At 41.2% G+C, this 72089-nt stretch overlaps 2 protein-coding genes across 6 annotated transcripts; both read left to right on the forward strand.

The window, feature by feature from the left end:
• The first annotated feature begins 1262 nt into the window (after nt 1–1262).
• LOC138748564 (zinc finger and SCAN domain-containing protein 2-like) lies at nt 1263–16864 on the forward strand. 5 transcript variants are annotated; one of them, XM_069908979.1, is made up of 4 exons: nt 1263–2551; nt 7172–7246; nt 13011–13121; nt 14462–16864. In XM_069908979.1, the coding sequence occupies exon 4, from the start codon at nt 14957–14959 to the stop codon at nt 15950–15952; it is 996 nt and encodes a 331-aa protein (XP_069765080.1). In that variant the 5' UTR covers nt 1263–2551; nt 7172–7246; nt 13011–13121; nt 14462–14956; the 3' UTR covers nt 15953–16864. The 5 variants fall into 5 exon arrangements, with proteins under 5 accessions (XP_069765080.1, XP_069765082.1, XP_069765081.1 ...); XM_069908981.1 differs by having other exon boundaries at nt 13011–13117; XM_069908980.1 differs by having other exon boundaries at nt 13039–13121.
• Nucleotides 16865–56308: 39444 nt separating this feature from the next.
• LOC138748565 (tachykinin-like peptides receptor 86C) lies at nt 56309–58221 on the forward strand. Its single transcript, XM_069908982.1, has one exon. The coding sequence runs from the start codon at nt 56432–56434 to the stop codon at nt 57281–57283; it is 852 nt and encodes a 283-aa protein (XP_069765083.1). The 5' UTR covers nt 56309–56431; the 3' UTR covers nt 57284–58221.
• Nucleotides 58222–72089: the final 13868 nt, after the last annotated feature.

Consider the following 72089-nt stretch of genomic DNA (forward strand, 5'->3'; position numbering starts at 1 on the left):
CGCTTCCGCTCTGGCCCCCCCGCACCCGCTTCCGCTCTGGCCCCCGGCCCCCGCACCCGCTTCCGCTCTGGCCCCCCCGCACACCGCTTCCGCTCTGGCCCCCCCGCACCCGCTTCCGCTCTGGCCCCCCCGCACCCGCTTCCGCTCTGGCCCCCCGCACCCGCTTCCGCTCTGGCCCCCCCGCACCCGCTTCCGCTCTGGCCCCCCCGCACCCGCTTCCGCTCTGGCCCCCCGCACCCGCTTCCGCTCTGGCCCCCCCGCACCCGCTTCCGCTCTGGCCCCCCGCACCCGCTTCCGCTCTGGCCCCCCCGCACCCGCTTCCGCTCTGGCCCCCCCGCACCCGCTTCCGCTCTGGCCCCCCCGCACCCGCTTCCGCTCTGGCCCCCCCGCACCCGCTTCCGCTCTGGCCCCCCCGCACCCGCTTCCGCTCTGGCCCCCCCGCACCCGCTTCCGCTCTGGCCCCCCCCCGCTTCCGCTCTGGCCCCCCGCACCCGCTTCCGCTCTGCCCCCGCCTTCCGCTCTGGCCCCCCCGCACCCGCTTCCGCTCTGGCCCCCCCGCACCCGCTTCCGCTCTGGCCCCCCCGCACCCGCTTCCGCTCTGGCCCCCCCGCACCCGCTTCCGCTCTGGCCCCCCCGCACCCGCTTCCGCTCTGGCCCCCCCGCACCCGCTTCCGCTCTGGCCCCCCCGCACCCGCTTCCGCTCTGGCCCCCCCGCACCCGCTTCCGCTCTGGCCCCCCCGCACCCGCTTCCGCTCTGGCCCCCCCGCACCCGCTTCCGCTCTGGCCCCCCCGCACCCGCTTCCGCTCTGGCCCCCCCCCGCTCGCTGCCCCCGCCGCTTCCGCTCTGGCCCCCCGCACCCGCTTCCGCTCTGGCCCCCCCGCACCCGCTTCCGCTCTGGCCCCCCGCACCCGCTTCCGCTCTGGCCCCCCCGCACCCGCTTCCGCTCTGGCCCCCCCGCACCCGCTTCCGCTCTGGCCCCCCCGCACCGCTTCCGCTCTGGCCCCCGCACCGCTTCCGCTCTGGCCCCCCCGCACCCGCTTCCGCTCTGGCCCCCCCGCACCCGCTTCCGCTCTGGCCCCCCCGCACCCGCTTCCGCTCTGGCCCCCCCGCACCCGCTTCCGCTCTGGCCCCCCCGCACCCGCTTCCGCTCTGGCCCCCCCTCCCAATCCCCCAGCCTTCCCGCCTCCCCCCACCCCCTTCCCCTCCCGCCTCCCCCCACCCCCTTCCCCTCCCGCCTCCGCCTCCCCCTACCCCCCTTCCCTTCCTGCCAATGAGGACCTTCACCAAGTTGGTTGAGGGTGTCTGGAGGATGAGTTCATAGAATTTATCTGTGTCCGCTTTCTGGAGCAGTATGTTAAGGAGACAGCAAAGGACTATGCTATTTTTGATTTAGTATTGTGCAATGAGATCAGTAAAATTAATGATCCATTAGTTAGGGACCCTCTTGGAATAAGTGATCATAGAATGATTGAATTTCTCATACAGATGGAGGGTGCAAAACTTAGATCTAAAACTAGTGTTTGATGCTTGAACAAGGGAGACTACATCAGGATGAGGGAGGACTTGATCAGCGTGGACTGGGGGCACAGACAAATGTTGCTGGACGAAATAATGTTCTCTTTCCTCATAAAAAGCCATAAATTGGAATCTATTTTCCATGGTCATAATATTTCAATCACTGGTGGGATTTCTCTATCACCCACCAAATCAAAATAGCCCAGTGGCACAGGCAATTAACGGAGAGAGAACTGTGGCATGTCAGAATGGAAAAGAGGTTGTCGTGTGGAACTTTTAACTTCCGCATAGGTTGGGAAAAACAAATTGGTCGAGGGAGTCTGGAGGATGACTTCATAGAGTACATCGTGATAGTTTTCTTGAGCAGCATGTTAAGGAACCAACAAGCGAGAATGCTATTTTAGATCTAGTATTGTGTCATGAGATCCGAAAAATTAACGAACTAGTGGTTAGCGACCCTCTTGGAAAATGCAACCATAGAATGATTGAATTCCTCAGACAGATGGAGTTAGATCTGAAACTAGTGTATTATGCTTCAACAGGGGAGATAACAACAGGATGAGGGAGGAATTGGTCAGTGTAGACTGGGAGCACAGGCTCGTTCACAGAACAGTGAGGGAGAGTGGAAGACTTCCAAGTCTTTCACAGTGCTCAACAAATATATATTACAATTTAAAAATAAGGAGCAATAAGAGAGGGAAGGGTTAGCCCTGGAAAGGATAAAATTCAAAGCTCATGTTTACAAAGTAGTCAGGAGTAGTGGGAAGGTGAGGGATTGGGATAACTTTAAAAGGCAACTAAGGACAACTAAATGGAAAACAAGGAGAGGAAAGAAGGATTATGCAGGTAAATTAGCACAAAATATAAATATATATAAAACGTAAGAGGGATCGTAGGTCCCTTGGAAGATGAGAAAGGGAGTGATATTGAGTAATAGGGAAATAGCCGAGGCATTGAACAAATATTTTGAGTCACTCTTCACAGTGGAAGACCCGTCCAGCATGCCAAAGAGTGGTGATAGGGATGCGAAGGGAGGTGAGCAAACTAGTGAACTGAAAGTGTTGAAATCCCCTGGTTCTGATGGGATGTACCCCAGGGTACTAAAATAAATGGCAGTAGTTATAGTCGATGTGTTGGTAGTCATTTACCAACATTCTCTGTGGACAGGTCCCAGCAGATGTCACACTACTTTTTAAAAAGGGATGTAGGCAGAAGACATTAGGGTCTTGGGCATTCTCCAAAGCTTTTGTGAAGGCTGTGGGTCTATATGTCTACCATTAGCAGAGCTCCAGTATTTGAAATAAGATCTGTTTTAAAGTGTTTGTATGTGACCTACTCTAACAAATCTTTTCCAATTTGTCTCCCAATAACATATCTATATACTCTGTCACACATTTAAAACGAAGGGGTTCCATGTGGCAGATGCAGCATGGATTCAAAAAGGGCAGGTCTTGTTTGACAAACTTGCTGGAGTTCTTTGAGAATATAATGGGTGCAATAGATGGAGGGGAACAGGTTGATGATGTATATTTAGATTTCCAGAGGCATTTGATAAGGTGCTGCTCAAGAAACGGAACAATAAGATACAGATGAATGGAGCCAGGGGTGGTACATTGGCATTAATTGAGGATTGGTTATCTGACAGAAGGCCTCTGCTAAAATGGGTGTTTTTCTGATAAACAGTTAGTAGTAAGTGGGGTGCTGCAGGGGTCGTTGCTGGGCCTGCAGCTGTTCAGCATTTACATTGATGACTGGGAAGAGGGAAGCTGTCTTTTCCAAAGAGTAGTGAGTGTGTGGAATTCCTTAACCAAGGAAGCAGTTGAAGCTACTTCATTAAACATATTTATGGTTCAATTAGATAAACTTTAACATAAATAAGGAATATGGGGAAAAGGTAGGTAGGTGGAGCTGAGCCATGAACTTATTGAATGGTGGTGCAGGCTTGATGGGCCTGAAGGCCTACTTAATGGTGTTACATAAGTGCATATATTTCAATGCCAGGAGCATTGTAAGAAAGGTGGATGAGCTTGGAGCATGGATTGACACATGGAAATATGATATTGTACTCATCAGTGAAACTTGGATGCAGGAGGGGTGTGATTGGCAGCATTCAGTTGTTTTAGGCATGATAGAACAGGGAATTAAAGGTGGAGGAGTCACATTGCTGGTTAGAGAAAACATTACAGTGGTTCTGTGGCAGGATAGATTGGAGAGCTTGTCCAGTGAGGCTATTTGGTTGGAATTGAGGAATGGGAAAGCTTGTCCAGTGAAGCTATTTGGTTGGAATGGAGGAATGGGAAAGGTCTGTAAACACTAATGCAAGTGTATTATGAATAGAGGGTATTAGAGGAGTAAATTCGTAAGGAGATAGCATATATGTGTAATAATAAGGTGGTGATTATAGGCGATTTTAACTTTCTACACATTGGGATGCCCATGCTGTAAAAGGGGTGGATAGGTTGGAGTTTGTCAAATGTGTTTAGGAAAGTTTTTGAAATCAATACATCGAAGAACCTACTAGAGAAACAGCAGCATTGAATGTCCTATTAGGGAATGAGGTAGGTCAGGTGACAGAGGTGTATGTTGGGGAACAATTTGGGTCGAGTGATCATAATAATATTGGTTTTAGGTTAATAATGGAGAAGGATAGGGCTGGGCCGAAGGTTGAGATTCTTGATTGAAATAAGGCACATCTCTTCATGTGAAAGGATTTAGAAGGTGTGGATTGTGATCATTTATTTTCTGAGAAGGATATAATTGATAAATGGAGGATATTCAAAGGGGGAATTTTGAGGGCACAGAGTCAGTATGATCCTGTGAGGATTAAAGGAAATTTAGAACATATAAGGAGTCTTGGGTTTTCAAATGGTATTGGGAATTTGGTTCGGAGGAAGAGGGATTGTGTACAACACGTATAATCAGCAGGGAATAGATGAGGTGCTTGAGGAATATAAAGAGTATTAAAAAAAGGAAGAAATTAGAAAGGGTAAAAGGAGATATGAGGCTGCTTTGGCAGGCAAGAAAAATATAAATCCAAAGGGAAATTTTAAATTATTTTTTTCTTCGATATTCACGAAAGAATATTGAGCTGGATGAAGTGGAGAAATCTGGTAGTGAGGTCAAGGATAATATTCGGATTAATGAGGAGGTAGTATTGGCTATTTTAAAGAGAATAAAAGTGGATTAATCTATGGGTCCTGAGAAGTTATTTCCAAGGACCCTGAGGGAGGTTAATGTACAAATAGTGGGGGGAACTGACAGAAATATTTAAAATGTCACTGGCCATGGGTGAGGTGCCGGAGGATTGGAGGGTGGCTCATGTTGTTCTGCTGTTTTTTTTTTAAAAAAGGGCTTCAAAAGTAAACTTCGAAATTATAGGCTTGTGAGTCTGACACCAGAGGTAGGTAAATTAATGGAGAGTGTTATTCGAGATAATGTTGTTCAGGTTCGTGTGGGTTCCACACATTAAGAACCAGATCAAAGTTCAGGTACAAAGCACACGTTTATTTCAGGGATGGAATTGAGACAACAGGGTCGATATGTCAAGCAAACTTATACACATACACAATACGCAGGGGGTAAATACACACTTTCAGATGACGGGGAAACTGACAGAAACCTGGTGAAGTTATAAGAGCATAGACATTCAGCAATCAGATCAAGGTGATGTTACGTGCCCCCACCCCTTGACCGGTACGGACACTGCTCTGCTACCTAGCGTCAAGACTCATCCCAACCCAGTGCGGAAGGTGATACTTCCATGGGTCACATGGTTCTTTATAGTTCTGGGGGCAAAGCTGGGGGGGCCAATCGTAAGTGTCATTTTGAACCCTGTTGGTTGCTGTGGGCAGTGGCTTGAAGCCAAGTACAGGGGCTCGTCAGGAGTGAACTGAGGTGATTCACCTGGACCAATTGGTTGAAGGTCAGTTCTGAGTCTGGGCAGGCTGCCTGGACTGCAGCATTTAGTGATTTAAGAGGGTTAATTGTAGGGGTCACCTTGATGGCTTGGAGTGAATCTTTGACCTTGATTGGCAGGTAATGTGTCCTCCGAACAAGAGCACAGCAGTGCCACTCGGTAGTGGATGCTGTCTCTCCATTACAGATGGTATATACAATTTGGAAAGACAAGGATTACTTAGGAGTAGTTAACACGGTTTTGTACATAGTTGATCATGTTTAACAAATCTTAGTTTTTTGAGGAGGTTAGTAAGAAAATGGACGAGGGGAAATGCTATTGATGTTGTCTATATGGCTTTTTTAAGCATTTTGACAAGGTTCCGCATAGGAGGTTAGTTAGGAAGATTCAAGTATTAGGTATTAATGTTGAAGTAGTGAAATGGATTCAACAATGGTTGGATGGGAGATGCCAGAGAGTAATGGTGGAAAATTGATTGTCAAATTGAAGACTGGTGACAAATGTATTGGTACTGGGCCCATTGTTGTTTGTCATATATATTAATGATCTGGATGATAGGGTGGTGAATTGGATTAGTAAGTATACAGATGATATGATGATTGGTGGTGTTGTGGACAGTGAAGAAGCTTGTCAAAGTTTGCAGTAAGATGTAGGACAGTTAGAAGAAGAGTGGGCTGAAAGATGGCAGATGGATTTCAATACTGATAAATGTGAGTTGCTACATTTTGGTGGGACGAATCAGCAAAGATCATACACGTAAAATGGTAGGCACTTGAGAAGCGGAGTAGAACAAATTGATTTAGGAAATTTGGTTCATAATTCTCTGAAAGTGGAGTCCCATGTAGATGGGATGGTGGAGAAAGCATTTGACATGTTGGCCTTCATAAATCAGAGTATTGAGTATAGGTGTTAGGATGTCATGTTGAAGTTGTATAAGGCATTGTTGAGGCCAAATTTGGGATATTGTGTGCAGTTTTGGTCGCCAAAATATTGGAAAGATATAAACAGAATAGAGAGAGTGCAGAGGAGATTTACAAGAAATGTTGCCTGGGTTTCAGGGTTTGAGTTGCAGTGAAAGTTTTAGCAGGCTGAGACTTTATTCCCCAGAGCATAATAGATTGAGGGGTGATTTGATAGTGGTATTTAAAATTATGAGGGGGACAGAGACAATCAATGCAAACAGTCTTTTTTTCCCCATAGAGAGTGGGAGTGATTCAAACAAGAGAACATGGATTGAGATTGAAGGGGGAAAAGTTTAGGGGAAACATGAGGGGTAATTTCTTCACTCAGAGTATTGTGGGAGGATGAAATGAGCTGACAGCCAAAGTGATAGATATGGACTCAATTTTAATATTGAAGGAAAAGTTGGATAGATATATGGACAAGAGAGGAGTGGAGGGTTATGAAGGGTGCATGTCAATGGGTCAAGGTGAGAGAAGGTGTTTGGCATGGACTAGAAGGAATGAACTGGCCTGTTCACAACTGTTCACAACGCCGAACTGTGAGGCGCCAAGATGAACGGTTGTGGACCCTTTCAGCTCTGTGCTCCTCATAATGACCCCTGGGGATTTCTCCTGCTTTGTATTGTCAACCATGTCATGATGCATTGCGGGTGACAGCAATGCACATTTCCTTGGCGATGGCATTGGCAGAGCGATTCCAACTCCATGGGGGATAATGGGTAATGAAGATGGCCATTGGTCCCACTGTGACCATCGCTTTCCTTTTCTGTTGCTCAGCAGACGGTATCTGGGAAGACGGACAGGTGAATTGTGGCCATTCGGTTCTGCAGATGTTGCAGGATCCAAACCCTGGTAGGTGATGGCTTCAGTTGTAACTGACACAAAGCACAAATAAGAACTTTATAATAAAAGCAGAAAACACTGTAACTTTCAAGCAGCTTCTAAGGCAGTGCTGGTTCTTTCATTCCACTCACATACCACTTTAAGTAATTCCTTACATCGTATGCCATAGGGAGGCAGTCATCCCTTAAGGACAGGAGACAGGTAACAAAGCGTCCCTGTGGCTGTTCCCCTGAACATGTATACAGTTTTATATTCTGTTGGGGGGGGGGCCAACCTACCAGGGACAAGTTGAGGTGGTCATGACCCTGGCACAGAGGCTGGTCCCCGGCTCAGAAGACGAGAACAATGGTGATTGGCGACATCAGTTAGACAAGTGGATAGGAGGTTTTGTGAACAGGATCGAGGCTCCTGGATGGCATTTTGCCAGGGTCAGGGCCTTATCTGATTGTTCATAGCATTCTGGAGGGGAAAGGTGAGCATCTTGATGTCATGGTCCACGTGGGGACCAATGACATAGATGGGTGTAGGGATAGGGACCTGAAGAGTTGGGAAAGAAGTTTAAAAAAGCAAAACCTCAGGTGGTAATCTCAGGATTGCTGCCTGTGTGACACACCAGAGGGGATAGGTGGCAGATGATTATGTGGTTTAAGAGTTGGTGGCAGGCCATGGGTTCAGATTTGTGGATCATTGAGATCTCTTCTGGAGAAGATCTGACCTGGACAAAAAGGATGGGCTGCACCTGAACTGGAAGGGACCAATATACTGGCGGGTTGGTTTGCTAGAGCTGTTGGGGAGAGTTTTCAACTAGTTTGGGAGGGCAGTGGCAATCAGAGTGTGAGGGCAGAGATTAGAGTAGAAGGACAAAACCAAGATGCTATGAGTTCTGAGTTAGTGAGGAAGGACAGGTGTTACGAACTAACAACCATTTTAAATTTTGTTTGGGACCAAAGGGACTTTGTTGGCACTAACACATGGATATGAATGGAAAATTCACCAGACAGTGGTAAATTCAAAATAATATTATCAAAACAGCTTAAAATTGTAATTAAAAATATATATAAAAAAAGATTTCTTACTTATCTCTAAACTTAACCCTACTAAGCGCAAATGTAAAATGTAGGTCTGTAATAAAGTCCCACTCTGAAAAGTCAGTCTTTAAAATTTCTGCATTATTTGAAACTTCAATTCTCAGTTCTTTTGAACATCACATCTTCAGGCCACTTTACCCACGATTCTGTTTTCCAGACGAAGAATCTGTCCTCAAAGAGACAGCGAATGTGACTATCTTTTTCCACAATGTAGTCACAAACCAGACAAGGTTTAAACGAAGTGGCCATACAAAAATAGACAAAAGAGACAGCGAAGTGGTCTTCTTTATTTCAAAAGCCACTGATTCAGTGATCCCTTTTTCCAGGAGTAACACACACCAACAATTCCGTTTACTGTAATTCAACCCTGTCTTTCACAAAGTTTCAACCTTGTGTCACACGGTTTACACTTTTGTCAACTCCAAAATGATCTGATCTTTGTCTCTCATTTCGATAATATATTTCGAGCACATTTCTCATGGTCACATCAAAAGTGACATAATTTCTGTCTTTGAAGGTCTTTTGACACGAATGTGCTAAAAGCATTTAAGTCCACTTATGTCTCCAAGAAGACTGCCTTCCTCAGAACTAAAATGGCCATGTGTTCATACAGGTGCTTCTGAACTAACACCTATTGTTTTCAATATCTCAAGGACCATCATAAATCCTTTTCATCTTCTTGACTCTATCTTCATTCAGCATCCATTTTCATCCCAAACTGGCTTTCATCTTCTATCTCAAAGTACCATGTTTATTTAAAAATGTATTGTCTTTGTGCCCCTGTAACCAACCAAAGTAACTTACTAATAATAGATCTACTAAGTCATTTATATATGAAGAATATAGTTGAAAATTATATTTAAGATTAACACAAATCCATTACACAGGCAGGGGAAAAATATAAAGGTAGCTAGTTTGAAATGTTACTATTTCAATGCTAGGAGTATCAGGAATAAAGATGATGAACAGAGCATGGATCAGAACATGGAACTATGATGTTATGGCAGTTACTGAAACGTGGCTGAAGGAAGAGCAAGATTGGCTGATGCATGTACCTGAGTGTAGATGTTTAAAAAAAAATAGAACGGGAGGTAGAAAAGGGGGTTGTGGGGAGTAGCATTACTGGTCAGGGATAGTTTCACGGCTATAGAAAGGGAGGACGCATCAGAGGGAATGTCCGTTGAGTTGATATGGGTGGAAGTAGGAAGGGAGATAAGTAAGAAATCTTTTTTTATATATATTTTTAGTTACAATTTTAAGCTGTTTTGATAATATTATTTTGAATTTACCACTGTGCTGGGAGTAGTCTATGGGCCCCCAAATACCCCTTGGGACACAGAGGAGCAAATAAGCAGACAGAATTTGGAATGATGGGAAATACAGGGTTATAGTAATGGGTGATTTCAACTTTCCTAATATTGACTGACACCTACTGACTGCAAGAGGAATAGATGGGGCTGAATTTGTTAGGTGTAAAAGAAGGATCCCTTACATGGTATGTGGACCAACTGACTTGAGGAGACGCCATACTGGTTCTGGGGAATGAACTTGGTCAGGTGGCGAACCTCTCGGTGGGGGAGCATATTGGTGAGAGTGCCCACAACTCCCTAAGTTTCAATATAGCTCGGGAAAAGGATATAAACAATCAAATTGGGAAAGTACTTAACTGCAGAAAGGCTCATTATGAAGGGATGAGGCAGGAACTAGCGAGTATAAATTTAAGGGTGAAAGCAGAGAAGTAATGTGGATGTAGTTTAGGGACCACTCGAGTAGGTTTGTCCCACTGGAACAAAGAAAAGATGGGACGAAAATGGAACCGTGGCTGACAAAACGGGTTAGACAGCAAGTCGAAAGGTAAAAGGAATCATGCATCAGATTTAGGAAACCGGAAGGCCTCATGAGAAGATTATGGTCGTCAGGAAGGAGCTGAAGGAAGGACTCAGAAGAGCTTGAAGTGGGCATGAGAAGGCCTTGGCATGTGAAATTAAGGAGAACCCCAAGATGTTTTGTGCACATGTGAAGAACAGAAGGATGATGGGAATGAATGTGGGGCCGCTAAAGGATAAGGGAGGCAACGTACCTGGAGGCAGAGGAGTTTGGGGAGGTTGTAAAGGAATATTTTGATATTTTGATCAGTATTCACGAGAAAAGGACCTTGATCATGGTGATGTCAAAATTGAACAGGTCTGCGTGCTGGACAGTGTGGAGATTAAGGAAACGAAAGTGTTGGATCTTCTTAAAATCAAAATTGCTAAGTCCCTCGGGCTGGGTGTGATATATCCCAAGCTGCTGTGGGAAGTGAGATAAGAGAAAGCTGGGGCAGTAGCTTTGATGTTTGAATCCTCTTTGGCTGCAGGAGAGGTGTTGGAGGAATGGAGGATGGCAAACATAATTCCCTCGTTTATAAAAGTTAATAGGGAGAATCCTGGGAATTATAGACTGGTGAGTATTATGTCAGTGGTGTGTAATCAAATGAAGAGGATTCTTAAGGATAGGATCTATGAGCATTTGGAGAAGTGCAGTCAACTCAAGGATAGACAGTATGACTTTTAAGGGAAAGTCATACCTCAAGCCTAATTGAGTTTTTTGAGGAGGTAACAAAATAAATTGATGAGAATAAGGCAGTAGATGTGGACTACGTGGATTTTGGCAAGGCATTTGATGAGATTCCCCCATGACAGTCTCATCCAGAAGGTCAAGAGTCATGGGATCACTGGAAAATTAGCTGCATGGATGAAAAATTTTCCTCCAGGATGAAAGCAGGTAATAATGGAAGGAAAGGAATCTACCTGGAGGTCAGTGACTAGTGGAGAGCTGCAGGGATCTGTTCTTTTACAAATGTCCTGGATGGATGGGTCAGTAAATTTGCAGATGACATGAAGGTTGGAATTGTACATGGAGCTGAAGGTTGTTGAAGGTTACAAGATGATACAGGCAGGATGCACAGTTGGGCAGAAAAGTGGCAGACGGATTTCAATCTGATAAGTGTGAGGTGATGCATTTTGGAAGGACTCACCAGAGGCTGAGGACAGGATTAGTGGTTGGTTACTTAAGAGTGTAGATGTACAGAGGGACCTTGGGCTGCAAATCCATACATCCCTCAAGGTTGATAGGATAGTTAAGAAGGCCAATGGGATGCTAGGATGAATTAATGGGTGACTGAATTCAGGTGTAGAGAGGCCATGTTACAATTTTACAAATCTTTAGTATGACTGCACTTAAAAGTATTGTGTTCAGTTCTGGTCACCTCATTATAGGAAGAATGTGGAAGCAATGGTGAGGGTGCAGAGATTTACCAGGATGTTGCCTGGATTGGGAAACAAGTCTTATGAGGCAAGGTTAGCACAGGAGACGATAGAGGTTTACAAAATTATGAGAGGCATAGATAGGGGCAGCCAGCACCTGTTTCCCAGGGCAGGATCAGGAAACACTAGAGGATATATGTACAAAGTGAAGGAAGGGAAGTATAGGGGAGATGACAGGGGTAAGTTTGTTTTTACCCAGAGAGTTGTGGGTCCCTGGAATGCCTTGCCAGAAATGGTGGTGAAGGCTGAAACATTGGGGGTGTTCAGAAGACTCTTAAACGGACACATGGATAAAAGGAAAATAGGTTGTGGAGGATTTAGAACTCAATTTAGGAATGGATTTATGGGTCGGAAAAACATCAAGAGCTGAAGGGCTTGTACTGTGCTGTATTCTGTGTTCCATAGGTGCTTTGTGCTTAGTGAGAGATTACTTCAAGTGGTTTGTGAGTGGGGAAATAAGATGTTGAGAACCACTGGTCTAAGGGCTCAGACTGCATATGTTGACAATTCTCTTCATCCCACTAAAGTCTCTCGAGCTGTAGGCTTCCTCCAGCAGATGGGATTTTGCTTCAGATTCTAGAATTTGCAGTCTCTTGAACCCAAACCCTAATGTCTCCTGCATTTCTTGTCTGCTCCTTTTTGATTAATGGCAGAACTAAAATGTAAATTCTTTCCTGCTTTTGTTCTTTAAAATATCCAGATATGCTTAAAGATTCCTGTGAAAGATATCACCCATCCCCCACCCTGGCAACACAGTTACCTTAGGTGTTTATTATAGTGCCGACAACACTGGTACAAATCTGGCGCTGTCTGTAAGGAGTTTCATATGTCTTCCTTGTGCATTTCCTCTGGGTGCTACGACTTCCTCCTGCCTTTCAAAAATATATTGGGTTTGAAGGTTAAATTCTTTTTAGACATACAGCATGGGAACAGGCCCTTTTGGCCCACAAGCCCATCCCGTCCAAATGACCTACAACTCCTGGTACTTTTCAAATGGTGGGAAGAAATCAGAGCCTCCAGGAAAATCCCACGCAGACACGGGAAAAACGTACAAACTCTTTAAAGACAGCATGGGATTTGAACCCCGGTCCCCATTGCTTGTGCTGTAACAAGCTAACCAAGCTATCCCAGTCTCTTCATCCACTGCAAAAGATCTACATCTCTCCTGTAACGAGCCAACCAGAACTGAATGCAATAGTCTCTTCACCATGTAGTCCCTCCAGATTCTTCGGTATTGGCCAAACTCCGTGACCACTTGCTGTTCACGTCAGTGGAAAGGGGAGAAAAGTGTTGATCGAGAAAACATGTGCAACTACCAACATACAAGTCTCTCTTTGAAGGGAGAGTCACTCTTACTGTTCCTCTTCTGCTCTCAAGCAGCATTGACAGGCTGTTCAACTCCATTCAGCTCCACTGTGAAGTCTCTTCGAGGAATGCCAACCCTGAAGACGTTTTCCTTTGCAGACGATACAAAGATGGGAGGATGAGTAGGTAGTTAAAAACACACCAAAATCCAGTCTTTTCAGTGTTCATAAGGGACAAAGATACATTACCAACAATTTCTTCTTCAAGGAATAATTAGAATAAGCCAGAAGCAGAAAGTCTCAGAATTTAATCAAAAAGGGGTGGATCCATCCCAAAAAAAGGTGTTAATTGGATATGATAAGGGATGAGATGAGAATTTATCATGTTTGTGCAAAAGGAGATAAGGAAGGTAGAGTCAGAGATAAGGAAAGTCAATGGTAGAGTCAATGGTAGAGTCAGAGATCGATATGAATGCCCTCCACTGGAGGGTGACCAGTGGGAAGATGAGTTGTTGTTCCTCCTAAGTTGTAGGTGGTCTCAGTTTGGCAGTGTATGAGACCAGAGACAGACATGTCAGCAAAGGAATGGGATGGAGAACTGAAATGGGTGGCCACTGGGAAATCCAGGCTATTGCGAGAGTTGAGACGCTCAACAAAGCGGTCTCCCAGTCTGCGTCATGTCTCTCTGATGTCGAGGAGACCACAACAGGAGCACCGAATGCAGTAAATGACCACTGCCAATTTACAAGTGAAATGCATTTTCCACTTGAAAGGACTATTTGGAGCCTCGAATGATGCTCAAGGAGGGGGTGTGGACATAAGTGGAAGATGGAGCCAGGAATTGGAGGATGGAGTGCAGTATTGAGATATGCCTGATCATGCACTGGGGTGGAAGGAATAAAGGCGTGGTCACTTCGAAATCAGGGACACAGAAGGTCTTGAAAGTTCTGAGGCAAGTCTTCCTCAGGTGAAGTTGCATGAAAAGGAAGGCAAATGGAATGTTTGCATTCATTTCCAGAGGGTTAGAATGTGAAAGTAGTGATGTAATGAGGCTTTCTGAAGGATTCGTGAGAACTGCTTTGGGCTCCAATTGAAAAGAAGAGTGTGTTGGTATTGGAGAGGGGGGCCAGAGGAAGTTTACATGGATGTACCCTGGAGTGACAGATTTTCATATCAGGAGAATTTGAAGGCTCTGGGATTGTACTCGAATGAGGGCAGGGACCTCAATGAAACCCATGAAATACTGGAAGACCTGGATAGAGTGGCTATGGAGAGGATATTTCCTCTGGTGGGGGGAATTTGCGACCAGAGGGTACAGCCTCAGAATATAAAAGGCCCCTTTTTAATAGAGGAAGAATTTCTTTACACAGATGTTGGTCAATTTATGGAGGCCAATTCATTGGGGATATTTAAGGTGGCAATAGGAAGGGAATCAAGGGTTGGAGGGAGAAGGCAGGAGAATGGGGTTGAGAAGGATAATAAATCTGCTGAATGGCCTAACCCACTTTTGATCTTATTGTATTACAGTCACCAACAGACATCACTTCGTGAATGAACTTCGCAGCATTGGGAGAGGTTTCCTCAGCTGGATTTTAAATCAGCCCCTGTGTGTCAGCTACTTGTGCCCAGCTATCAGTCTCCCCATCTGCAATTTTAAGGTCGGGGTTTACTCACTGCCCACAAAGTGCCTAGCAATGGATGCTTCTCTAACCACAATGCACCGTTCTCGGCAAAGGGCTCCACAGCTGCCTTTCTGAGGTCCATGCATGCACCTTCCTGTTGAGTTGACAATGCATCCTGGTTAAAGTGCTTTTCAGGGATCGAAGGCAGTTCAGCACTGGGTCCTGGAACAGAGGGTTTCTGTGGTTCCAGGGCTTGGAACGACTGTCCAGAGGACGCTTTTTCACCCTTGGTGTTGATTTAACCCATTGTCCTAACTCTCTGGGAACCTCCATTGGGCAGCGCACGCACCCTGGGGTTGACTGCATTAATTTAGCTTCTGGCCACACCCTCTCGACGAATATGTCCTCAGCGATGAATATGTTTCAGTGCTCCGACTGCGCGAAGAACTTTAAAGGGTCAAGTCAGTTAACAAAACATCGTCGAGTCCACACTGGGGAGAGACCCTTCACCTGCCCCGAGTGCGGCAAGGGCTTCACCCAGACCTCCAACCTGCGGAGGCACCAGCGGGGCCACACCGGGGAAAAGCCATTTGCCTGTCCCGAATGCGAGAAAGCCTTCACCAGGGGGTCTACCCTCAAGATCCACCGGCGAATACACAGGGGGGAGAGACCCTTCTCCTGCCCTGAGTGCGGAGAGAGATTCAGTGAGTCTCGCAAGTTGAGGAGGCACCAACGGGTCCACACCGGCACAATGCCCTTCACTTGCCCCGAGTGTGGCAAGAGCTTCAGTGAGAAATCAAGCTTGACTACACACCAGAAGATTCACAGCAGCGACAGGCCATTCATCTGTCCCGAATGCCGAAAGGGCTTCACTAATTCCTCCCACCTGCTGACCCACCGGCGAGAACACACCGGGGAGAGGCCATTTGTCTGCCCTGTGTGCAAGAAATCCTACACCCAGTCCTCTGACCTTCTGAGACACCAGCGGTTCCACACAGGGGAGCGGCCGTTCATCTGCCCCATTTGCGGGAAGAGCTTCACCCAGTCATCTGATCTTCTGAGACACCAGCGATTCCACACGGGGGAGAGGCCGTTCACCTGTCCCATATGTGGGAAGGGGTTCACCCAGTCTTCTGACCTGCTGAGACACAAGCAGTTCCACACTGGGGAGAGGCCATTCGTCTGTTCTGAGTGCGGAAAGGCGTTTGCCCGGTCCTCTACCCTACTAGCCCACTTGCGGGTTCACTTCGGGGACAGGCCATTCGTCTGCCGTGAGTGCGGAAATGGCTTCACCCATTCCTCCAACCTGGTGATCCACCAGCGAATCCACATGGGGAAGGGCTGTTCACTTTCTCTGAGTGTGGGAAGGAGTTCACCCAGTCATCCCACCTTCTGATCTACCAATGGGTCCCATTCCGGGGAGAGTCCATTCACAAGTTCCGTATGTGAAGGGGTTCGCCCAATCCACCAACCTGCTGACACACCAGCAGGTCTACTCCTGGAAGAGGCCATTCACCTGCTTCGAGTGCAGGAAGGAGTTCACACAGTTGAACAGCCTAGTGAAATACCGGTGTGTTCACGTAAAGTTTTATTTAAATCTCACTCACTCAAACACCAGGAGAGACTGGAGTTTTGTGGTCATTGGGCAACAAATCAAAATGGGTCTTGGTATTGTTGTCAGTTTGCAATTTGGAAGTTCATTGTCAGATGTACAAAGGTGCAGTGAAAAAGTTTGTTTCGGTGCAGTCCAGCTTAGTGACCCGTACATCGTCCAGCAAATAAGTTGCAATGCAGGAGTGCAGTTACAGGGACAGATCAGTTTATACAAAGAAAAGCAACATTATTTTACAAGTGCGAGGATCATTCAAGAGTCTGATAACATGGGTGAAAAACCTATCTGCTAATCTGCTGATTTGTATCTCACACTGGTGAATCTTCTCCATGGGGAGGATGGTGAAGGTATTGTGTCTGGGTAGGAGTGAGTCTTAATATGTTGGTGGCTTTTCCATCACTGGAAGTGGTGCTGGAATGGATGCTATCTGTCAATGTTGGTGACTGATTAAATTAAAAAAAAATAACAATACAGCATGGTTGAAGTTTATCCGGCCCATGAAACCTCTGCTGCCGAATTAAACTACCAATTGCGGGGTGTGTGGTGGGGGGTGTACTTAGAGACTCCTCACTGGCAGGACATGATTTGAACTGAGGTTGTTGGTGCTATAATAGTGTTTTGCCAACTATGCCACTCAATGACAGGAATTGAATTTCATGTCTTGGATCTATACCAAATAAAACAGCTGTTTGAAAACAGTGTCTCATCCCTTTGGATTTCTGTCATACACTCAAAGTAGAGTCAGCTGGGGTTACTCTGGAAGCATCCTGGTATCTCCACTATTGTCTGTTTCTGCTCCATACCAGCCCCAACCTCCTCTCCCTGCTGGAATACTCTTCAGTTTCTTTATCCTCTCTGTGTTCACTGAGCTTCCCCTTATAAACAGCTTTGCTGTTCACCTAAGAATGTAAGAAATCGGAGCAGGAGTTGCCCATTCAGCCCATCTAGCCTGTTCTGCCATTCCATAAGATTTGATCTGATCATTGACCCAACTGCACCTCCCTGTCTTTTCCCCACATCCCTCAATTCCTTTTTTTATGTAAAAATCTATCTTAGCTGAACCTTAAATATGTTTAATGAAGTAGCCTCAACTGCTTCCCTGAGCGGAGATTTCCACAGATTCTCGACTCTCTGGGAAAAAAGTTTTTCATCATCTCTGTCTTAAATCTACTTCCATGAAACTTGAGGAAATGTGCTTTAGTTCCAGTATCGCCTAGCAGTGAAAACAATTTTCCTGCCTTTATGTTATCTATCCTTTTTATAATTTTATATATTTCCATAAGATCTCTCATTCTTCCAAATTCGAGTGAGTGTTATCCCAGATGATTTAGTCTCTCCTCCTAGGTCAACCACCTCATCTCTGGGATAAATCTGGTGAACCTCCTTGGGACTGCCTCTAGTATCCTTCCTCAAGTATGGAGATCAGAATTGTACACAGCATTACCTTCACCAGTGCTTTGTATAGTTGGAGTATGACCTCCATGCTCTTGAATTCAATTTCTCTAAACGATGAAGGTCAACATTCCATCTCCCCCTTAATAATGTGTTGTACCTGGAACCCAACCTTTTATGATTCATGCACAAGTCCTGCACAACAGCATGCTGAAGTTTTTCACCATTTAAAATAATAAGCTGGTCTTTTTCCTACCAGAGTGGATGACCTTGCATTTATTAACATTGTATGCCATCTGCCAGACCTTTGCCCACTCACCTTACTTAACTTTGCCTTCTGCAGCCTCTCCACATCCTCTGTTCAGTTTGCCTTTCCACTCAATTTAGTATCATCCACAAACTCTGTCCCCTCTTCCAAACCATCCTTGTAAATGGTGAACAGCTGTGAGGCCAGCACTGACCTCTGCATCACCCCACTTACCACTGCCTGCCAAACAGAAAAAATACACCCATTTATCCTGACTGATTTCTGTCAGATAACCAATCCTCAATTCATGCCAATATACTTCCCTGACTCCCTTTAACTATATCTTCTTGATGTCTTTTGTGCAGCACCTTATCAAATGCCTCTGGAAATCCAAATATACAACATCAACCTGTTCCCCTCTATCTACCTCACCCATTATAACCTCAAAAAACTCAAGCAAATTTGTTAAACAAGGCCTGCCCTTTCTGAATCTATGCTACATCTGCCTGATGGAACGCATTTGTCCTAAATGTCTGCCATTTCATCCTTAATGACAACTTCAAGTATTTTTCTGGCTACAGACGTTAAGCCAAATGATAGTTACCTGTCATCTGTCTAGATCCCTTTTTTAAAAAAAAAGTGGTGTGACATTTGCTGTCTTCCAATCTGTTGGGACCTGCCCAGAATCCAGAGAATTTTACTCAATGACTACGAACGCATCGACAATAATTCTGCCTTCAATCCTATTAGTTTGCTCATTACTGTCTCTTGTTGCATTTATTTTATCAAGACCCTTGCCTCCACTCTTTGGCATGCTGGACGTGTCTTCCACTGTGAAGAGTGCCTCATAATATTTGTTAAATTCCTTGGCCATTTCCTTATTAATATCAATCTCCCTTTCTCATCTTCCAAGGGGTGCGTCTTGTCACTCTCTTGCATTTTATATTTATAACATTTTTTTGCTATTTTTTAATATTTTGTGCTAATTTACCTTCATAATCCTTCCTTTCCCTTTTTCCCATTTTGTTCTCCTTTGTTGCCTTTAAGTTTTCTCAATCCTTCAGTTTCCCACTACTCTTGGCGTCATCTACACATGAGCTTTGAATTTTATCCTTTCCTTTATCCAAGGCTGACTCTTCCCTCTCTTACTGCTCCTTATTTTAAAATATATTTTTGTTGAACACTGGAAAAATCTATTTGAAAGTCTTTCACTGTCCCTCACTGTCCTGCCAACGAGCCTATGCTCCCAGTCCACGCTGACCAATTCTTCCATCATCCTGTTGTCTTCCCTGTTCAAGCATAATATATTAGTTTCAGATCTAACTATTGCACTCTCCGTCTTTATGAGAAATTCAATCATTCTATGATTGCTTTTTCCAACAGGGTCCCTAAGTACTAGATTGTTAATTTTACCTGTCTCATTGCATAGTTCTTGATCTAAAATAGCATTCTCCCTTGTTGGTTCCCTAACATGCTGCTGAAGAAAGGTATCACGGATGAATTCTATGAAGTCATCCTCCAGACTCCCTCAACCAACTTGGTGAAGGGCCTTGGCGGCAAAAGAGTTCTCATGCCAAAGATTTTATTCACAAAAAACACATAAATAACCAATATCACCTACGTGTAACACATATAAACAGAAGATCGTTTATTAACAATGTTGAAAAGGTATAAGGATAAATCAAGGTACAATGTCCTATGAACAAATATATGGCACAATGAAATGTTATTTTCAAACCCGATTTAGATCGTTAAATTTGCTCCTCTAATATGAAACCTGTGCTTGTCTTTTGCTACACTAATACTTAATTCAAGGTCAAACTTTACATAAATAAACAGATCTTATTCGCAACGAAACTTAAACAGATAAAGCTGAAGCATATAAAGGTAAACAGAGTGGGTCACTCAATGATACACAAACCTGCCACATACACGTCCTGCTACTCACTGGCAACGGTGGTTTCATACTGGTGCCATTTAGACATCACTAAATACATTTCCCATGATGATTATACTTTTAAATAATAAGAGGTTCAAGCCTTTATTATAATAATGAAGGATTTTCCAACAATATGCAGTCCGTGTACAGTAAAATTACGAATATGAAATTAAACTAAAATTACTCAAAAATGCACTAGTCTATTTATCATTGTTTCTGGCGGAACCCCTAGTGACCTCTCTAGGAACCCTAGGGTTCCAGGGAACGTGGTTTGAGAAACACTGGTCTAACCCCAAACGTCTATGCCAGTCCCAAGGTGCAAATCAAAATAAAGTTGTCCTTTAAACCTCCCTCCATTTCTTCATATGCCTTTAGCTATCTGGAAACCTCTTAAATGTTGTTATTATATCTGTTTCCATCGTGTCTCCTGCATATTCATTTACTGTGAGCCTGGCAATTCATCTCAACGTCTTCATAATTTGTTTTTATCTAGAAAATGAATTTTATTGAATTTCTTATTCAATTTATTCATGATCATTTCTTATGTTTACTTTAAATTATCTTCAAATTGACTTGTTTTCCGTACACCATTCTTACTTAATTTATTGACCATGGACAAATACCTCCTTCGTAAATCTCCTGAGATAGAAGACGCTACCAGCCTGACTGAACTTTTATGCAGTAAATTTGCAGACTGTTAAGTAATTAGCTAGGATCGTTCGCACCTATTCAATAAGCGGCCCATTTGAAGAAGGATTCCTAAAGGGGTTAATGATCTGAAAGAAAGAAATAATCTTAGGTAAATGGTAAAAATGGCCCTGCTAACGTGAAGTAATAGATGAACAATGTGCACTGATAAATGACTTGCTAATATTTCTCCAAGTAGTTTAAGAACTGCTAATTACAAGTCTGCTTTTGTTAATAACATGTTTCATCTTTCTGGATAGTGTCAGTCGAAAATTTAACTGGGCTCATTGAAACAGTACTTAAAATGGTGTTAGTGTGTACTCTTCTTCTTTGGCTTGGCTTCGCGGACGAAGATTTATGGAGGGGGTAAAAAGTCCACGTCAGCTGCAGGCTCGTTTGTGGCTGACAAGTCCGATGCGGGACAGGCAGACACGATTGCAGCGGTTGCAGGGGAAAATTGGTGGGTTGGGGTTGGGTGTTGGGTTTTTCCTCCTTTGCCTTTTGTCAGTGAGGTAGGCTCTGCGGTCTTCTTCAAAGGAGGTTGCTGCCCGCCAAACTGTGAGGCGCCAAGATGCACGGTTTGAGGCGATATCAGCCCACTGGCGGTGGTCAATGTGGCAGGCACCAAGAGATTTGGCTTATATTGTAATAGTATTGTGTACTATTACAAGATCAAACCACCAACCACAAAGAAGGCATTACTTTATTAACAAAATATTCACCTTCAAACTTTAATTACCCCCTCCCCACCCTCCTTTTATAACAATCCCACTGGTTACCATGCATATTTCTATAACGGTGTAAAACTAATAAACTCCCCAGCCTAAATATAAAATATGTAATTAAAGTCTAAATTACATTTCCAACCAGCCCACAGAAAAACTTAGACACAAAACAACACATATCTCACAAATCGTTGATCTCAACTAAAGAAAAGATCATAAACAAAATTTGGTTTGTTTGGTAAACTGAAGCCAAAAGATCATTGAGAGAGAAAGCACAAAATTTGAAGTTGTCTTGTGTTGCTTGGAGAGAAAAGAACATTAGCTTGGTCCGGATCCTTCTGGCTGCCTTCGGAATGTTCATCCTTTTTGAAATCCTGTCCTCCGGACCATGACTAATGCTCTGGGTCCTCTTCCACTCCACAGCACCCCCAGTGGTGGTTTATCGTCCAAGCCCAGGAATTTTTAGATCATTTTCTGCACATGTTTAGTCCGTCTCCCACTCTCTCAGCAGTCTACCTTCACCATGGCCTTCTAAGGCAAACTGTCACTTTTCAACACAAAGAAAAACACACAACACATAGGCCAATACACAATACAGAACTCTGTAACATCTATCATGCTAAAAAAAATTGGCCCATAAGAACAAATTTTTAACAATTAATGGAAGTATTACATAAATAAAATAAACACTCCTTTTTTTACATTATGTGATTAGATTCATATCTACCCAGATTAACATCTTGACAAACAATCTGTTATTACATTATCCCTCCACTTTATGTGTGTAATAATTAAATCATATTCTTGTAACATTAATCTCTACTTCAATAACCATGTGTTCTTATTTTTCATTTTAGACAGAAAAACTAATGGATTATGATCAGTATATATTATTAATTTTTTTGAGCAGTACAAATATCCACAACAAAATGTTGCAATGCTAAAACAAGTTCTAATAACTCCGCAATGGTTGAATAATTTTGTTGATGGTCGTTAAATGTTTTTGAGATAGGATGTTCTCCTCCATCACCATCCTTCTGTAACAGTACAGCACAACCGCATAGTCACTGCCATCCACGGCTAAAAAGAATGGCTTTTCAAAGCTAATCATACTTAGAAATCTCCGAAGAGCTTTCTTATTACCGGGGATAGGGAACACAGTGATAGCCAATGCTTATGTTCCAACCGGTGCCACCTGTTCCTATCCTACCACATAACCAAGATAAATTACAGTGACATATCCAAACTCACTCATACAAATTCACTGTGAGGTGTGCTTCCACCAGTCTCTGAAATAACTGCTCTAATTCAAGCATGTGTTCTTCCCTTTATTCTGTACTAATTACTAAATTATCGATTATAGGCTCCTGTGTGCTCTAAACCCTAAATCACTGCATTAATCATTCTCTGAAATGTGGCAGGTGCATTTTTCATCCTGAAAGGCATAACATTATACTCATACAATCCCGAAGGTGTAACAAATGCAGAAATCTCCCTGCCTTTCTCTATCAAAGGAACACACCAGTCTCCTTTTAAGAGATCAATCTTTGTAAGAAACATAGCCTTCCCCACCTTAACTATACAATCATCTATTCTAGGAATGTGGAATGCATCAGTCTTTGTCACCATATTTACCTGTCGATGATCTGTACAAAACCTAGGCACCAGAACACAGGGTGAACTCCAATTTAAACTTGATTTTTGGATGATGTCATTTTTGAGCATATAATCCTCCTCTTGATCCAACAATTTGCTCTTTTCCTGATTAACTCGGTAAGGATGCTGCTTAATAGGCTTAGCATCACTGACCTCCACATCATGACAAGCCACAGTAGTTCTTCTTGGAACATCTGGGAATATATCCGGAAATTTCATGTAATGACTTTATTTCTTCCCTTCTGATTTAGTCAAATGCATTAACTTGGTGTCTAAGTTTTCCAAAACTATAGAATTTTCCAGCCTGGGGCTTATCACTTTCTGTGCTCCATGACCTTCCACGAAACTTATCTCCTCCTTACTTTCCTCTATAACTAGCACCTTGGTTGGAATCCTAATCTCTTGCTCAGTTATTTTCTCATAGTAAGGTTTAAGCATGTTCACGTGACAGACCTATGTCTCTCTTCAACGATCAGGCATCTCAATAACATAGGTGACCTGGTTAATTTTTGATTTCACCATATATGGTCCTGAAAACTGAGCTCTCAAAGGGTTTGACTGCATTGGAAACAAAACCAATACTTTGTCACCAGGTTTAATGTCCCTAATTTTTGCTTTCTTTTCATACTGAATTTTAATTTTTCCTGAGCAGTTTTTAAATTTTCCTTGTCATCTTGCAAGCCTGATGTAATCCGTTTTTAAATTTGAAAACATAATCAAACAGATTTGATTGTATATCATTATGCATCTGCTATTCCTTCAACAATAGTAATGGACCCCTGACTTCATGAGCAAACACCATCTCAAATGGACTAAAGACAAGAGATTCCTGAGTTGCCTCTCTAATAGCAAACAATAACAAATAGATTCCTTCATCCCAATCCCAATTATTTTCCACACAATAAGCCGTCATCATATCTTTCACAGTTAAATGGAACATTTCCAAGGCCTCTTGACTTTCAGGATGATAGGCAGATGACACAACTTGAATGGCTCTGAATTCAAACACCACCTGTTGAAATCTTCCAAACATAAAATTACTCCCTTGGTCTGATTGAATTTCCCTTGGTACGCCAAACAGTATGAAAAATTTTATCATAGCCTTTACAATCGCTTTAATGTTTCTGAGGTAAATAGCCTCTGGAAACCTTGAAGCCGTGCACATGAGTGTTAACCAATATTCATTTCCTACTTTGAGTTTTGGCAATGGGCCAACACAATCAGCTATCACTTTTGAGAAGGGCTCCCTGAAAACAGGGATGGGTTGAAAAGGTGCCACTGGTGGTCCTTGACTATGCTTGCCGACCAGATGACAAGCATGACATGTTCTCCAAAAGTTCACAACATCCTTTCTTAATTTCAGCCAATAAAACTGTTTCCTTATCTTTTCTACCATCTTCTTCCCTCCAAGATGATCTCCTAAAGGTGTACTATGAGCCAACTTTAATATTTAATTCCTGTAAGTTTTGGCAATTACAACTTGCCTTACTACCACCCAGTTTTCACTGGCAGGTATCATTTGTGGTCTCCACGTTCTCATCAATATTCCATCTTGAACAAAGTAACCTACTGGCACAGTTCCAATTTACTGGTTAGACAAAATCTGATCTCTTATCCCAGCAAGATGAGGATCATGCTTTTGTCTGGCTATTAATTATTCTCTTGACAACAGCAAAGCTGGATCCTTAGGTTTGTCCTCAATGCTTGCCTCCACTACAGGATCATCACAGAAGTTCTCTACCTACCTTTTTCTAGACATGGCTCTAGTAATGGCACACGCAGGGTAGATTTCCAAATCCTTTCTGGACTCATAAACCAATGGCTTACTTGTGAGTTTCACTACAGGTATGACTTTACCCTCTGCTAAATCATTTCCTAACAAAAGAGTAATTCCATCCACTGGCAGACTTGATCTTATCCTTATCGTAACCGAGCCATTAACTAAGTCTTATTTCATCACTATTCTATGCAATGGTATAGGCTCTGCTTCACCACCAATGGCTTTAACATCTCCATTCACATCTCCAGTATTGGTCTCCTCACCAAAATTCAAGACGTTGCTTAATACAATCGATTGGGCTGCTCCAGTATTCCAAAGGATATTAACTGGCACTTGATTGGAACCTTCTTTAACTGAAATGAACTCTTCAGTCATGAATGGTTTAAAAATATCCCTAACTTTCTCACTCTCAACACAGGCAGTTGGTACCACCACTTCCTCTTTTTTCCTTTTCAGTACATGACAATTTGCTATTATGTGCCGTGGCTTCTTACAATAGTGGAAAATAACACTCGAATTTTTTTCCTTCACCCATTTCTCTTCGTCTCTTCCTTTAACCTCACTTCTAGATTTTATTTCTACTCTACTTGGATGATCAGCAGTATTCCTTTGATAGGTTGTCCACTTAGGTTTATGGGTTAATGCATATTCGTCTGCGAATTTAGCCAATTCTTGCCAAGTTTTTATATTTTTCTCTGCCAAGTACACTGAATATCGTCAGGAACACAATTTTTAATCTCCTCAATCAGAATGATTTCCCTTAATAAATCAAAGTTCTACTTTAATTGGGGCACACTACCGATCAAAAAACACAACTTTCCTATAAGCAAAATCCAGGTAAGATTGGGTTGCTGCTTTTTTAAAACTCCTGAACTTTTGTCTATAAGCCTCTGGAACTAGTTCATAAGATCGGAGTATAGTCTGCTTTACAAATTCGTAATCAGTTGCTTGTTGTACAGTGAGACACTAGTACACCTATTGGGCTTTCCCTTTAAGAACACTTTGTAGCAGGAGTGACGACTGATCTGGTGGCCATTTAAAATTTACAGCTACTTTCTCAAAATGCTGAAAATACTGGTCTATTTCAGCTTCCTCAAATGGAGGAATTAACCTCACTTCTCTACTGAACATAAAACGCTCCTCCTGACCAGCACATGAGTTTTCGGCTTCTTCCCCTCCTTGGGTTAGGGTAAGCTTTAATTTAGCTAGGTGTAGCTCATGTTTCCATTCTTTCTCTCTCTTCTCCTTTGTGGCTGCTCTCTTCTTCCTTGCAGCTGCCCCTTTCTCCATTTCTGCCTGGCTTATTGCTTCCCATTTGGCTTTCCTTCCTGCCTCTCATTTATCCTCTAATTCTAGTTTTCTCAAAGCCAACTTTACTTCCTCTGAAGTTTTCTCCTTTGGGAACTGTTCTAATGCAGCTTCTTCAAATATCCCCCTTCCTACATAGTGTTTAACAATATTTTGGTCAATTTCCTTTTTTTTTCATCCCAGTTCTTACCGTAAGAAGTTTTAACTTGCCATCTATGACCATCAGGTCTGACTTTGTAACCATTTTTAAATTAACCACTGAAGGGTTAGCTATGAACTGGTCAATATTCATAGTTGCTGTTTTTTTTTGCTGGTAATTTATACACTCACCATTTTTAAAAAAAAATCAAGTTGGAGGTTGAGTCAAACTAATATGACTGATAACTAAGCACAAGTCAATCACCCCTAAAGCTTCCAAATTGGTTTGATCCCAGACGAATTCCCCAAATTATGTTACAAGGTTAAACCAGCAACCACAAAGAAGACATATCACATGGGGGTAAAGATGAACAAATTATTAACAAAAATTCACCTTCAAACTTTAATTCAAAATCCCCCCTTTTATAACAATGCCCACTGGTTACTATGCAAATCTCTATGACATTTAATCTCTATAACCAGCCCACAGAAAAACTTAAACACAAAATGCACAAGACTCACAAAACATCAATCTCAACTGAAGCAAAGATCATGAACAAAATTCAGTTTGTTTGGCAAACTGAAGCCAAAAGATCATTGAGAGGGAGAGAAAGCACAAAATTCAAAGTTGTCTTGTGTTGCTGCAGACAGAGGAAGAACGACTTGGTCCGGATCATTCTGGCTGACATCAAAATGTTCATCCTTTTTGAAATCCCAACATTCTCAACTGTCTTCCAGACCATGACTCATGCTCTGGGCCTTCTGCCACTCCACAGCACCACCCAGTGGTGGTTTATCATCCAAGTACAGAAATTTTTAGATAATTTTCTGTACATGCTTAATCCGTCTCCCACTCTCTCAGCAGTCCACCTTCACCTTGGCTCTCTAAGGCAAACTGTCGCTTTTTAACACAAAACCACACAACAAGGTCAAGACAAGTGGAAAATGAACTATAATGTTGGAAAGTGTGCTCTCCTAAACTAAGATGGAAAAATTAAATGGTCAGCCTATTTTTAAATGGGGAGAAATGTTAAAACATCTATATGAAAAGAGACCTGGGAGTCCTTGAGCAGGATGGCTAAAAGATAAACTTGAATGTTGAGATGGTGCTGACATTAATTTCAAGAGATATTGAATATAAGAGCAAGGATGTGCTGTTGAGGTTTTATAAGGCACTATGAAACCTCAGCTGGAGTAGTTTTGGGCTCCTCATTTAGGAAATGATGTGCTGACGTTGGAGAGAGTTCAAAGGAGATTCACTCAAATGATTCTGGGAATGAAAGAGTTATCAAATGAGGAGAGTTTACGATCCCTTTCCCTGTATTCTTTGGAATTTAGGAGAATGAGGGAGGATTTCATTGAAACATTTCGAGCATTGAAAGTGTTGATAGAGGACCCAAAAACCCAGCAGTAATAGATATTCACCAGGAATCCTTAAACAAAAGATGCTTTTAATTATCTTTAGACATGAAACAGGATCAAACTTTAACTTATCACAATGAATAAACTTAACCTCTTTCTAATTCTAAGCGCACATATATGTAATGTGTTTGTGTGTAAGTTTAGAAAAGTGCTTTGATTCACAGTCCAATCTCACTTCTCATTCCTCCAAGGTTACTGGTTGAAGGCAATTCTTATATTGTGCACAGAAGTTAACATTAATGAAGTTCACCAAGCTTTGGTGCTTGAAAGGTAAATGGTTACCACTCAGGAAGGTTATTATCGGTTTTCAGAGAGAGATTTGTTGTTCACTGGGTACCCACACCTGATATTTTTTGCTAGGGAGTCCTAATCAGAGTACCCCACCATCACCAGGAGTGGGTATGAGCCATCCATTAACTAAAGGTCTCACAAGATTGCCTTGTGACTTGAAGTCAGATGCTTGTGTAAATACTATAAAAAGGATTATGCCATTTTGTTTAAATGTTCGATGTATTGAGAATCTGAAGTAAAGAGCACAGTGTTTGGGAAAACTCTGTGTCTGTTGTTTCAGTACTCTGGTTAACCAGAGTGTTCCTCATTTAACATTTCTGGCCACGGTTACAACATATTTTGGAGACGAGGACCTTGGATAATTGAATTTAACAACAATGTCTGTAACAATGGAACAGCTTAAGGCTATCCTAAAACAGCAAAAAGAGAGCTTTCAGATATAATCAAAATCAATGGAGCAGTTAGCAACAAAAATAACCGTGGGAGCTTTAATCGTTGAGGAAGGTGAGCTTGCACTGAAAACAAATTCTGCAGATGCATTAATGAACTCTATCACTGAGCTTAATTATAACTCAGAGTCATGCACTTTTTAAACTTTGTATAGAAAGTATGAAGACTTGTTTTCAGTCGACTTTTCCAAGTTCAGTGAGGCGTAGAAAATTAGGCTGTTGAGGAAGTTAGGCACTTGAGAACACAAGCATTACATAAAGTACATTTGTCAAAACTTACCCAGGAGCTCAGTTTCAGGGAAACACTTGAGGTAATGGCAGAAATATTAGGTGAACAAATATCACTGTTCAGCATTCAGAATCAGTGTTCAAAAATGACCAAGAGAGATACTGAAGATTTCCTGGCATACACGAGTAGGGTAAATCGACAGTGCGAGTGTTTTAAACTCTCTACACTGACTGAAGACCAGTTCAAATGTCTAGTCTTTGTAGCAGGAATGTGGTCGCACCAAGATGTAGACCTCAGAATGTGATTGCTGGCGAAGTTTGAAATGGAATCTGTCATGACCATTTGAAAATTAATAGCCGAATGCTAATGCTTCATTAATTTGAAACATGATAGCAAAATGGTGGAAGGGGTGCACTCATCTTCAAGCAGCGTACAGAAAGTGAAGTCAGCAGACCCTACTAGACCAAATAAAATTGTGTCCCACCCAGCACCTGTTGGAACTGCAATGAGTGGCACTATGCTTGTGACTGCCCAAGCAGACGGCAGCGTTGTAGTAAATGTAAGCGTCGAGGAAATAAACCAGAATGCTGTCAAGGAAAAACACCTGTTAAATTAGTTTCACACATGAAAGTGAAACCAATCAAATCAACGTTTAAGGGGGAAACCACCAAATGCAAGAAATACATGAAGGTGCACATTAACGGCATTCCAGTGAAGTGGCAAATTGATGTAGGGTCTCATATAACTCTAATATCAACGAAAACATGGAAACAGATTGGTCAGCCAGAGGTGACTCCAAAAAAAAAATGGCATGGAATGCTTCTCGGGGATCCTGTAGTTGTTAGGTTCAGTTGAGTGTTCCATCAGATTAAACAGTGCAGAAGGGAATGAATCATGTTATTTGGTAAAATGTCCTAACCTTGATCTCATGGGCCTCGACTGGATTGAAAGGTTGAACCCACTTGACTGCCTACTTAATGATATTTGTCAAAAGTTGGAAGTGGCAAATACAGCACCAGGGTTGCTGATACAGTTGAAGCAATGCCATGCACAGGTATTTTCCAAAGGCCTTGGATGGTGCACTAAAACAAAGGCAAAATTCTGTCTTTTGCCAAATTTGAAACCAACTTTCAAGATGAAATAACCTGTTCCATATGCAGCACTTCAAGAAGTGGAGGATGAATTGGAATGGCTGGTGATTGAACTGGTCAATTATTCATCATGGGCTGCACCTATCGTGGTGGTGAAGAAATCTAATGGATCCATATGTCTGTGTGCTGATGTTTCAACTGGTTTGAATGCAGCATTGGATGATCATCAATACCCACTGCCATTCCCTGATGACCTTTTCGTGAAACTGAATGGGGACAAATGCTTTGTAAAGATTGACTTAGCAGAGGCATATCTACAGGTGGAGGTTGATGCCAAATCTAGAGAATTGCTGAGCATCAACATGCATCAAGGACTGTTCAGATACACATGTTTACTATTCAGAGTGAAGACTGCTCCATCTATCTTTTAACAGATCATAGAGACAACGCTGAATAGTGTTCTGGGAGTTGCAATGTACCGAGATGATATCCTGGTCATGGGAGCCCATCCTCGTGAATTGTTTGATTGTCTTGAATGCATTTTGTCCCACCTCATAGACTATGGATTTCGAGTGCCTCCAGAAAAATGTGTATTTTTTGTGAAATCAGTGAAATATCTGGCTTTCATCATTGATGAAAATGGATGGCGGCCAGATCCACAAAACACTGATGCTATCAGGTGCATGCCTGCACCCACAGATGTGATCATGGTATGTTCATTTTTGGGTCTTATGAGTCATTATAATTTATTCCTGCCAGAGATGCATAAACTTCGTGATCCATTCAACAAGCTCCTTACACAGGGTAGCAAATGGAATTGGGCTTCTAAATGTCAAGATTCATTTAATCAAGTTAGGACAATGTTACAATCACATCTTCTTTTGACACACTACAATCCAAACTTGGAGATTTTTGCAGCTTCAGATGCATCACAGTCTGGGGGCAGTCATTTTACATATATTCCCTGATGGGAAGCAAAAAGCCACAGCACATGCAGCATGCTCTCTAACCACTATGGACAGATTGAAAAGGAGGGTCCAGCAATTGTTTTGCAGGGAAAATGCATAAAATGCCCTATTGATGGGAATTCATTCTTCTGACAGATCACAAGCTGCTATTAGCAATATTTGGTTCAAATTAAGGAATTTCAATTTACACACCAAACAGACTGCAAAGATGGGCAACCATGCTTCTTGAGTATAATATCAAAATTAAATACATGCCGCCAACAAGTATTAGACAAGCTGATACATTGTCATCACACATTAGTGAACAAGAAAGAGAGCCAGAAGATATTCTTACCGTGGAACTCTTGATAGAGGCAGAAGTCAACCAAATATTTAAAGATGTTATTACAGGTCCCTTAAATCTGGATGCGTGCGTCCACCCCTTCTCTCTTGTTCGTGCTGCAGCCTCTGTAGTTAAGAGAACTTGGTATGGACCTTCCCACTGGGGCTGGAGTTTTTCAGTTTTCCAGGTCTTGATGAGAATCCAGTCTCCTGGTTCCACTTTGTGTAAAGAAAAGTCTAGAGGCGGTGTTTGTGCCAATAGTCCTCTCTTTCGTAAATCTGTAAGAGAGCGTGACAGTGCCTGTAAATAGTTCCTAACAAATATATCCCCTTCCCCCAAGGTGGGACACCCCTCAACTGTACTCCAGAAGAGAAGCCCAAACATCATTTCATAAGGGGACAACCCTACATCTTTTCGTGGGGCAGTACGAATTCTCAATAAGGCTAGGGGCAGACACTTTATCCAAGGCATTTTAGTTTCCACCATTAATTTTGTCAATTGCATTTTTAGGGTTCCATTCATACATTCAACCCTCCCTGAGCTTTGTGGATGCCAAGGGGTATGCAATTTCCAAGAGACCTGTAATGCATTACAAATCAATTGTTGGATTTTTGAAGAAAAATGTGGACCCCTGTCTGAGTCTATAGAATCCATTATACCATATCTGGGGATTATCTGCTCTAGGAGGAGGCGAGCTACTGTAGAGGCTGTAGCATTTACTGTTGGGAAGGCTTCCACCCATCGGGTAAAGTGATCTATTATCACCAACAGATACTTCCATCTTTGGACTTGAGGTAACTCTGTGAAGTCGATCTGGATACGTTGAAAAGGGCGTATGGCTAATGGTTGACCTCCCATGGTCCCTGTCCTCATTATCTTCTTATTAATTTTTGTGCATAGGTAACAATTTTGCACCTCTTGTTGGGCCAAGGTGTAGATTCCCTTACACACATATTCTCGAAGCACTGTGTCACATAAGGCTTGGGTGCCCCAGTGGCTCTGATGATGCAGGTGTTTTAAAATATTACGAGTTATTTCTTTATTTAGAACCATTCTTCCATCTGGTGTTTTCCATGTTCCATCATGTAACTGGCTTGCGCCCAGCTGATCCATGTTCTTGTCTTCCTTTGCAGTGAAAATGGGAGCTGTCTTTATGCCTTGCCTTATTGGGATTAAAGTCAGCAAACGGACTTCTTGTTGCATGGCTGCTCTTTTGGCTTCTTCATCAGCCAGTCTGTTTCCAATTGCTGTCGGGTTATCTCCCCTTTGATGGCTTGGTATGTAGACCACTGCTATTTCTTGGGGTAATGTTAAGGCTTCTAAAGTCAGAGTAATCATCTGTTCGTGTGCCAATTCCTTTCCTCTTGATGTAATTAGACCACGCTCCTTCCAGATCTTACCAAAGGTATGCACTACCCCGTATGCGTATTTGGAATCTGTGTAAATCGTTCCAATTTTCTTTGCCAGTATTCTGAGGGCTCTCTGCAAGGCATATAGGTCACAGGATTGTGCTGACCAGCTTCCGGGTAGTCTCGTGGATTCTACTACTTTCCAAGTATTTCCTCCTATTATAGCATACCCATTTCTTCTCATTCCGTCAACACATCTGGCGGAGTCGTCAATGTAGAATTCATATCCTTCTCCCAGCGGAGTATCGCAAAGGTCTTCTCGGGTCTTGGTCTGAAGATCTGTCAACTCGACACAGTCATGCTCCACCTCTGTCTCTGTTTCACTGCCGTATAAAAACTGAGCTGGGTTGCAGCTCAGCTTGGTTGCACCAACGCCACCTCTTCTCCCTTGGGACCAATTTTTAGTTTTACCAGGGGTTCCCTCTTATATTTGGTCCCTAACATTTGGAACCCCTGACACCCCTAATCTTCTTCCATAAGTTCGAGGGCACGCAATTCCCTCTTGTATCGGGGGCATTCCCTCTTAAAGTGTCCTTCCTCATTGCAGTAATAGCACTTAACGAACCTCCGGGGTCTTCCCTCTCTTGGATATCTTGGATTGTTTAGAGGAAGGTTTTGTTTTCTTTCCCCTCTGGATTCAGCATTCATCTGTCGGATAGTCTGTACCATAACCTTTGTCGCCCTCTTTTGATCTTCTTCTTCTCTCTGCACATATACTTTTTGTGCCTTTTTTAACAGTTCACTTAGGGGTTTTTCACTCCAGTCCTCCTCCTTTTCTAGTTTCTTTCTAATGTCTTGCCATGATTTGGAAACAAATTCAATTCGAATAAGCTGTTCACCCATTGGTGTACTAGGGTCCACACCAGCATACTGTTGGACATTCTTTCTCACCCTCTCCAAAAAATCAGTAGGGGACTCGTCTTTCCCCTGGTGATTCCCAAATGCCTTGGTAAAATTGTGACCCTTTGGCACAGCCTCCCGTATCCCTTTAATTGTCCACTCTCTATATTGTCTCATACTTGCCAATCCCTCGGGTGTTCGTTTGTCCCACCTGGGTTCATTTAAGGGATATTTTTGTTCATGGGGTCTAGGGTCCCCAGGTTGTTCATATTCCCACATGAGGAGGGCAGCCCGTCGAATCATCTGCCTCTCCTGGGGTGAAAATAATGTTCCCATTATTGCCTGCATCTCTTCCCACGTATATGTGTTTGGTCCCAAGAATTGGTCAAGCTGTTCAGCCAGTCCTATAGGATCTTCCAATAACTTTTTCATTTCTTTCTTAAATCCCCGCACCTCTGTACTAGTTAGGGGAACATTCACATATCCCGTTCCCCCTCCCGGTCCTCCCATAGGAACTTCTCTCAGGGGATTTAGGTTTATTGAAAACTTTGATGGTCCTGGACCAGTCTGGGATCTTGTCCAGGGTCGGTTTACCGGTGGAAGTTTAGGGTCCGACTCCCTTAATTCATCCTTTTTTTCCCGGCCCCCTTCGGGGCAATCAGATTCATCACCTTTCCCCTCCGGTAATAAGCTTTCCTCGGGCGCAGTAGGCACCGGGGGAATATAAGGAGGGGGAAGGTTGTCCAGAGGTTCCCATTTCTTTTCTCCTGCTACCCTCAATTTAAAACATTCTGTTAAGGATCCTGGCCAGGGAACCCAACAAAATGCATATGCTGACTCTTCTTGATTCACCTTTGGTCTCGAATTTACATATATGTTTAATGCTTGTCTAACCCAATCCTCATCAGATCCAAATTTCGGCCACCAGACCGAGGAACCTTTAATAGGTTGTTTTGACTAAAGGAGACAATATTGGACCATCTTTTTCTTGTTTTTGTCCCGATATCTTTTACTATCCCAATTTTCAAACATTCTCCCCAAAAGGCTGTCAAGGGATACTCCCAGGAATTGTCCTAAATTTTCAGACGAGCCCTTAGATTTTGATCCTCCCATTTTCCCACCTAGATCTGTTTATCGTTGCTGAGGACCCTCTCGTTCTGGACCCTACTCCCTTCTTCTCAGACGCCTCGTCGGAGGTGCTGTCCCTCCTTCGGTTACCGCTGAGGTTTCCCTGGGGTCTATCCTAGAGTCCCGCGACAGGGTCCTCACACCACGACAAAAGATATATACTTAATCTATTTCGTTAGGTTTTTATCCAAACAGGTGTATCCCGTTACACCTGTTACCCAATCCCCACACCACAATCGTAAGTCGTCACTTACCGGTGTCTTCCCGGGGATTGAACCGTCACCCTTCTCCTCTCCGTCTTGTCGTGTCACCCTGTCCGGATACCACTCGCTCAAGCCGCCCGAAGCGACGAGCAAGGGACTAGGAGCCGCTGAACTCAGCGGGGTGCACCGCCTCCGATGTCCCTCTTCTCGCCTCCCCTCACGGCCGGAGTGTAGATCCCGGACGAGCCCCCATTTGTCAGAAATAAAACTTCTCACACATGAGTCTCTTTAAAACTGATGGCACGACAAACTTTATTTACAAGTCTGCAGAGTTGGACTCAACTGGTTTCTCACCAGTTAAGCCCCGATACATACAGTGCATTGATTTTTATACCCTTATTATTTGCCCTTCCCCTTCTTATTAATACTGTTTTAATTGGTTAGTATTACAAAAGCATTCTAAGTATAACTGCATTATTAATTATCACGTTCGTTACGTACGCTGTGAACTCTACATACACTAAATTCTGTTTCTCACCCTTCTTATCAATCCTTTGTCTCCTGCATGTCTCTCACTATGACCATGAAAAGATAGGTTTAAAAAAACATATTCAGCAGATCCTTTTGTCCTTGACTGCTAGTAAACTCCCTGTCCGTTCTGGCTTCCCTGTGTATGATTAATCATCACATTTTAACTTAAGTCTTTTTAACCTAAATTCTCTATATAACAGCAGACATTCTTGTTAAATTACAGAATCACTCCAAATCCACAAAGTCCTGGTAGCACTTTGCCTACAGAAAACACCTCCAGTGGGAAAATTAGAGCACCATTTGATGGTATTTTCCCACAAAAGTCAGAACCGGACGCAGAGATTTGTATACAGAAAGACAGTTTAATGGCTGGCATGGATCAAAACAAAGAACATTTCAGAATGGACAACATGTGCTGGTGCGAGACTACAGGGTGAATTCGGTGAATGGCAGCTGGGGAGAATCCTGAGGAAGATCAGGGAGGTTCTCTATCATGCGCAGGTTGAACCAGACAGATGTACTAGGCAAGCCAACTAGTTACGGCCAAGCAAATGTAATCTTGCTGAGTCATCTGAGCAACTCAACTTGGATGCTCTGTTGGAAACTTTTGAACTGCAGAAACCAGTGACCAACTAAGAACAACCATCACAGGAAAACGAGATTTTACCTGCTGCAACAGAGGAACCTGTACAAACTTCACATATAGTTTGCAAACCAGCAAAGCACTTCCAAGTGGACCCAAGTCTATACTCGTAACAAATCAGAGGGAGAGTTGCTAGGGAGTCCGAATCTGAGTGACCCACAGTCACCAGGAGTGGGTGTTGCCATATGAGTCATCCATTAACTAAATGACTCATGAGATTGCCTTATGACTTGATGTCACAAGCTTGTGTAAATACTATAAATAGTTTATGCCATTTTGTGTAAATATTCTATATCTTGAGAAACTGAAGTAAAGAGCACGGTGTTTGGGAATCCTCTATGTTGGTTGTTTGATTACTCTGGCTAACCAAAAATGGAAGTTTGTTTCATCATTCAACATTTCTGGCCACAGTTACAACACCTTTTTAATCAGCCACTTCAGTGTCTTGCCGAAGAAACATGCCCCATCAGAGTTTTCTAGATGATAACCTTTTTCTTTCATGTCACTACAGAGTTCCTTTTTGTTTCTCTTATTTCAAGTGAAACATTATGCAACCAGTCCTCTCCTTTTGAATGAACCAAAGGGCTCTGACCAGGATAAACTAAGCTCTCACAACCGTCTTCCAAATGGGGCTTTCCAGCTTGTGTTATTCCAGTCCCAGCTGATGCTCTGTGCTCTGATGCTGCTGACTAACAATGCAGAACTGATCTCTCTCTCTCTCTCTCTCTCTCTCTCTCTCTCTCTCTCTCTCTCTCTCTTCTCTCTCTCTCTCTCTCTCTCTCTCACTGTCTCAGAGAAAAGCCTGTTTGACTCTTCCTGTTGCATGTCCCTCTTAGAACAGCAAACAGCACTGCCAGACAGCCTACAGCTCTGAACCTACTCCTCCATCTGTTGCTTTTGAAAGCAACAATCCATTAGTGAAGTCTCTTGGGTACACTCCAAATCCTTTGCAAATGCTCTTGGTGCCAGCCTGTCTAGCTTGAGCAGAGCTCCAGTATTTAAAATGAGATGTTTTGAAATGTTTGTATGTGACCTAAACTAAAAAGAATCTGCTCCAATTTATCTCCCAAAATTGTATCGATAATCTGTCACACTTTTCCAAAGAAAGGTTTTAACTCTTTTTTTTGTTTATTCTTTTTTTAAAAAATTGCAAAATATTAGCATACAGAAGCAACAAAAATCCCTCTAAATTACCCCATATACCCACCGAGTGCTCATCATACAAAGAGAAAAGTATCAAAACACAGAAATAAAGTGGGTTAAGTTACAATATATATAATTTTAACAATTCAAACTAAAATGATATATATAAAAAAAAACTATTGATTTAACATCTAAATCCATACATTTGAAATATGGAGTCCACATTTTTTCAAAAAAAGGAATAATTATTTCTCAAATTATATTTAATTTCTCTAAACATAAGTATGATTGAATTTCATTATGCCACCTCGGTATATTCCACTCTACATCATTTTTCCAAGTAACAAATATTAACTTCCTAGCTACTGCCAAACTCAACTGAATAAACACTATCCAAGTTTTATCTAAATTTACTGCTAATGGATTCATATATCGTAATAAACATAGCCATTGATCCACATATAAATTTATTTGAAATAAATCTCACAAAAAAATTAATAATATACAAATGTATCTATCTGATCTCCACACTTAAAACACAAATCAGAATCTCTAAAGTCATACCTCTTTAACTTTTCTGGGGTTAAATATAACTGATGTCAAAAAAATTATAATTAACTAAACTATAATGCACGTTAACTAATTTTGTAACACTATGTAAACATAAATCAGACCATACCTCTTCAGGAATAAACATAGCTGGGTCCTGTTCCCATTTATCTCTTACTTGCAATACAAATACCATTTTTGATTGTAACAGTGAACACATTTCAGAAACAAACCCTTTCTTTCCATTATCTATAAGCAATATTTCAAGCTTCGATTTTATTGGTAATATAATTTCTCGCCCAAAATTATTCATTTAAAAAAATCACATACCTCATAATAAGCAAACAAAGTATTTTGTGATGTCCCAGATTTCTCACTAAGCCTATCAAATGAAAGATATAAACCTTCTTCAAAGTAATATTCAATTAATACTTAACCTTTTAAGACCCATTCTTTCAAATGAGGATTATGCATTGAAAAAGGAATCAAACGATTTTGATATATTGGAGTTTGAATTGAACATACTTCTTTTGACCCTATACTTTGATGCCACTTACCCCATACTTTAAATAAATGAGTTAAAACAGGTAACATATATGTTTGTAAAAGCAATAAATTAAATTTATCTATGAAATTATATACTGATCTTTCTTGTATCTGATCCATCTCCACAAAAACCCACATCAATGGTTGATCAGTATCAATCTACTAATAAACTTCAACTGCAGTGCTTGATACTAGTTTTGAAAATGAGATAATTGGACACCTCCCCAATCATATGACTTTTGCTTCAAAAATTTAACTAACTGCCGACGTGCTGAACCTGACAGTGGAAATATCAGGCCTCAATCATGGGGCCTCGATCACTGAATTGCCAATTCAGAAGTGTAAGTTTATGCAGAAAATTGATTCGTTGGAAAATTAAAGCAGACGTAACAATTTTAAAATAATAGGTTTGCCAGAAGATTTTGATGTAATGGATCTGGTGAAGTTTTTTTTTGGAAATGGATCCATGATGTTTTGGGAAAAGGCACTTTTCCTGAGGGATTAGAATTGGATAGAGCACACAGAGCATAACAAAGAAAACCTTTTCCTGATCAATCTCTATGACCAGTTCTTATTTGTTGTTTAAGATCTCAAGATCGTAAATTAATTTTACAATTGGCAATTCAGAAAGCTTGGCAGAATCAAGGCCCTATGAGAATCCAGGGGCATAAACTCCTTTTCTATCCAGATCTGAGTCAAGATGTGATACGTCGCAGGAAAGAATTTAATCTGGCAAAAGTTGTGTTATGGAAGAAGGGTTATCTGTTTGCTTTTAGGTATCTCGTTGTGTTGAAGGTGTTTTTAACCATAACCATATAACCATATAAACACGTACAGCACAGAACAGGCCAGTTCGCCCCTACTAGTCCATGCCGTAGCAAATCCCCACCCTCCTAGTCCCACTGACCAGCACCCGGTCCATACCCCTCTAGTCCCCTCCTATCCATGTAACGATCCAGTCTTTCCTTAAATGTAACCAATGATCCCGCTTCGACTATGTCTGCTGGAAGCTCATTCCACATCCCCACCACCCTCTGCATAAAGAAATTTCCCCTCATGTTCTCCTTATAATTTTCCTCCTTCAATCTTAAACCATGTCCTCTAGTTTGAATCTCCCCCTTTCTTAATTGAAAAAGCCTATCCACATTTACTCTGTCTGTCCCTTTTAAAATCTTAAGCACCTCTATCAAGTCCCCTCTCAATCTTCTACGCTCCAGAGAAAAAAGCCCCAGTCTGCACAACCCTGAAATTCTGTCAATAATTACACCTAATCATTTAATCTTCTCTGACCATTTAAATTTAGTAAATTGCCTTCAATATGATTTCCATTCTGAATTTTTTTATGATGAAGCTCATGCTTTGTCCTTTGCTCATTCTTTGCCAGATCATTCTCAGAGTTTTGAGTTACAGAAATCAAAAGCAAATGGTTCTCCGAAGTGCAATGGTGCTGCAAACAGGAGTAGTAAGAAAATTTTTTCCAAATCAGCATTCTAACCGGAAGGTAGAGGAGGACCCACCTGTTGCTGCAGCTGATGTTCTGGAGCAATATGGTGGCATTGTGGGGTTGGTGGATTGAATTGAGATTGATATTTAAGTGAAATATTGAGATGTATGAATATCATCTGGGGAGGGTGGATGGCACTATAACTTCCGAAGTCAACTGCCACTAGTGGATTAGGTTAATAGAGGGGGTACCACGTTTGTCGTATTTTGTCCTTTAGAAGTTTTTTTTTCTTCAGAGGGGTTTAAGGGAGAGGGTTTCTTTGTTGTTGTTTTTTTAAATTTTATTTACCGGCGCTTCAGTGTGTTTGTGGGTTGGTTGTGTCAGAATTTTTTTTTAAGATAAAATGAGTAAATTGAATTTTGCGACATTTAATATTAAAGGGATGAATCATCTAATAAAGAGGAAGCGTGTTTTGGATTACATTAAGAAGGTGAAAGTGGATATTGCTTTTCTGACAGATAAATAATATTTGAAAGTGAAGAGAGACTGGGTTGGACATGTTTTGGCACCTCTTTTAATTATAAGTCAAGGGGACTGGCGATTTTTGCACATAAGAGGGTATCTTTTATTTTGGAGTCTGTTTTTGAAAATGTTGGAAGAATTTTGAAGGTGAATTGTAAATTGTTTTATGAAACTTGGACTATATTGAATTTGTATGCACTAAATGAAAATGATATACAATTTGTAACTGATACCTTTTTAAATTTGAGCCAATCAAATAAGAATATAATAGTAGGTGGGGACTTTAATTGCTGTTTGGATTCACTCTTGGATAAATCTCCAAACAGTGTTAAGAAAGCTAAGATGGCTAAACGGGTGGTAGAAGTGATGGAGGAATTGAGTTTGGTTGATATATGGCGACTTATTCACTCGATCGAGAAGGATTATTCATTTTATTCAGCTCGTCATGTTTCATTTTCTAGAATAGATCTCCTTTTGATTTCAGGTCATTTACAGGGAAGGATTGATTTGGAATATAAAAGTGGAATACTGTCAGATCATTCTTTATTATTGATTTCTTGTGAGATTGCTGAGAAAGTTGAGAGAAATTATCGTTGGAGGTTTAATGAGATGTTTAATGTAGACGACCTGAATTTGTTGTGTTTCTAAAGGATCAGATTAAACTTTTTTGGAGATAAATGATGGATCAGTACAGAGTAAATTGACATCTTGGGAAGCTTTGAAAGCATATTTGAGAGGTCAAATGATTAGTTATATGGCTTGAGTGTAAAAGGAATATACAGTTGAACTTTGCGAGTTAGAAAAGAGATTGAAGATTTAGAGAAAAAGTTTCAGGTGAATTCAATGGAAGATAATAATATATAGTTATCTAATTTGAAACTTCGTCATAATATGAAACAAACATATGAAAGATTGCTTTTGAGATCAACTTAAGGGTATTATGAGTTAGGTGAAATAGAACATGAAGTATTAGCATGGCAGTTGAAAACTGAACAAACTTTCCAAATAAATAATGCAATACGTGGAAACTTAGGTGTTATTTATAAACCACAGGATATAAATGAGGAATTTCGTACTTTTTAATCAGGATTTATATACACCTGAAGATAACGTGGATGGACCAGAATAACACCTTTTTTTGTCTAATTTTAACTTAGCTTCTTTGGATGAGAGAGACGTAAAATTATTAGATACACCGTTTATGGATTTTGAATTAAAAGAGGCACTACAAGCTATGCTGATTGCTAAATCATCCTGCGAGGATGGATTTACAGTAGGAACTTCACAATATGTTGTTTCCAGTGTATATGGATGTATGGAAGCAAGTAACAGATACTGGGTTATTTCTTGAATCATTTTCAAGAGCTTTGATAACAGCTATACTAAAAAAGATAGAAATCCATTGAAAGTTGGTTCCTATAGACCTATATCTTTATTTAATATAGACTATAAGATTTTAACAAAAGGTTTGACAAATAAACTGGCAAATATTTTTAGCGAAATTAGTGCATGTGGTGCAAACAGGGTTTATTAAAAATAGATACTCAGTTGATAATATTATTACATTAATTACAATAATTAATGCATCAAGACAGCAAGTTAATCAACCAATGATATTAGCATTAGATGCCGAGGAACATTTTGATCGAGTTGAGTGGAAATTTTTATTTAAAGTGTTGGAGAGTTTTAAATTTAGACTGTATTTTATTTGTTGGGTTAAGGCATTATATATCAGTCCATCTGCACAGGTGGTGACACATGATTATATTTCTCAAGTATTTACTTTGTACAGATCAACTAGACAGGGCTGTCCATTGTCGCCAGCCTTATTTGCATTAATTATAGAACCTTTAGCCCAAGCAATTAACAAAATGTAAATATTCAAGGCATTACGATTGGGCAACGAATGTATAAAATCAATTTATTTGCAGGTAATGTATTGATATATTTATCTAAACCTAAGAATTCATTACAATCTTTACATTGACCCAATGTCAGGGTATAAAGTAAATTTGGATAAAAGTGAGATATTACCTACATCTGACGAAGATTACTCAGATTGAAGGCAATTTACTAAATTTAAATGGCCAGAGAAGATTAAATGATTAGGTGTAATTATTGATAAGGAATTTAAGAATCTGTATGGTTTAAATTACTTACATTTGTTAAATAAGATTAAATCTGATTTGAATCGATGGAAGGAATTACCATTGGCTGAGTAAATTGTATTAAAATGAACATATATCCGCGGATTTGTTTCAATCAATTCTGTGTCTGGTACCAAGACACAAGAGAAACTTGTCCGTGAACTACTCTTTGCAGATGATGCCGCTTTAGTTGCCCATTCAGAGCCAGCTCTTCAGCGCTTGACGTCCTGCTTTGCAGAAACTGCCAAAATGTTTGGCCTGGAAGTCAGCCTGAAGAAAACTGAGGTACTCCATCAGCCAGCTCCCCACCATGACTACCAGCCCCCCCACATCTCCATCGGGCACACAAAACTCAAAACGGTCAACCAGTTTACCTATCTCGGCTGCACCATTTCATCAGATGCAAGGATCGACAATGAGATAGACAACAGACTCGCCAAGGCAAATAGCGCCTTTGGAAGACTACACAAAAGAGTCTGGAAAAACAACCAACTGAAAAACCTCACAAAGATAAGCGTATACAGAGCCGTTGTCATACCCACACTCCTGTTCGGCTCCGAATCATGGGTCCTCTACCGGCACCACCTACGGCTCCTAGAACGCTTCCACCAGCGTTGTCTCCGCTCCATCCTCAACATCCATTGGAGCGCTCACACCCCTAACGTCGAGGTACTCGAGATGGCAGAGGTCGACAGCATCGAGTCCACGCTGCTGAAGATCCAGCTGCGCTGGATGGGTCACGTCTCCAGAATGGAGGACCATCGCCTTCCCAAGATCGTATTATATGGCGAGCTCTCCACTGGCCACCGTGACAGAGGTGCACCAAAGAAAAGGTACAAGGACTGCCTAAAGAAATCTCTTGGTGCCTGCCACATTGACCACCGCCAGTGGGCTGATAACGCCTCAAACCGTGCATCTTGGCGCCTCACAGTTTGGCGGGCAGCAGCCTCCTTTGAAGAAGACCGCAGAGCCCACCTCACTGACAAAAGGCAAAGGAGGAAAAACCCAACACCCAACCCCAACCAACCAATTTTCCCTTGCAACCGCTGCAATCGTGTCTGCCTGTCCCGCATCGGACTGGTCAGCCACAAACGAGCCTGCAGCTGACGTGGACTTTTTACCCCCTCCATAAATCTTCGTCCGCGAAGCCAAGCCAAAGAAAGAAGACCAGGGAATATTTTAAAAGAATTTTAAAAAAGTGATTTTTAACTCGAGTTAAAATTCATTTATAATGAAACTGACTTTAAAATCACGAAGGAGATTACAATTCTTTGGCTTGGCTTCGCGGACGAAGATTTATGAAGGGGGTAAATGTCCACGTCAGCTGCAGGCTCGTTGGTGGCTGACAAGTCCAATGCGGGACAGGCAGACACGGTTGCAGCGGTTGCAGGGGAAAATTGGTTGGTTGGGGTTGGGTGTTGGGTTTTTCCTCCTTTGCCTTTTGTCAGTGAGGTGGGCTCTGCGGTCTTCTTCAAAGGAGGTTGCTGCCCGCCAAACTGTGAGGCACCAAGATGCACGGTTTGAGGTGATATCAGCCCACTGGCGGTGGTCAATGTGGCAGGCACCAAGAGATTTCTTTAGGCAGTCCTTGTACCTTTTCTTTGGTGCACCTCTGTCACGGTGGCCAGTGGAGAGCTCGCCATATAACACGATCTTGGGAAGGCGATGGTCCTCCATTCTGGAGACGTGACCCACCCAGCGCAGCTGGATCTTCAGCAGCATGGACTCAATAGATAACACGTTAAAACAATGTAACCCACTGTTGACAGTATATATTTCTAAACATGATCAAGTTCACATCTTGACAAACAATCTCCTATCACATTATTTGTACCTCTGATGTGATTAGTTTGCAGATTATATTCTTGAAATATCAAACTCCAGATTAACAATCTTCTGTATTACTTCTTCATTTTATTCAAAAATACCAGAGGATTGTGTTCAGTGAATATAACAATTGCTTCATGAAAGATATATGTCAATATTCTGCAGAGCAAATTTGATAGACAACAGTTCTTTTTCAATAGTGGAATAGTTCGTTTGATGAATATTGAGTTTTTTTTTAAAGTTGGCAAATGGATTGTCATTTTCATTATTTTATTTTGTAATTAAAAATGCACCTGCTGGTCCCTCACTGGCATCTACTGCCAAAGAAAATGGCCTGTCAAAATCAGGAGATTTTAAAAAGAGATTGGCACAGCATCTCCTTTAAAATTTCCAAAGCTGTTTGACAAACTTTAGTCCACACAAATTTCTCCCCTTTCTTCAAATGATCGTTTAAAGGAAGAGCAACCTCAGCATAATTTCTGCAACATTTCCTATTATAAACTGCCATTCCTAAAAGCCACTGCTTCCTTGTCATTGGGAGTAGGAAACTTAGGAATTGCATCGACCTTTTCTTAAATAGGTGCTACTTTGCCATGATCAGCTACGTGACCCAAGTACATTACAGAGGCATTTGCAAATTCACTCTTCACTAAATTAACAGTTAAGTTTGCTTTTGATAATCTTGCAAACAATTTGTCCAATTTCTTCAAATGTTCTTCCCATGTGTCACTTTTGACCAAGTCATCAATATAAGCATCTGTATCTGTATGTGTTGACCCTTGGATTCCTTTGGAATGTTGCAGGGGCATTTGTCATGTGAAAAGATAACACATTATACTCATGTAAACTGGACAGAGTTACAAAATCTGAAATATTCTTTCCTCTCTCAGTTCGAGGCACATAAATCGAACAGTAAGAAATTAACAATTCCAATTTTATCAATACGATCATCCATTCTTGAAATAGGCTAAGCATCTGTTTTGGTACTGAATTAACCCTCCTGTAATCTGTATAGAACCTAACAGTTCAATGTGATTTTGAAAGCAGAACGCAAGGAGAACTCCAATCTGAGTTCAAAGGGGTAATAACATAATTTTGTATCATAAATTCCTCCTCCTGATCCATAATTTTTCTCTTCTGAATGTTTATTCTATATGGGTGTTGTTTTATGGGACTTGCTTCTCCGACATCCACATCATGATAAATTACAGATGTCCTTTTTGGCATAGCAGGAAACAAATTTGTATATTTTAAAATTCATTCTTTCAAACGCATCTGTTCTTGTGACTTAAGTTGGCCTAACCTTTCCTCCATATTTCCCAAAATTGCTAAGTTTAACAGGTGCAGAGAAACAATACTGCTTTCATGATCTTATGATCCATAACTTCCTCAAACCATTCAACAACTAACACCTCTGATACAGATTGTTCTCCACTACACTTATTTGTTAAATAAATTAACAATTCACCCTTCAAGTCATATTCACAAGCCATTTATTCAATCTCATGTTGCGTTACTACTTTGTCCTTCAGTCAACAAGATCTATATCTGTTGTTGAATTAACTCTTTCGTCGACAAAGAGAGATCCTTACTCTCACAATTACCCTGCTCTTTCAAAATTATTTCAGAAATTTTGGGCATTTCTCTATCAACTAGATCTTCCTAAGCTCTCATGGTTTTCTTATACAAAGACCTTGTAACAGGACATGCAGGATATATCTCACAATCCTCTTCACTCTCATCCTTACCAGGCTGAATTATTAAACTCAAAACTGATCCAACTTTATCCTGTGCCATATCATTCCCTAATAAAAGTGAAACACCCTGCATGGGTAACTTTGAAATTACTCCTATGACAACTGGTCCTTTAACTAATTCTGAATTCAGCACTATGTTGTGATGAGATATTGACTCTACTTCACCTCCACCACTTTTAATCAAAGTTGTCTCTCCTGTATCAGCCTTTTGATCAAGAGTTAAAACAATTTCCTTCAACAGACAATTAATAGCTTCATTGGATCAGTTTTGAGTTTAATAATTCAGCCTGGTAAAATTCTAAGAATTTTAACTGGGACCTGTGATTCTCCCTCCTTTAATGAAACCATGTCCTCTGACACAGAAGGTTTGAAAACATCCATTACATCCTTACAAGGTTTGGAAAATCTGCTCTCTTGAATTCAACTGTTGGAATGCATGCTTCTGGTAAAACCTTTTCCCATCTCTTTTTCAATACTAGACAATTCACAATAACATGACGAGGTTTCTTAAAAAAATGACATACAAATCCAGAAGTTCTGTCCTTTCCCTCCTTACGTACATCTTTTCTTTTAACATTTACTTCAGAGTTAATTTCAGGCTTACTATTCTGCTCCACATGAAGCATCTCAACAGGCTTATTAATCTGTTCCACTTTAACTCTCTGAAAATGCTTACAATACTGAAATGAATTTTTGTGAATTCGGACAAATTTGTCCACTAATCTAGCCGTTTTCCATCATGTCCCCACGTCTCGCTCATCCAGATAAAAATTAATCTCATTTGAAACAAGCCTTTTAATTTGCTCAATTAAAATCAATTATCTTAATCTGTCAAAATCCATCCATCCAAAACATACCGATTTTGCCCGAGCAAAATCCATATAAGATTGATTCCATGTTTTCACCAGACTCCTAAAATTTTATGTATATGCTTCTGGAACCAACTTATAAGCTTTCAATACTGCTTGCTTAACAGTATCATAATTTGCCACTTACTCTGTAGTCAAATTAGAGTATGATATTTGTGCTTTTTCTTTCAATACACTTTTGAACTTAAGAGGCCATTTTGCTTTTGGCAATCTTGAGCTCTCAGTAACCTTTCCAAAAAGCTGAAAATATGTATCTATATCTCCCTCATTAAAAGGAGGAACTAGACTTAACTTTCTACGAGACAACAACCACCCACCAGTAGTTAAAGCCTCAATTCTCTTGCTTCCCTCCATCTCAATTTTTAAATTCTCTAATTGAAAGAGTCTGTCCCTTTCATTTTCCTCAATCTATCTTTTAGCTACGTCTAACTCATATTTTCTCCATTTTAAAACTTCGTCTTCCTCATATATCCTCCATTATTCAGCTTGGTCTGCTTCATATTGTCTCTCTTTCTCAGCCTCCAACACCCTCTGTTTCTCTATTTCCTCCTCCAGTCTCCATTTTTCTCTTTCTCCTTTCAGCCTCAATTTCTCCAATTCCAATTGCAAATCAAATGACCTATCTTCCGTAAAATTATCTAAGTTTCTCTCAATAAATTTTCTCTCACCTATATAATATTTCACCATAATCCTCAGCATTTGTATTTTCCTCATTTAATGCTTGACTTCAATCAGCTTTAGTGCCTAAGAAATAACACTGATTTCCTCTTTTCTCTTACTCTGAAGTTCTGCAGGTGATGGTTGTGACAAAAATGTATCAACATCCATTGCTGCTGTTTTTTTTCCCCACACACAAACTTTAAATTAGCTTTAAAAAAAAACAATTAACTAATAAATTATAAAACCTCCAATTTTCAATCCGAAAGCATGTCCCTCCAAAAAATGTTACAAATGCAGAGGACCCCAAAACCCTGCAGCAATAGATATTGACCAAGACAAATGGTTGCATTAACAAAAAATTGCTTTTAATGATCTTTAAACATGGATCGATTGAAACCGGCCACCTGGACATGTTACAACCTGTACAGGCTCACACATCGGAAGATTGGGGGTTAGCCAACGAGATTGCAGACCTTACACTCAACGCACTGTGAGACCATCAGTTCGGAGAGAGGGGGAGGGAGTTTTGTTGCCACACACATAATTGTAACAGCAAACCACCACCGCTTGACACGCATGGTCAGTGGGGCTGGCGCAGAAAATATGGTGTCGCTAGACCTTCTTTTCTGGTCCAAACCGAAAGAGCACACGGTGCTTGTGTCAGCATGATGCAAGTTCTCGGACACGAGGAGTAGGGCGAGATACAGCTTTAAAGTCTGCAGCACAGGATTCAAAGTAAAGGAGTTGTGTTACTCAGCTCTCAGTCTGTTGTCTCTCTTTTCACTTCACTCACCACAACCTGCCACAATTTCCATTGATTAGCATGCAAATCCTTTTTTATTTCATTAACTCTGTTGGTCACAAAGGTACAAAACCTTATGGTCTTGTTATTGATGTATTTAAGCACTGATGTACTATCATTTTGCTCTACATAGTAGCGGCAGTCAATTCCATTCATGGCATGGAGACTGGCTTTAATGGAGCCACTCTGGCTTTTCCCATTACAAATCCACAATGTACTCACTCTTGGTTATTTCGTAGTACAAAATAACTGACAGGATCAGAACCACCTGCACTTGCATCAGCAAAGTGGTGTAACTGAGCAAATGTTGCAATTCCAAAGTTTGCTGTTTTAAATCATCTGTTGACTTCAAACCTCTAAATCTAATTTATCGAATCTTGTGTGTTGGGTTCTGGTGTAGTTTCATCCCAGCTAAATTTTCTTCAGCCCAATTCTAGCAGAATGCTCTTGGCTATTAATACTACAGGTGCCAATATTCCCAAAGGATTGTGTATTGAATTTGCGATCAAAAGAATGACTCTTCTTTTTAAAGGCTGCTCTTTCAAAACAATATTGAAATTGAAAACATCAGATTGAACATACCATTGCACTCCTGGAATTATTGCATCAGGTAGAACGTCAGAATGTAAATCAAGATGTTTTATCTCCTCTGTTTTTTTTCTGACTCAGGAATAACAGCCAACACATCTCGACTGCTCCTAATCCATTTTGTAAGGAAGAAACCTCATTTATTACAGATCTCCTTTCAGTTTTGATAACGATCTATTGTATAATTTTCTGAAACAACTGAAGTAAAACAACCATCAACAAAAAAATATTTCTGTTGATGCTTAAAGCTTGATAACTAAATGCTATTCTTCATCTTCAGGACATTCTCCTGAGAGAAAAAGTTGCACAACTCAGTGATGAAGTTTCTGCAAATAGATGAACTCTCATGCTGTACTTAATCACGGTTTTGCTGTAATCTCCATTAGGCCACCATGACAATGATCGTAAAAATTGTCACCAACTTCTGACTTTACTTTCACATGATGAAACATCGCTTCAATATCTGCAGCACTTACAATAGGCTCTTTTCAAAATCTTATCAGAACACCTATTATGGACCTTGTAGAAGTTGAGAATTCAATGAAACGTCTTGAAATTATGCTCCACAATAAAATACTACACATAGTTTCTTCTTTAGTGGATATTCAACTCCATGAAGAAATAAATACCATTTCTTTACAATCTTTACATACCAAGATATCTTCTGATACCTTCTCTACACAACCCTTGCCCATCATGTCCATTAGTATATTACAAAAGAAAGAACTTCTCTTGAACTTTCTCTTGAAATTCAGCACATGCTGTTCTGCCTTTTGGTGCGGCTCGAGAGTTTGGTGCATTACGGCAGCCTGGAGAAGTTTTTTTTTTAACTTTATTTAAAATTTTATGACATGAATAAAATAAAAATTACATTTAAAGAAATAATAAAAAATAAGATAATAAAAATTAGAATACCACATCATTAAACTACACAAATTAACCCCCCCAATAATTATAACACAACATTAATCATCTAATTTAAAATTAGTCCAAACCTCCCCCCAAAATAAAGAGTGAAGAATTAATTAACAATATTGTAAATAAAATAAAAAACCCCACTTACAAAAAAAGATAAAACTTAACAACAACAAAAATTACTAACAACAAAAAAAATCAATACTAAAATAATACCCGTAAACATATATTTAAATCAAACATAATACATGTATTTAACAAATGAAATCCACTTTAAAACTAAGTTCAAATATTAAAATCATATATCATATATACAAAAAATCATAATTAATAATACATAAATACAGAATTTCCATTAATACCAAGTGTCCTTTATAATTCATCGAGAGAACAAAAACATCCCTTAGAAAAACAATCAGATAAACTTTTTATTCCCTTCCCCTCCCCTTATATAAAAAAAGAAAAAAAAGAAAAAAAAGTACAAACTCATAAAATTATCCATATTCTTCATTTATAACATCTTCAAAATTCTCTATCGAAATTAACTTAATTTTATTAAACTCTTCTCCTTCAATGTATTTTCTTCTTTCTCTTCCCCTCATCTTCCTCTTCATCTAATTCAACATCCTCAATTTTTGACTTATTATCTTCTGTGACATCATCTTCTTAAAAAAGAAAGAAAAAAGAGAAAAAATCCCCCCCAAAAAAAGAGAAAAAAAAGGAGAGAAAAAAACCTCCTAATTCCATCTCAATTACAATCAGAAAACAAAAAGAGTTAAAAAAATTATTTATTTAAAAAAATAATAAAAAAAAAACCTTCACTTTTTAACCCAAAAATTAAAAAGAAAAAAAAAAAAACAGGTCGGAGGTCACAACTACCTCCTCCTGTTTAAACCGCCCAAAGTGGTAACTCCCCCAAAATATTGGGTGTGAGATAACTCACAGGTAGCTGATGACTTCTGGAAACTAGTGCCCACCCAGTTCCCTCTCCCAACTCCCATTTCATTAAACTATCATCATTATTTAAACTATTTAAACTCTTTTCAAAAAAAAGATAAAATATTTATTTTTTTAAATCAACGTTACCACTTCGATCACCATTGCTTCCATTTCTTTTAAAAATCTGGATCCCACCTTACATCTCTACTCTCTTTGGAGACCTTGAAGGACTACATCGTTCCTGAAACTGCATGATTGGTAGAGACTGAGCAAAATCCATTACCTCTTTAGGATTGTCAAAGAATTTTGGCTAATTTCCATCCTAAAAAATCTTCAGTACCGCAGAATACCTGAATGTTGCCCTAAGTCTTTTTTTTTCACAACCGTTCTTTCACAGAATTAAATTCGCGTCGTAATAGCATAGTATTAAATCTCCATCTTGAAGCTTTCTGAACATCTTGTGAACTCAAATATTCTAATAATAATAATGAATTATCCGAAACCAATCTAGCCTTATACTCCACAGATGTAACCCTATCCTGCAAATGTGCTGATATTAAAAAATAATCAATTCTAGAAAAAGAATTATGTCACGAGGAATAAAAAGAAAAATCTTTCTCTGTAAGATTAACTCTTCGCCAAATATCAATTAAATTCAAATCTGCCATCATATTAATCACTTGGATTGCCATCATAGACTTCTTAATTACTCTTGAGTACTTATCCAATAAAGACTCCAACACCACATTCAAATCTCCCCCAACATCACATTAGAGTTCGATTGTCCAAGTAATAAAGACATATCCACAACAAAAGCTGTATCTTCAACATTAGGACCATAAACATCAAACAAACTCCATGCCTCATTAAAGATTGTACAATTTAATTTTAATAATCTTCCATCATTTTTCTCTTCACTCTGTAACTAAAATGGTAGATTCTTATGTACCAAAATTGCCACACCTTTTGCCTTAGAATTAAATGAAGAATAAAAAACGTGCCCAACCCATTCACGTTTGAGTTTCAAATGTTCCTTATCTATTAAATGAGTTTCCTTTGCCATTGCAACCACCGTTTCTTCAATTTCTTCCAGAAATCAAATTCCCTTCTTGCAGCTCTGCCCTGTTTGGAGACCGTGGAGGACTACATCGTTCCTGGAATTGCATAATTGGTAAAGACTGAGCAAAATCCATAGCTTCTTTAGGATTATCAAAGAACTTTGGTTGATATCCATCCTGAAAAATCTTCAGTACCGCAGGGTATCTAAATGTTGCCTTATATCCTTTTTTCCACAATAATTCTTTCACAGAATTAAATTCACGTCGTTGAAATATAATTTCCTGACTCAAATCTGGATAGAAGAAAACACGATTACTCTGAACCATCAAAGGAGATTTGTTTTGCTGTGCATCTCTAGTAGCCATACATAAAATAGTCTCTCTATCATAGTAATTTAAACAGCGAACCAGTCCTGAAAAAGGTCTCCTTCTCAAAGCTCTATGAGCCCGTTCCAATATTAAACCTTCAGAAAACTTACCTTGTCCCAACACTTGTGGAATCCATTCAGTGAAAAATTTTCTTGGATCTGGCCTTTCTATGCCTTCTGGCAAGCCGACAATTTTCACATTATTCCATCTGGATTGGTTCTCTAAATAATCAACCTTTTTTGCTAAATTTTTATTCTGAATCTGTAACGTTTCAATTGTTTTATTCACATCTTGCAATTGATCTTGTACATCAGATAATCCTTGATCACACATCTCAAGTCTTTCAATAGTTTCAACTTTAAAAGCTCCATAATCAGCCATCTGTTGATATTGACATCCACCAATGCATTAATCTTAGAAGTAAGATTATTCGTAGAATCACCTAAATGCATAATTGAAGAAAATATCTTATGTTCAAGACTCTTGAAAAGTATATCAACATCAGTAGATCCAGACATGATGGGATTCTGCTGTTCTTGTGGAATCAGAGGACCTTCTATCCCTTCTTTTGTAGCTTTTCTTGCAGTTTGACTCCGTGTAAGAGCCCCTGCCACAGACCCCCCCCCCCCTAGAAGTATCAGAAGGCTGATGATCAGGGTTATCTTTGATCCAAACCTCCTTTAAAAGTCTCGTTACGTCAGTATCTGGAAGAGCCGTTATAACTGGTGGTATGGCAGTCAAATAACAACTCTTTAACTCTCCAACTGATGGCGCCCCAGCTAATTCAGCAGTCAGAGTCTCAGTAGACATTGTTTGAAATACTGGCATCCGGCCAGCCCTTTGTTCTAAAGGCAAGTTACGGAATCAGAACGGAGCTCCAAGGCCGACTTCTTCGCTTGTTTTCCTGGATCCATTTCACGCTGAGTCGTGGCTTTTTGTAAACAAGCAGGCTCAGATAATTTCGGAAAATATAATTTTTTAACAATCTGTTGATGTTTCCTTTTACTTTTTTTTTAACAAATGTACCATTAGGTATTAATTCAACACATACTATTTATAAACTTTTTCAAAAAGTTTTAATGGGCACATAAAGACAAAACTATAAGTTAGAGTCAGGAGAAGACTGGAAGGCACGTCTGTTCCTTACGCCATCTTGCCACGCCCCAGCCTGGAGACGTTGACAGTGGTGCACATACCTATAAAATGCCATTTCTGTCAATACTCTGCTGAAATCAATGAATCTTCCATACAAATTTGCAGTCACCAAGTGTAAAGCGCACGCTAATTAAACAGACCCTGTCTCTTAGACCAATGAAATTGCCACTTCGAAATATGTCATTGGGAAAACAATGGCGGGAGAGGTGGAACCACAGAACAACACTCATGTGTTGAAATGGAATAAAGACTGGATTGTGGATAACACCAGATGGTCAAATATGTGTTCCAGATGTATTTCTACCTGTATTGCTTGATTACATTCTTTCTTGTACCCATCTTGGTAAGGAGAGAATAGTAGAAGTGCTACAGAAAACATGGTGATACCCAAAATTAGCGCACGCAGCGGAGAGAAAGGCTATAAAATGCGTGATGTGAATAAAAATTACTCTGGAAAGGGGATATCGTGTGCCCCAGAGTAAACACCCTTGCCAGATGAACAATTATTCGTGCTTACAGCATGGACTTATCGAGCGTACATAGTTATAAGTATTGTTTAGTAATAATAGATTTTTTTAGTCGATGGATACAGACCATACCCACAATGGACAATATCACTCTAACTGTGCTAAAAGGTACTATTACGGGAAATTATACACTGGTTAGCTCTTCCTGAGACAATTATTTCAGAAACGGTCCTCAGTTTGTGGATAAAATAAATGAGGAACTGTGTAATGATTTGGATATTCAGCTTCCAACTTCTGCAGGCAACAGGAATTGTGGAAAGGGCCAATGGAACGTTAAAAAATAAACACTAAATTAACAGAGGAAACGGAAATATTGGCTGAAGGCTCTACCCTTGGCATTATTTGAAATGTGAGTCACTCCACAACCGGTCCACGCTTTATCACCTCCAAAGATAATCTATAGGCGACCCTAGCGGGCATGAGGAAATCGCAGCATGTGATTTACTGTCACTGCGAGAAGTATTAATTCAGTACATCAAAGAACTAACTAAAATATTTCAGGTTTTATATTTACATTACGCCACGCCTATCACGAGAATGGCAGAGGGGGAAGAGGGTCAAATCTGGCGTTAACCAAGAGTCCATGAACTAATCAAGAAATGGGATCAAATTTAGAAACCATATTTGGACCATTTTAATTTGGAAATTCAAGGCTGGTCTTGTGTAATGCTGGATCTTCTTATCATATTGTAAATGAATGATGTTAGGTATTCTCCTTATCCATTTCTTTTCTTTAGCTATTCTTTTCTTACTAGGGTCTGGGGTAAGGGTTAGAGTTAGGATAGAGGGAGGGTTAATGTTTGCGGGAGGGGAGGTTTCGGGGTTTCCTTCAGGATTTTCTGTCGTTCCGTTTATTTTTCTGTAACCATTCTGATTTTGATAACTTGTTAACATTTCAGTTATGTAATTGATGTTATTACTTTGTTTTCTGAAAAATAAAATATTTTAAAAAAGAAATGTGATCGGAGAAATGTGGAACCATGCTGGAAAGGAGCGTTCCAAGTGCTACTAAGAACTTCGAGCACAGAAAAGGTGGAAAGACCGCCTCATTGGATTAATTACTCTGACTGCAAAACGATTGGTTTCATGGAGGAACAACATGACTCTGACAAGATTAAAGGACAATACAAATTAATGGCTTTTTCGGGGCTCATGTTATATTTTGATTATCCTGTTAATGGTAGTAAAGTAAAAGAATGCGTTGAATTAAATGCCCAGGCAGGCTCACAATCCTTGAAGTCTGAACGAGAATGGCATGACAACACTTACCTACATATGTCCCTGATGTAAGTTGAAATTTTGAATGTGTATCATTGTTGGGTCTGCAATCAACGCACAGTGATCAGGGAGTTCCCATGACAGCAATGTAATTAAATCAGCCTCAACCTCAAGCCTGGAAATACCACTTAAATGCACTATCATAAAAACCTCTGAATATCGACTTGTTAATAATAATAATAGATTTGTCAAGATGCCCCCTATTTTAAACTAAACAGGTACACTATAGGGGAATCTACTTGTATAGGGATACGATAATAGGACAGGAACGGGCCTTTGTACCAGATTAAGTAATTAATTTGGATATTTTACGTGAAAAGCAATCTTATCTTTGTGATGGTCATAAAACGTACCCATGGCTCCCATGCTATTGGAAAAGGTGTTATCACTTAAATTCCTTAACCCAGTGACACGCCATTTTGAAGATATTACCGACCATCGTTTGGTACGGGATAGAGTAAAACGAACCATCTCTGAAACTGAACGGTTCCTTTGATTCTCTTTCACAGTTATAGCGTGGAGAAAGCTGCTCAAGAACGGATCAATATAGCCAGTACCCAAGAGAAGCTTGCCGACACCACTGCAAGGATTGAAGGAAATACCCAGACCCAAATTCGTCAACTCACGACAGGGACAGTGGCTTAATGAACCGTGACTCTGCAGAATCGGATGTCCCTTGCTCTGCTGCTGGCGAGAGACGAGGTGGTGCATGTGCCTACGGAGCGAATACGCAATGTCCAGAAAATAGGTGAACAGTTCCATGATTCAACCCCCCCCCTCCCCGGGTCATCTTGGTGGGCTTTCAAAGGATGATGGTTGACATTTATCCAGAATTGGTGTGTCCTGGATATTATTCTATTACTTTTATGGATCTTGCGACTCTTTTGCATGATGCAAAAGTCCAAACTCTTTTGCAATGCTCAAAGTCCAAACTATTCTAACGACCAAATAAATTAAAATGAATTGATTTTAGCCGAGATTGTATAGATGTGCTTTATTTGCCTCTTTCTATAAATTTAAAACAGCAAGGAAAAACATTTTTAAAAAGTTTTTAAATCGGAAAATATTAGAGTATGTTAAGGAAATTGTTATTTCTTTTACTAGCGCTGCCACCAGACGCGAGAACCAAGGACATTCAAAACCATGCTAATATTTTGCTGAAATCTGCAGACGATAGATCACGAACAGGTTTCAGAATGCGTAACTACACCACACGAAAAGGCTTGTGCCCATCTGCTATCTTGTAGCTTAAAACAGGTTCTCTTGTGTAACAGAGCACCCTCTTTGCAAAGCTAATTAAAATACTCAAGTTAATTGTCTTACAATTCTTTATATTTCATGTAAGTTAACGCTGGAAGCGCGATAAATCCTAATTTACGAGAGATAAGTTAAAGTTTGATTATTTTTTCATGTTTAAAGATAATTAAAATCAACTTTTGATAAGCAACCATTTGGCTTGCTGCTGGGTTTTCTGGTCCCCTGGGATCGTAATAATATCCTGAGCAACGCAGGCCGCAGTTGAGGATGTATTAAATAAACCACTAAAGACTCGATTGGGAAACAATTAATTGATATCGGTCAGTCCGGAACAATTAAAATCTGGAAGAGCAGTTGGGATTCCATTACCGAATTGATAATTCAAAAGATGGTCCAGATGGCCTTGGGATTGAGCAAAATCATGCGTAAAATCCCGCTCCGACCACCAGCCACCAGGCACAAGATTGGTCTATTGTAGAGATGCCAGAAGGGCGACTTTGATCTATTATAGCGATGCTTGAAGGGTCATTGTCTCGCGGCAGATCCCTAATGCTTGTGAATTCTCCTTCCGCAGTGAACTTAGTGGCGATTGTGATCTTGTCCCGGGGAAAATGCGGCCTTTCTACCTGCACCACTCGCTACTTGGTCGCCATGGCGGCCGCGGATCTATTGGTCATTCTCACTGAAGTCATCCTCTATCAGATCAATTATCATTATTTCCCGGTGTGTTTCCTGAACGTCACTTCTGTCTGCATTGTTCTCCGTGGATTGTCTCGCATTGTGATAAACTGTTCCGTCTGGTTTGCCGTCACGTTCACCTTTGATCGATTCGTCGCAATTTGCTGCCAGAAATTGAAGATTAGATATTGCACGGCGAAATCAGTGACGGCGGTTGTAGTGACAACGGCAGCCCTGTTCTGCCTGAAGAACGGTCCACTCTACTTCTCTTACGGACCCAGAATGGTCATCAACAACGTCCCGTGGTTCTGTTACGCGAAGCCAAGTTACTTCACCGACGCAGGCTGGGTGGCGTTTGACTGGTTGGACATCGTGTTAACTCCGTTCCTTCCATTCGCTGTCATCATGCTACTCAATGCTCTGACAATGCGACACATTTTAATGGCGAATCGGGTCCGGAAGGGTCTGAGAGGTCAGGGCAAGGGCGAGAACCGTAGTGACCCGGAGATGGAGAGCAGGAGGCGGTCGATGGTTCTACTTTTCAGCATCTCCGGCAGCTTTGTCCTGCTGTGGCTGACGAATGTTGGAGAATTTATCTATTATCAGGTAACAGGGGTAGGAACTTGGGGGAATCATTCTGGAATTATTTCCGCTTATGTGGGATACCTGCTGAGAAACTTCAGATGATGCACGAACACATTCTTTTACCTCGTCACCCAGTCGAAGTTCCGGGAACAAGTTGTAAGGGCAATGCACTATCCGGTCACCTTCCTCTTTCGGTTCACTGACATAATCGTGCTGTGGGCGAAGCGCAAAACGTGCGTAGAATCAGGGCTGTAACTCCGGTAATTTGTAGGTTGACGTTGCGTCTGAATACATTAAGGTCTGACAAATGCAGGATATGCAAAGAACGGGATTTAGACACTTCAGATAATCGCCGAGGGCTGTCACAGTAAGTCCACAATCTGGCGGCGGGAGCCCTCCCGAAACCCATTCGTTGGGTTGATGCTTTTCTACTTTTACACCATGGATTTTGCTTATTTTCCATGATACTTTGCAACCTTGGCCGTCTGCGCAATTTCCGTGGGATGGCCCCATAATTCGAAATCATGCCCCGGGAGTATTATCACTTCATTGATTTTAGTTTGATTCACAAGGCTGTGATTGTTCTGCGTGGAGGAACCGTGGCCTCCCTGTCTGTGATGTGGGTGGCGATGTGTCCTCCCCGACGAAACTTATTCGGCGAAACTTATCCCATCACCTGCCAGTCAATGTCGGGCTCCGGTCATTCATTAATGCGCACATTGCCTTTGGCTAATTCAAATCACCTGGCGCTATTATTGGGTGTACGGACAATTTAGGCTTGCATTTAACAGGAGGGCACAGCACATTTGTTTTCTTTTCCTCTTGGCCTGAGCACCACTCCATCTCACGTTGCTGTTGTGAACGTCGCTTGGAAGGGTAAAGGTGTACACTATACTGAAGATTAGCAGTAGTATGCGTATAGATCAATATTTCCAGTTGAGCTACAGCTCCCACTGATCAGGGCTCTGGACGCATATGTAGAACCCATGCTTATTCTCATTACAATGTTCTCACGGTCTTCTATACATTCCTGTTATGATTTTCCCACGGTCTTGTATAAATTGTGCGCATGTTTATTTTATTCCCGTAATGATTTTGTTACACTCTTCTCTAAATTGTACGCGTGTGTATTAATAAAATGTTACTTGTGGTTACCACCCATTGTGTCCAGACTCCTGTCTGTGACCCCACCGAACCTGACAATTGGCGCTAAAAGCAGCGTTGAAAGAGTTACAATTCCACACACTGGAGCCTTAACCATGTGGGTTTGGAATATCTCATAATTATGTGGCGGATTGTGTTACTAACTGTGTGTGCGTGTGTGTGTGGGATGTTGTGGGGGAGGGGGGCGGGGTCCAGTCGTGTGCATAGTTTATTATATACCTAGTCACGGATGGCAGTCTCTTCAATCTGAGGCGTCTGCAAGCTCACACCAAGACACGAGAAACTTGTCCGTGAACTACTCTTTGCAGACGATGCCGCTTTAGTTGCCCATTCAGAGCCAGCTCTTCAGCGCTTGACATCCTGTTTTGCGGAAACTGCCAAAATGTTTGGCCTGGAAGTCAGTCTGAAGAAAACGGAGGTCCTCCATCAGCCAGCTCCCCACCATGACTGCCAGCCCCCCCACATCTCCACGGGCACACAAAACTCAAAACGGTCAACCAGTTTACCTATCTCGGCTGCACCATTTCATCAGATGCAAGGATCGACAACGAGATAGACAACAGACTCGCCAAGGTAAATAGCACCTTTGGAAGACTACACAAAAGAGTCTGGAAAAACAACCGACTGAAAAACCTCACAAAGATAAATGTATAGAGAGCCGTTGTCATACCACACTCCTGTTTGGCTCCGAATCATGGGTCCTCTACCGGCATCACCTACGGCTCCTAGAACGGTTCCACCAGCGTTGCCTCTGCTCCATCCTCAACATTCATTGGAGCGACTTCATCCCTAACATCGAAGTACTCGAGATGGCAGAGGCCGACAGCATCGAGTCCACGCTGCTGAAGATCTAGCTGTGCTGGGTGGGTCACGTCTCCAGAATGGAGGACCATCGCCTTCCCAAGATCGTGTTATATGGCGAGCTTTCCACTGGCCACCGTGACAGAGGCGCACCAAAGAAGAGGTACAAGGACTGCCTAAAGAAATCTCTTGGTGCCTGCCACATTGACCACCGCCAGTGGGCTGATATCGCCTCAAACTGTGCATCTTGGAACCTCACAGTTTGGTGGGTAGCAACCTCCTTTGAAGAAGACCGCAGAGCCTACCTCACTGACAAAAGAGAAAGGAGGAAAAACCCAACACCCAACCCCAACCAACCAATTTTCCCCTGCAATCACTGCAACCGTGTCTGCCTGTCCCGCATCGGACTTGTCAGCCACAATCGAGCCTGCAGCTGACGTGGACATTTACCCCCTCTATAAATCTTCATCCGCGAAGCCAAGCCAAAGAAGAAGAAGAAGTCACCAACGAGGAGAGCAGGAGACGACCTACAAGTAGGAAAGCGACCCCGGGGTCAGAGTATAAAATCCCAGTGTCTCAGTTGATTGTGTTATTAGGTTGGACCATCATGGGTAGAATATAACGATTACAGTAAAGAAACAGGCCATCTCAGCCACACCGATTTAAGTGGACGCCACTGGTCCCATCCACCTGCTCCCCATCCATAACTCTCCAATCTCCTCACATACATGCATTCAATTGACAAAGTTGACCCTGCTGCAACCACCTCTTCTGGTAGGTCATTCCACTCAGCCACCACTCTCTAAGTGAAGAAACTTCCTCTTACAATACTAATAAAGTTTTCCCCCTAACCCTTAACCTATGACCCCTCGTTTCAATCTCTCCTATCCTCAAGGGGAAGAGCCTATTGTGGCAAAGTATAGAGAGGTGTTTGGGGACATAAATTAGATAAAGGTTTGTTCGAGCAGGTCACACACAAACACAGAAATTTTGCAGGAGCTTTTGCAACAGTTCTCAGAGGCTCACGATGGACTGTTATTTACAAAATGCAACGAATGTAACAACAGACAGTAGCAGCTATGTCTGGAAAAGAGCATTTACTGTCTGGAAGGTCATGTGATCTATTTGAAGGAAAAATTGTAGTAGAGATGTTAGCTGTTGGCAGGGTTGAGGAAGATATGGATGATAAGATTGTGGAAACAGAATCTGGTGAGGGCAACTTTAAAGAAACCATGCTTCGTGTACACCTGTCTAACTCAGCAATTTTCGAAGATCGGGAATACGCTTTAGGCCATTTTAAGTTACAAGAGCAGATGCAGTTGAAATAATTACTTTTGAAATACATATATTTGTTCCCTGATGTTCCAAACAGGACATCAGTGATTTATCATGATGTAGTTTTAGGAGAAGCAAATCCTATAAAGAGCACCCATATAGAATAAACATTCAAAGGAGTAACATCATGGATCACGAGTTGGAATATATGTTGAGAAATGATGTTATTAGACCTTCAAACTCAGATTGGAGTTCTCCTTTTGTTCTGGTACCAAAACCAAATGGAACTGTTAGGTTCTGTACAGATTACAGGAAGGTTAATGCAGTAAATAAAACAGATACCGAGAAAAGATGACTGTATTGTTAAATTGGCAAGGCTAAATTTCCTACTAAGTTGGATTTGTTGAAGGGTTACTGGTGCGTGCCTTTAACTGAGAGGAAAGAATATTTCAGTTTTGTAACTCCATCGAGTATAATTTGTTTACCTTTTGGCATGTAAAATGCCCCTGCATCATTCCAAAGGATGGTTAATTGGGTAATCCAAGGGTTAACACATAGAGATGCTTATGTCGATGACTTGGCCACTGAAAGTGAGACATGGGAAGAACATTTAAGGGAATTGAAAAAAATTATTTGCCAGATTATCCAAAGTAAACAACTTTTAATTTAGAAAGGAGTCAATTTACAAATGCCACGGTAACATACTTAGGTTATGTAGTTGGCCATGGGGAAGTTGCACCTAATTAAGCTAAGGTGAATGGAATTTATGAATTTCCTAGTTCCAGTGGCAAGAAAGCAGTGCGAAGGGATTTAGGAATGTCAAGATATTAGAGAAAACTTTGAAGAACTTTTGCTGAGGTTGCTCTTCCTTTAACTAACCTTTTGAAGAAAGGTGAGAACTTTGTGTGGACTAAAGTTTGTCAGACAGGTTTGGAAAATTTAAAGGAAATACTGTGCCATTGTTGTGCGTTAAAATCTCCTGATTTTGACAAACCATTTTCTTTCAGTGGATGCCAGTGAGGGAACTACAGGTGCAGTTTCATTGCAAAGACATAATTAAAATGACCATCCAGCTGCCTACTTAAAAAAAAAATCAATGTTCATCAATTGACCCATTCCACTATTGAAAAAAAGAACTGTTGTCTACCATATTTGCTCCGCAGAAATTTGAAGTATATCTTGGTACCTCTCATGAACCAATTGTGATATACACTGACGATAATCCTCTGGTGGTTTTGATTATAATCTGCAAATTAATCATATCAGAGGTATAAATAATGTGATAGCAGATTGTTAGTTAAGATGTTAAAACTTAGCATGTATAAAATACTCTCAAAATTTGGTACTGTATAATAAGATGTTATATATTGTATATTGTTCTCTCTTTAGTGATTTTTAAGACAGTTTAGTTGCAAATGAATTTTAACTCAAGAGTTAAAATTCCCTTTAAAGGGGGAAGGTTTGACAAAGTATATAGAGTTTTTTGGGAGATAAATTGGAAAGGTTTGTTGGAGCAGGTAACACCCAAACAGTTTTAAACATAGAATATTTGTGGGAGCTTCTGCAAGAGTGCTCAGACTCATGATGAACTGTTATTCACAAAAGGCAAGAAATGTAACAACAGGCAGTAGCAGCTTTGTCTAGAAAACAGAACTTACAGTCTGGAAGGTCATGTGATCTTTGCAGGCAGAGAGGAGAAAAACAGGCTCTGCTCTCAGAGTTGGGGAGAGTGAGAGAGAGAGAGGGAGAGAGGGAGAGAGAGAGAGAGAGAGAGAGAGAAAGAGAGGGAGTGAGAGAGAGAGAGAGAGGGGGAGAGAGGGAGAAAGAAGGAGAGAGAGGGAGAGAGAGAGAGAGAGAGAGACATCGGTTCCAGAGAGACAAGCTGGCAAGCTTTGGAATATGGCCTGAAAGCATTGTCTGCAACCAGTGAGAAGGGTCTGTGAACCAAAGATATTTACTGAACTTACACACACATGCTCTTAGAATTATAAGGGGGTTAAGTAGCTTAAGTGAGTCAGCAGTGATAACTTAAAGTTCAATTCTATTTTCATGTTCAAAGATAATTAAAAACAACTTTTGTTTAAGTTACGCTTTGTCATGGTTCATATCATACTTCTGGGTTTTTGGGTCCTCTGGACTCATGACACATTGAACAGATATTTTGTCTCATCATCATGGTGGAAAGAACATCTAGCATTCCAAAGAGTGGTGTTGATATACGAATGGATGTGAGGGCCTCGCTAAAGCAATTGTTACAAAAGAGATAGTCATGACCAAACTAATGGACTGAAGGCAGACAAATCCCATGTTCCTGATGGGATGCATCCCAGGACACTGAAGGTAATTGTGGGAGTTATAGTTGGTGCATTGGTAGTGATTTACCAATATTCTCTGGGTTCTGGACAGGTCACAGCAGATTGGATGAGAGCAAATATCATGCTGCATTTTAAAGATGCAGCAGAGGACTGCAAACTATCGCCCAGTTAGCTTAACGTCTGTAGTCGGGAAAATACTTGAAGGTGTCATTAAGGATGCAGTATCGATACATTTGGAGTGAAGGGGTTCCATCAAACAGATGCAGCATGGATTCTTAAAGGTTGGGTATTGTTTGAAAAACTTGCAGGACTTCTTTGATGATATAATGGGTATGGTATATAAAGGGGAACAAGTTATATATATTGGATTTCTAGAAGGAATTTGATAAGGTGCCGTACAAGAGACCTATCTATAAGATAGCGATGAATAGTCGGGTGAAATTTATTGAAATGGATTGAGGATTGGTTAACTGAAAGATGGAAGAGAGTTTGGATTTGTGGGTGCTTTTCTGATAGGCAACAGTGATGAGTGGGGTCGGTTTTGGACCCACAGATATTCACCATTTACATTGATGATTTGGAAGAGAGGACAGAGGGTAGTGTAGCCAAGTTTGCAGATGATACTAAATTGAGTGAAAATGTAAATTGTACAGCGGATGTGGGGAGGCTACAGAAGGAAAGAGTTGAGTCAGATGAGTGGCTAAATGTCTGGTAGATGGAGTATAATGTTAGTAAATGCATTGTCATGCATTTTGGTGGGAAATATAGAGGAGCAGATTACTATTGAAATGGTGAAGACTGTTGCATGCTGTTGTGCAGAAGGACGAGATTGCTTATGCATGAATCACAAAAGGTTGAGTTGCGGGTACAACAGGTTATTAAGAAGACAAATAGAATGTTGACCTTCATTGCTAAAGGAATTGAAATCAAGTGCTGAAAGGTCATGCTGCAAATATACAAAGGTCTAGTGAAGCCGCAGCTGGAGTACTGTGTGCAGTCTTGGTCTCCATACTTGAGGAAGGATATACTGGCCTTGGAGGCAGTCCTGAGGATGTTAACCAGATTGATCATGGAGTTGAGGGGTTGACCTATGAGGAGAGACTAAATTGCCTAAGAATATATTCAGTAGAATTCAGAAGAATGAGAGGAGATCTTATAGAAACATTTAACATTATATGATAGAGGCAGTAAAATTGATTCACTGGTAGGTGAGGCTAGAACTATGGGGACACATCTTTAAGGTCCAGGGAAGTAGATTTAAGACAGAGATGAGGAAAAACTGTTTTTGCAAGTGAGTAGTGAATCTTTGGCATTCTCTGCGAAGGGAAGCAGTTGAGACAACTTCATTAAATATATTTAAGTTTCAGTTGGATAGATTGATTCATAAAGAAGGAATTAAGGGATATGGGGAAAAAGGCAGGTCGATGGAGTTGAGTTGAGTCTTATTGAATGATGGAGCAGACTCGATGGGTCGGATGACCTACTTCTGCTCCTATTTCTTATGTACTGAGATCAGCATTGATGCTCCAATGAGTACAAATAATGCAAAACACGTTGTTGCCCAGGATATGGAAAAAAAAGATTTGACAGCGTCATTAAAATGAAGGTTTCTGACAGATAATTTTCCAGAATTATTCATTTGTCAATTGACTTGCACTCCACTATTTATATCCCTCCCATCGGAATGTAAATATTAGATAACAAGGATTAAAAAAAAAGGTTTGCAGGTAACTTGCAATATGTCCTCAATAAATGCACCCGCATTTTATACACTCTGATGCACACATCTGCTTCTGGGAGGATGCCAGTGCATTATTCCTTCACAGAAATCATAGAACCTCTTGGTTCCTGTAACTCGATGAAATCATTTCGGTAACAGGGCAGCCAGAAATGGTGAGACGTGGGATAATACAAAACAGTATTCATCCCAGAGTTGCAAAAACAATTCGGGTCATCCTTGTTTGAAAAACGGTTTCCTTCACCTTTCCTTTGCAGAGCACAGTCTCTCAAAGCACAAGTATCCCTATTAACTGTTGAAAGGACATAATATTTTATGTAATATTCATTGCATTATTCATTGTTTTACATTTGCTATAAAGCATCAGCCAAGAGTCATGAAAACAAGAAGTTTGCTTTAATTAGCAGTGAATGGAGTAGATTAAGACGAGATCAAGATTGTGGGTTGGGAAATGTGTGCACTCTGATGTTATGGAAAATATAAATGCATAGAAATATTTATTTTGTACTGGTAAACAATTACTTTTTACTTACTATATATTTACTTTCTATTACTACAAATATTTTTCTGTATTACTGTATATATTTAAACATTGACTTTTACTTACTGCAAACACATGTACCATTTATCAACTCTGTGTAACCATGACCATTTACGGATGGATGGCAGTCTCTTCAATCTGAGGCGCCTGCAAGCTCACACCAAGACACAAGAGAAACTTGTCCGTGAACTACTCTTTGCAGACGATGCCGCTTTAGTTGCCCATTCAGAGCCAGTTCTTCAGCGCTTGACGTCCTGCTTTGCGGAAACTGCCAAAATGTTTGGCCTGGAAGTTAGCCTGAAGAAAACTGAGGTCCTCCATCAGCCAGCTCCCCACCATGATTACCAGCACCCCCACATCTCCATCGGGCACACAAAACTCAAAACGGTCAACCAGTTTACCTATCTCGGCTGCACCATTTCATCAGATGCAAGGATCGACAATGAGATAGACAACAGACTCGCCAAGGCAAATAGCGCCTTTGGAAGACTACACAAAAGAGTCTGGAAAAACAACCAACTGAAAAACCTCACAAAGTTAAGCGTATACAGAGCCGTTGTCATACCCACACTCCTGTTCGGCTCCGAATCATGGGTCCTCTACCGGCACCACCTACGGCTCCTAGAACGCTTCCACCAGCGTTGTCTCCGCTCCATCCTCAACATCCATTGGAGCGCTTACATCCCTAACGTCGAAGTACTCGAGATGGCAGAGGTCGACAGCATCGAGTCCACGCTGCTGAAGATCCAGCTGCGCTGGATGGGTCACGTCTCCAGAATGGAGGACCATCGCCTTCCCAAGATCGTGTTATATGGCGAGCTCTCTACTGGCCACCGTGACAGAGGTGCACCAAAGAAAAGGTACAAGGGCTGCCTAAAGAAATCTCTTGGTGCCTGCCACATTGACCACCGCCAGTGGGCTGATATCGCCTCAAACCGTGCATCTTGGCGCCTCACAGTTTGGCGGGCAGCAACCTCCTTTGAAGAAGACCGCAGAGCCTACCTCACTGACAAAAGGCAGAGGAGGAAAAACCAAACACCCAACCCCAACCCACCAATTTTCCCCTGCAACCGCTGCAATCGTGTCTGCCTATCCCGCATCGGACTTGTCAGCCACAAACGAGCCTGCAGCTGACGTGGACTTTTTACCCCCTCCATAAATCTTCGTCCGCGAAGCCAAGCCAAAGAAGATAAGGGTGGCAGGAAGTGAGGTGGAATATGTGAGAAGAACTTGACAAGACAGAGGTGACTCCGATAAGAAGTGGGGGTGGGGGTCGGGAGATTATAATGGAGCACATATCCTTAAGACATAATTATGGTAAATAAATAAGTAATACTAAACAATAATGTTGGCTGACTGAGACTCAATGTGTCACCATGATAAGGGACATAATGCATTGAACAACCGGGGTTGGGAATGAACTTAAAAGAGAAGAGGCATGCTGTATTCAGTGAGTGATCAGTGACTTTTTCCCTGATTGCTTCAGTCTTTATTTACAAAAAAAAGGTTTAAACTTCTTGAAGTATTGTCCACGTTGCCTGACTCGCTTTGGACCTCAGAAAACCATGACAATGTTGACATGGCAATGTTTGAAAAACATCAGAAAATGATAATAGGGAGCATATTTGGAACTCCAAAATTTCAACATTAAGCTTTCGAGCCCAGAGGATTCCCAAAACCTAGTGGTAATAGACATTCACCAAGACAAATGTTTACTTAAACAAAAGTTGCTTTTAATTATCTTTAAACATGAAAATAGAATCAAACTTTAACTTATCTCTATTGACCTACTTAACCTAAATTAACCCTCTTCTAAATCTAAGCGCATGTGTATGTAATGTGTGCGTAAGTTCAGAAAAGTTATTTGGTTTTCAGTCCTATCTTACTTCTGATTCCTCTAAGTTCACTGGTTGAACGAAATTCCTATACTGTGCACAGAATTTAACATATTTAAAGTTCACCAGGCTTTGGTGCTTGAAAGGTAAATTGGTACTGCTCAGGAAGATTCTTGTCAGATTTCAGGGACAAATTTGTTATTCTAGGACATCCACAACTGAAGTATTTCCATCAGCCACTCCAGTGTCTTGCTGATGAAACTTGCCCTTTCAGGGTTCTCCAGATGATAACCTCTTTCTTTCAGGTCACCACTGAGTTCCTTTTTGTTTCACGTATTCCATGTGAAATATTAGACACCCACTCCTCTGTTGCATGAACCACAAATGCTTTGACCAGGTCATCTTACAACTGGGCTTTCCATAAGCTTGCCAGCTTGTCCTGTTCCAGTCCCAGCTGCTGTTTGCTGTATGCAAAACTGTGCAAGTGATCTCTTGTGTGTGTGTGTCTCTCTCTTGGACTCTCTGAGAGAAAGCCGGTTTGACTCTCTCTACTTGCATAACCACATGACCCTCTCAGAGCGGCAAGTTCTCTTGCAGAAAGCAGCGGCTTCCAGATGCTCTATCATCTGTTACCTTTTGTAAACAATAATCCATTAGTAAAGTCTCTTGAGCACTCTTAAAAAGATCTTGAAAAAGCTCTGGAGCCCATACGTCTACCATAGGGCAGAGCTGCAGTATTTTAAATAAGATCTGTTTTAAAAGAGTTTGTATCTGACGTACTCATTTCCACAAACAAACATTTCCAAAACTATCTCCCAAAAACATATCTATAAATTCTGTCACATAGGATAGTAAATATTTCCACTGTTCCATATTCAGTGGGAACTTCCTTTGAATTTGTGTGCTCTGCCAGTGCCATTGTGATCGCTATACCTTGTGTATACTGGTGTGAAAACCCAAGTGTAAAAGACACTTCAAAAAGATTGTCAATCGTTGCATTTCAATAACGGAATTTGGGAGGGTCACATTTTTTGCTCCTAATTATAAGCCTTTGACTATGATTTTGGAACTAAAAAGTAGAATGACGTCATTTAAATTAAATTTAAATTTAAACGTATGTATTTGCTTCATGATAGTATATAACTTGACATTTCTCTGAGATTGAAATTAGAATTTAGGTTGATAGAAAAACCGGTTGTGTGCCACGGTATTATTTTCCTTTCTGCAGGGTCAGGTCCGCTATTAACTTTGCAGTCAGAACATGCTGCATTATTCTCCCAAACGTGGCCTTTTCATTTAACACAGATATTGCCAGCCAGTAATTCTGTCATTAAGACTGCATGAGAAATATCGATGCATCTTCTGATTTTTTTTCAGAGATTCGCGCTCTTCACCACAGAAATACAAACCGCATATACTCGTGCAATCGTCGATACCGAATTATAGCTGATTTCCACCCTTTCCCCCCCTTTTAATTTCCACAAAATCATGTATTTCTGTATGACCTGTGTAATCACGGACCCAAACGTCCATCAGTCCGAGCACTGGAGCCCCGACCTGAATTGCTACCTCTCGACGATCAGTGCTCCCGATGTTCAGAGAGCAGCGCCCGACCTCTGGATCTCCCAATTCCCCGAATGCAGAACCTCGCCCTGGCCAACCAGTCACAGGAACTCTCGACACACCGGTCGCTTGCCCATTCTATGTCTCACAGGAGTATCCTTACCGCAATCGCCTATCCATCCGAACTTTCGATAGCCCGTCCGTCCATCCAGCAGCTCCAGACGCCCGGTCAACGAATGATCCTGCCGGTCAGGCCAATCGATCTTCCCGATGCTTTGAACTGTGCGTGTACGTCGGAGGCAAAACGTTTGACGTCTGTAAAATCTACCCCACCCCCTTATTAGACCGAATAAGTGGTCCACACTTTCGACTATTACACGAGCATATCTGATTTAGTATTTTACAGAGTGTTTCCATGCAATAGCATCGAGCCGTGGAGTTACTTTGATATTGGTGAACAGCTTATACATACCACATAACGTGGAAGAAAGTACAAATTAAAGCACTTGATATATTTATTCATCAACTTCCCCAAACAGGATTGAAGCAACTACAAATTTAATCTTTCATTAGCCCGTATTCGTTTCATTTGAGAAAAGGGAAGCGGGAAATGATTGCGGAATCAACACCTGGGCTGCAGGCTTATTGCTGTATTGGCCGTTGCTGATGGCTCTTCTCTCCTTCAAGCCACGACTTAATCTCCCTTCACAGAAACACAATGCGTTCACTTCACACCATGCTGCCAAAATCTTCTTCCGTCCCGACTGCTGCAACCATAATTCTCCACCATCACTACAGATCCCTTCCACCACACTGAACCCTCTTCCTCCTCCTGTACATCTCGTTTTGGCCTCCCTCTAGCCCTGGACATTGATATTCTCAGCTGAAACCGAGACATGAACAACCTAATCCTCACCACTCCTCTAATTCCAATCTCACACTTTCAGTGCGTCTGGCCCTCCAGACTCTCTACACCTGTGACAGAATATATAGAAGTATTTTGTCAGATTAATTGGGATAAGTTTGTTAGAGTAAGTAACATTCAAACACTTTAAAACAGATCTTATTTAAAATACTGGAGCTCAGCCACATGCCAAATATATCGAGGCCTCAGAGCTTTTGCAGGAGCTCTGTAGTGTTCATGAGACTTCACTAATGTATTGTTGGTTACAAAAGGCAACAGACTTGCAGGAGCCGCAGATTGTCTGGAAGAGGACATGTTGTTCTAGGATGCTCATGTGGTTTTGCAAGCAAAGAGTGAGTCGAACAGGCTTTCCTCTCTGTATCAGAGTGAGATAAAGAGAGTGAGAGAGAGACACACACATACAGATCACTTGTGTAGTGTTACAGCCAGCAGAAGCAGCTGGGATTGGAATAGGAAAATCTGGAAAGCTTGTGGAAAGCCTTTTGGAAGATGGCTCGGTCACAGCTCTTGTGATTCATGCAAGAGGAGAGGACTTTCTATCTAATGTTTCACTTGGAATAAGTGAAACAATAAAGGAAATCTGTGGAGTCCTGAAAAAATATGATTATCATCTGGAGAACCCTGAGAGGGCAAGTTTCTTCGGCAAGACACTGAAGTTGCTGATGGAAATAAAAGGAACAACACATCTCTCTCTCTCTCTCTGAAAACTGACAAGAACCTTACTGAGCGATAACCATGTACCTATCAAGCACCAAAGCCTGGTGAACTTTATAAATGTTAAATTCTCTGAACAGTATAAGAATTACCTGCAACCAGTGAACTTGGAGGAATGAGAAGAAAGATTGGACTGTGAACCAAATAACTTTTCTGAGCTCACACACACATTACATATAGGTGCACATAGAATTGGAACAGGGCTACGTTAGTTTCAGTAAGTTAAAGTTTGATTATATTTTCATGTTTAAAGATAATTAAAAACATCTTTTGTTTCAGTAACCATTTGCCTTACTGCTCTGTTTTTGTGTCCCATGGGCTCGTAACAACCTCATCTCAATACCACCACAACACCCGAAGAAAAGTATGGATTGTTGTGACCTACCTCACTGACCTTTGTCTGACTGAAACCAGTCGCTAACTCTTAGACACATTCTTTTTTACCCTTCCAAAAGGAACCGAATAATCTCATTTAATTACTTTCTGACTGAACTCACCACTTCTCCCTTGCACGGCATCCAACCACATTGTATCCCAATGTACTGCCCAGGTCTACCAACTACAAATCAAATTCAAGCAGACATATGGTTTCAGTGTACTCTGGCCCGATGTAAGTCCTATATGCTTACCCGACTCCGTTTTCTCACCTGTGGTACAGTCGCTCACACCTACCTCTTTGACACTTCACATATACTCGTCTTCTTTCTAGCAAGGACTGCTTCATCATTCTCATGGATACCCAATTACTATTAACCTTGATACTCCAAGTAGAATGAATGAAAACCCTACTTGATCATAAACCCAACTAGTAGCTCATCACCACTAGAATTTGTGCTATCACTCAATAACTTCTCCATTGACTTTTTCCACATTACAGTAGCTACAGGCACCAATTATGGGGAAAGCGATGCTGACCTTTTTTTATTAGTGACGTGGAGCAGTCCATGCTACTAGCTAAAACTATAAGGCCCTCATCATTTACTCCCATATAAAGAAGATGGCTTTAGTGAGGTCTCGTGAACCCATTAGGGCTCGTCAAAGTTATCCATTTTGCTCCCAACTTCCAACGTGTCCTCGCAATGTCCCTATCTCCATCCCAGGAGACACAATATCGCCAGGTTTGTTCTACAACGCTGCCAACGCCCTCGATGACCACACCCTGTCCTCTGTAAGGATTCCCTTCATTTCTCTCAATTCCTCCACCTCTGTTTTAGCAGCTCCAAGAACGAACCTTCCTTGCCGGATCATCTGAGGCTTCCACATTCTACAAACAAGGTGGGTTCCCTCTAGCACCATCAGCCGGATACTCATTTTCATGTCCTCCATTGTCCGCACATCTGATCACCCCCTGCGCCCACGTGCTACCAAATTTGGATTTCCACTGTCCTCACCTTGCATCCCACCAGCCTCCACATCCAACATATTCTCCTTTGCTATTTCTTCCATCTACTACTTTAGATCACAACAGACCCATATTCCACTCTCCGCAGGGACCGCCCCTTCAGTGCACTCATTCCTCCCCATCAATCGCCCGTAACCATTACCCCTGTGTCCCCAAGAGATCCTCCACATCCGCCCTCGCTTTCTGCCTTACCGCCATTTGGAGGCCCCAACAGTACTTCCAAATGCATCCACATTTTAGTGTGTCACTGTATGTTTCATTTTCTGCATCACGTGCTCCCGTTGTGACCTCTTGTACATGGAGAGAACCTGCACCAAGCACCTTGGTCTATGCTCAACAATGGCGTGGATTTCGCACTAGGAACCAATATATATTATCCACCCCAATCCCTTGCCCACATGCCTGTTCATAGCTTCATGCATCACTAGACTGAGACCAGCTGCAAATTAGAGTAACACTATCTCACCGATAGACATTCTCGATACCTTTCAGTCTTCTTCTAACCACCTATCATTCCCTATGTCGAACTGTGTCTCTTTTACACTTTTCCTATGTCCCCTTTGATCTAGTTCTGCCTCTATAAAGCCCCAAATCACCAGACCCATCAAAGTCAATTCTCAACCTTCCTCTATCAT

The sequence above is a fragment of the Narcine bancroftii genome, chromosome 13, assembly GCF_036971445.1.
Source record: "Narcine bancroftii isolate sNarBan1 chromosome 13, sNarBan1.hap1, whole genome shotgun sequence".
NCBI lineage: Eukaryota > Metazoa > Chordata > Chondrichthyes > Torpediniformes > Narcinidae > Narcine > Narcine bancroftii.

Excerpts from the sequence above, each read along its gene's own strand:
- LOC138748564 (XM_069908979.1), top strand. The coding sequence starts at position 14,957 with ATGTCCTCAGCGATGAATATGTTTCAGTGCTCCGACTGCGCGAAGAAC.
- LOC138748565 (XM_069908982.1), top strand. The coding sequence starts at position 56,432 with ATGCTTGAAGGGTCATTGTCTCGCGGCAGATCCCTAATGCTTGTGAAT.